The sequence below is a fragment of the Lactuca sativa genome, chromosome 1 (genome assembly GCF_002870075.4).
Source record: "Lactuca sativa cultivar Salinas chromosome 1, Lsat_Salinas_v11, whole genome shotgun sequence".
NCBI classification, from domain to species: Eukaryota; Viridiplantae; Streptophyta; class Magnoliopsida; order Asterales; family Asteraceae; genus Lactuca; species Lactuca sativa.
This window is the reverse complement of record NC_056623.2, coordinates 43,474,927-43,547,015: the sequence shown is the minus strand read 5'-3', so window position 1 is coordinate 43,547,015 and position 72,089 is coordinate 43,474,927. Positions and strand designations below refer to the sequence as shown.

Genomic DNA, 72,089 nt, shown 5'->3' with positions numbered 1-72,089 from the left:
TTGAACAATTGTTACTATTCGCCAGAAATGGCTAGAAACATCATTTCATTTCATGGTTTGTTTAGACAAGGTTTTATATTTTCTTTTAATAATGAGAATGGTTCTATTTTGGCTTATCTAAATGGTGTCTTTTATTTTGAAGCAATATCATGTAATGGAATTTATGAAACTGTTATGATTGTTGATAACTTGGGAAATGATGTTTTGAACATAGATTCTTCCAATAGTATGGATAAAGCATCCTTGTGGCATTGTCGTCTTGGAAATGTCAACAAGAAACGCATAGCCCAACTCCAAAAGGATGGAGTGTTGGAGTCATCTGACCTTAGGGAAGATGACATATGCGAGTCTTGTTTGCTTGGAAAGATGATTAAGTCACCCTTCACAAGTACGTGTGAAAGGGGTGAGGGTCTATTGGACCTAATACATACCGATGTATATGGACCGTTTAGATCAACCACGAAGGATGGGAACCGCTTCTATGTGACTTTTACCGATGACTATAGTAGATATGGGTATATCTACTTAATCAAGCAAAAGTCAGAAACTTTTGAAAAGTTCAAAGAGTTCAAGAATGAAGTGGAGAATCAATTGGGCAAGAAAATCAAGATGCTTCGATCCGATCGAGGAGGAGAGTACCTAAGTCTTGAATTCCACGATTATCTCAAGGAGTGTGGAATAGTTTCACAATTGACGCCACCTAGGACACCACAATTGAATGGTGTGGCAAAAAGGCGTAATCGAACCTTGTTGGACATGGTTCGCTCTATGATGATTCGTGCTTCACTATCTATCTCTTTTTGGGGGTATGCCTTAGAGACTGCTGCCCATATCCTTAACCGAGTCCCTACTAAGAAGGTTGCCAAAACACCTCACGAGATGTGGACAGGGAAAGCTCCCTCATTGGCACATATCAAGGTTTGGGGTTGTGAGGCTTTCGTAAGAAGAGATACTCATGACAAGCTCGAACCTCGTAGTGAGCGATGTATTTTCATCGACTACCCGCATAAATCCTTTGGATATCTCTTCTATAGACCAAAGGACAATGTTGTCTTTGTTGCGAGGAGAGGAGTTTTCCGAGAATGATAACTCATAAGCCAAGGAGACAGTGGGAGGCAAATCGAGCTTGAAGAGATTCAAGAATCGATAGATGAAAGAACCTCTACCGTTGGCACTCAACCCGAGGAGGAAACTCCGGCTGAACCGATTGACGAATCCTTACCTCTTAGACGTTCCGAAAAAGTTAGAGTTCAACCCCAATTTTATGGTTTTCATATTACTACCGAAGGGGACACGTACATTAGTGATGGTACACTAATAAACCTTGATGAACCTAATAGTTATAAGGAAGCCATGGTAGGCCCGGAGTCTGCGAAATGGAAAGAGGCAATGGATAGCGAGATCCAATCCATGTATGGTAACCAAGTTTGGAATTTGGTTGATAATGTGCCCGGACGTAAGACCGTTGGGTGCAAATGGATCTTCAAGAAGAAGACCGACGTGAATGGAAAAGTACACACGTATAAGGCGTGATTGGTTGCGAAGGGCTTTACTCAAACTCCCGGAGTTGACTATGATGAGACCTTCTCACCAGTTGCAAAGATAAACTCTATTAGAGTGATGCTAGCTGTTGCCGCATTTCATGATTATGAGATTTGGCAAATGGATGTCAAGACCGATTTCCTTAATGGGAAGTTGGCTGAGGATGTTTACATGGCTCAGCCAGAGGGGTTTGTGGATCCGAAGCATCCAAATAGAGTGTGTAAGCTTGAGAAGTCCATTTATGGACTTAAGCAAGCATCTCGCAGATGGAATCTTTGCTTCGATGAGAAAGTCAAAGAGTTTGGATTTGTACGAAGCGAAGATGAATCATGTGTATATGTCAAAGCCAGTGGAAGTATAGTAAGCTTCCTCGTTCTATATGTCGATGACATATTACTCATAGGAAACGACATCCCGACTCCGCAGGAGGTTAAGTACTGGCTCGGGAAGTGCTTCGCTATGAAGGACCTCGGAGAGGCTTCTTATATTTTGGGAATAAGGATAGTGAGAGAAAGAAGTAAGAGACTAATAGGACTTAGTCAGAACACTTACTTAGAGAAGGTACTAAAACATTTTAGTATGGAAAACTCGAAGAAAGGGAGAATTACCGATACAAAGTAATGCCAAGTTGAGTAAGACTCAAAATCCGAGTACCGAAGCTGAAATAGCAGAAATGAGCCGAGTACCATACGCTTCCGCAGTTGGCTCAATAATGTATGCTATGACTTGTACTCGCCCTGATGTAGCTTTTGCTTTGAGCATGGTTAGCAGATATCAAGGGAATCATGGCAAAGCCCATTGGATTGTGGTTAAGAATATCCTTAAGTACCTTCGGAGGACGAAGGAATGGTTCTTCGTCCTCGGAAGGAGTGATGACTTAAAGGTACAAGGGTATAGTGACGCCAGCTTTCAGACCGACAGGGACAACTACCATTCGCAGTCGGGTTAGGTCTTTACCCTGAATGGAGGAGCAATGACTTGGAAAAGTTCCAAGCAGGAAACCGTAGCTGATTCAACGTGCGAATCAGAGTACATTGCAGCGAGCGAAGCGTCGAAGGAGGCGATATGGTTAAAGAACTTCATCAGTGATCTTGGAGTTGTACCTGCCATAAAGGAGCCCATGGAGATTTTCTTCGATAATGAAGGAGCGGTTGCCTTGACCAAGGAACCGAGAGATCATGGTAGATCTCGACACATCGACAGAAAATATCACTTTATTAGACATCGTGTAGAAGAAGGACAACTCATAGTGAAGAGGATATCATCAGAATATAACCCAACAGATCCGCTTACGAAGGGACTGAGTAGGGTTAAGCACCTGCAACATGCTAGGAGTATTGGGCTGAAGGATGATATTAGTATAAATTAGATAGTAGTAGAAACGTGTAATAGATAAATGTAATTGACATTTGATGATTAAATAGAAGAGTATTATTTATGAGTAATGTTACTGTCTTATGTTAATTGTTTAACTATTGTTTCATTTTGCATGTTTTGACTTCCAGAATAATTGAGTTTATTAAGAATAATCGAATTATTCAAATTGTCCATAATCGTTCATATGTTGGAAGTAGATATGAATGAAGATTTTCATGAATTGGTGTGTAGATTGTCTAAATGGTATTAGACATAGCAAAGGGTTGCTGCAACATTCATGAGTGCTTATGAACTAGTTTTGAGCATTGGAACAAACCCACGCTTGCTGGAATCACCTTATGGAATATGATATAAAAGGGTGATCGCAAGACGATAATATCATATAGTCTTAAAACCTAGATATATGGTTTGTTATTTGTTAATTGGTTGTACATTGATAATGCGAAAACGCATCAGTAACTTGGTGTTATAAAACGCATTGTTGTGTATAGTTGATTAATGAATAAGTAAATGCATATAAGTCGAAGTTTATCTATTACTTTTATCCCAAAAGGGTAAAAGCGATATCTCGGTCGCTCGACGATTTGATTTGACTTATGTGCGGGGCCCGGTCAGAACTGAATTGATGTGTTCGATTAAGTTCTATGTCAAATGAACCGGAGATCGAGAAACCAAATGCTAGAAAAATTATTCCATAGAATTGTAAGCATGATATCTAACAGAGGACTGTACGATCCCTTATCTAAAGGACAAGATTAATTAGATCAGAGTTTGACAGCGTCTGTGAGAGCTACGATTGCAAATTGAATTGTACTTGTGCATATAGTTACTAGACTTATCCAAGTGGGAGACTGTTGGAATAGTGTCTAAGGCTACAACTATATTAGGCAAGTATTTGACCCGATTGTGCATGGTCCTTTTGGGTTGCCTTCACCATAGCAACTTGACAGGATGATTTATTATGAGAGAATAAATATTATTAATATATTATGAGAATAATATAAGGAATAATAATATTGTTATTTGATTAATATAAGTCATAAATTAATTAGAATTAATTTGGTGACTTGAAGAGATTAATTAAATAAAAGGGTATAAACTGTCAATTGTTTGATAGTTACACTTTGGGCTGTAAATCCTTTATGGATAGGGTTGGACGACTTCTAGGGCTTAGGATAAGCCACAAATCGTCCAAGGTCTTATCTTGGAAAGTATTTGGATTACTTTGAGTAAAAGTTATCAAATTAGGGTTTAAGGGTGAAACCCTAAGAGCCTTACAAGTATAAATAGACCCTTGGGGCAAGGGAAATCGGCACCTCTGAAAAAGAAAAGAAACCCTGGCCGATTTCTTCCCTCTCCTCTCTCTCAAATCATTCTCTTGCTAGTTGGTGTTTGTAAGCCATTAGAGGAGTGACATTTGTGACTCTAAAGCTCCAAGAACAAGAAGATCAAACAAGTGTTTCAAGGTAAGCTTTTAACTCTGATTTTGTATTGTTCTTATACTCTATTAGCTACTAGAAGTCTTGGATCCAATGCATGTTTAATTAGAGAAACCTAGATCCAAGCATCAGGGTTTGTATGTGCACATAGGAATGTTCATATGGCCAAAACCCATCAGGATAAGTCTAATAACTATAACTACAAGTACGACTTAAAAACTGACTAGCAATCGTAGCTCTTAAAAGTCGTTGTTGAACTATGACACGCCATTTAGATAAGGGATCATATAATCCTCTTTTCTTCAAGATATCATGCAGACAAATACATGGAATATAGTTATACTTATTGTCCAGCAGTTTGTTTCCCGATTTCCTATTTGTTTGACATAAAATTTAATTGAACACATCAATTTAGTCCTGATCGGGCCCGACAAATAAGTCAAAACGAAATCATCGAGGGGCCTAAGATATCGCTTTTAATCCTCCAAGGATAAAAGGAACAGATAAACTTTGACTTATATGCTTGTACTAACTACTCGTTAAATCATACATAATAGCACGTTTTACAGCATCAAGTTACTGATGCATTTTCGCGCTATCAATGTACAACCAACTCATAGTCAACAACTCATACATCTTGGTTTGAAGATATTATCGTCTCACGATCACTCGTGATAAATTCCATGAAGTGATTCATGTGAGCGTGGGTTTAATCCAATACCCAGATCTTATTTTAGGAGCACTCATGAATGTTGTAGCAAACTTTTTCTATGTCTAAACACTTTAGACAATCTACAAGCCAAATTCATGATAGTCTTGCCTTAATACCTACTTCCAAAGTATGATCGATTGTGGATAGTTTGAATAATATTATTATTCTGGAAGTTAAAACATGCAAAATGAAACAATAATAAACAATTAACACAAGACAGTAACTTTACTCATAAATAAAACTCGTTTTATTTTATCTATTACAATTTTCTAAACAGTTGTCTAATCATTAAAACTAATATCGCCCATCAGCCTAATGATCCTCGCATGCTGCAAGTGCTTAACCTTACTCAGTCCCTTCATAAGGGGATCTGTTGGGTTCTCATTTAATGATACCCTCTTTACTACGAGGACTTTTTCTTCTATCTGATGTCTTATTAAGTGATATTTTATATCGATGTGCCTGGATCTGCCATGATCCCTTGGTTCCTTGGTTAAGGCGATCGCACTCTTGCTGTCACATAAAATCTCCATAATCTCCTTTACAGCTAGTACAACTCCAAGGTCTCTGATGAAGTTCTTCAGCTGGTACAACACTGTAAGTACGAAGCTTAGTGAGTTCCCCAAAATACCAAATAGAAATAATTAGCCTCTCATGGCTATATATCGATAAGGACCCTCCGGTCTTGTGTCATAGTGAAGACCCTCCGGTCTCACAGCTCGGGTTGGACCCTCCGGTCCTGTATCTTAGTGAAGACCCTCTGGTCCCACAAAGACAGAATAACTAAATAAGGCTCGAAATAATATACAACATAAATCACAAAGACAGAATGCATAATATATCACACAGCTCAGTATAAGCACATAAGACCCTCCGTTCGCAAAAATGATTACCACTCAGGTAAGTATAGTAAGAAGACTCACCTCATAAGTAAGCAAGTAGGTCTCGTACTCGACGACCGGTCTAGACTCCGCCTACATATCATAATCATCTCTAATTAACAATTTTTAACAACAACACCAAAGATGTTAAGGTAACCCTTTTTCTAACTCTCATAAAGGGTGAAAGACCATTTTACCCCTCCATGGTCTCCATAACCCATAACTTGCCCAAACCCTAAAAGTCAACAGAAGTCAATACTCGAGTCAACAGTTCATGTTGACCCAACTCGTCGAGTGCATCTATACGACTCGTCGAGTTCCTTCGTTTCTATGAAAATATCAGGAAAATCCAACTCAACACGCCAAGTTGTCTCACCGACTCGCCGAGTTTGCAACGCGTCTAGACCATCGGGGAAAACCCTAACTAACTCATCGAGCAGGCTCACCAACTCATCGAGTTTCCTCAAGCCATTTTCTCGTTCATACATTAGACCCCATACTCTAGATCTAGCCTGCCAAGGATGAAATACCACGTAAAGCTGCAAGTTTTACATCCATGCATGGCATCTAGGGCTAAGTTTGCCAACCTAAAGCACAATAAAGGGTTTGAGGCATGAAAGTTGTGTTGGATTAATGTATAAGTCCATAACTATAATTGGTAAGACTTGACCCGACCCGACATGGTCCATTTGGGTTGCATGGCATCGGGACAATTGGATGACAAGATGAGGAAAAAAGATACTAGTGATTTATATTAATATATTATAAGTTCTAATATATTAATATATAATCATATTATTTAATTAGTATTGATCAAGAATTAATTTAGAATTAATTAAGTGATCAAAAATGAACTAATTAAATATGGACTCTTAAATATATATGTGTGATGGGCCAAAATCATTTAGGTTGGGCTAAGCTTTCATGGATAGTCCATGGAGTGTTTAACCCATGGATCATATGAAATGAAAGTTCATGGGTATTAAGGTTTTACCCTAATCTCCACACTATATAAAGATGTCCATGGTTGGTGAAATTGGGACTAGTGTGTGTACACAAAAGGGCAATGCCGATTTCACTAGAGAGAACCAAAGTATCCTTATTCTCAAGGTTATTCCAAGTGTTCATGGTGTTGTGTGAACCATTTGAGGTGTCACATTGGGGGCACTAGGCACTCAAGCTTCATGAAGACAAGTTACATCAAAAAGATATGTATTCTATCTATTTTTTACCCAAGTATCAAAGATTGTATGCTAGATGAGGTAATACCTTGGAAAGTTCATATTTGCATGTATAATAGAGAAAACATGGATTCAAGGTATTTAGGGTTGCATGTACACCATAGGAGTGTTAAAATGCTAAAAACCCAACAATGGTATCAAAGCCAAGGCTTGTTTTCTTGTTATACTTGCTTAAATTGCTGAAAAATCGAAGATTTGTGTTGTCTGGGCAGGGGACTTGACGAGTCCATGAAGGGAGTCGACGAGTCCAAGTGCAAACTCATCCAACTCGCCGAGTTGGTTCATGCACTTGACGAGTTGGACCCCCTGACAGCATATCTTCGAGTTTTAAAGCTGGAATTGGTATGGAATCATTACCTTAAGATTTTTTGGACTTATAAAAACATGTTTTTGAACTGGTAATGATTATAGTAAACCAATCTCAAGGTTAAAATCAAAATTTCAAGTTTTATTTATGCTGATGTAATTCTTGAAATTGTTAATATGGATTGTTCATGCTTATGAGTTTTGGTAGATCATATGAATTATTTACAAAAATGTTTGTTAGTTAATTCTTGATCTAAATGTATTTTAATGGAGTCCATATTTGTCCTCAAGTTATTGATTACCAAAAGTTTTTTTATTTTTTATGTTTCCTTAATTTATGAGTTCGTTTAGATTAATGAAAAAAATTGTGTTTTAGTTGTTTTCAATCCAAATTAATCTAAAAGCTGTTCATAAAATGTGTTTTTGTAACTTGTCCTCAAGTTATATGAAAAGTCACATTTATGAATCTTAAAACTCATAAAAATGCCTTAGGTTACAAAAAATGAAGAGTCTTTTCTTATAAATATTTTTTATGGCTTCATAACTTGTCCTCAAGTTATGGATATCCAAGAGTCTCTTCATTAAAAGTTTTAAAGCTTTAATTAAACTCATAACTTATGAAAATCCAAGAGTTTTGAATAGTTTCAAAACTTGCCCTCAAGTTTTGGAATTTGTAAAGTTTTCCCATGAATACTTTAGTTCCAAGTTTAGCCCTTAGAATTTAAAAAGTTAAAATTCAACCCTTATACTTTATAATATTATAAGTTAATAACATATATATATATATATATATATATGTATATATATATATATATATATATAGAGAGAGAGAGAGAGTTAGGTTCATATATAACCCATAATTATTGTGTGAATATATGACCAAATGTGGTCCAATCATTTCTTATGGATAACATAATAACTTTGTCAATTTAATTAATTATTACTAAAATTAAAACTCTATAATTATGGAATATAATTTAAAATCCAAATAACTACCATGTTTAATCCCTTATAATGATGGTTTGATATCATCACAAAAAAACTTCCACCTTCTTGAACTTTCACCCCATCGTCTCTCGGCCACCATCGAGATATACCCACACCACCAGCCATCAACACTACAATCATCATCGAACTTCAATCGGCCACCAACATGATGTTCAGAATCGTCGCGTACACCCAGGCCACCACCAGTTGTCCGTTACCGTTCGGCTAGTCTTGAAATATTCTCACAAGTTTTTTATTGGGTAATGATTTAATTTCTATGGTTTTAAATTTTCTTATACGCATGTTTGTGTAATTGTGTGGATTTGAATTTAGAAGACAGTTACGATTCATCAAGAAATGGATTGTTATTGGCTATTCAAGATTGTTTCCCTTTTATTGCAAAAAATATCAATTGTCAAGCTTTGAGGTAATTTGAATATTATATTCAATATTATATGCATTTTACATTGAATATGGATGCATATGTATCCTTTTGGTTGAGTTAATTTCCTTATTCTTTTGAATAATACCAAACATATTACATCAATTCTAGTGTGATGAGATTTAGGGTAGAATTAAAGATTATAAAAAAAAGGAAATCCTATGTTTTAAGGAAACCTTGTTTAATCACATCTTCTTGTCAAGTGAAATGAAAAAAAAAAGTTAAATTTCTTAACATTCTTGGAGTTTTTTTCCTCGAAGTATCTCTAATTCTTAAAGAATACATAACATTAATGTGATTCTTAAACAATAAATGAATGTGTGCATTGATATGTGATTCTTTAAAAGAAAACATTTGCATTTCCATGCGATTCTTTAATAGAAAATGTTGGGAAGAGTGAAACCAACATATATTTTTAAGAATGAATGACTAAAAATTGATTGATTTTTGAGAATGTTGCAGGTAAAAAAATAGTCGTTTTTGGAAATCATCAAAAAACAATGAAGATGCATGGAAAAACCATCGAAAAGAAAGGACAAATTTTTCAAGAATAATCATGGATTCTTAAAGAAAGTGATATATTATAATGGTTTTTGTATATTCTAAAAAAAAGATGAAAGGTTCTTAAAGAATGTAGTACACAAGTTTGCGGATATTCTTTAAAATGTTGTATATATATTCTTGTTTTATATTATAAAAATGGTTCTTATTTGTATATTTAATATTTTTTTAATGTATTGTAATGCATTTTTCTCAAAGAATGATATGTTATTATCTTATATATGAGGTGTATTCTTTAAGAATGTTATTATCTTATATATTTTAAGAATGTTGCTTCTCATAAAATTATATTTTGTAAGACCGAGAGAATAAAAAAACTATTAAATAACATTATATTCTTTAAGAATGAAAGAATTAAAATATATGTTGAATGAAGACGTATTCTAAAAAAAATCTAATTTAAATTAAATGTAATTAATAAAATATGAGATTTGATTTGACTTTTATTAACTAATTTTATGTCATTGCTTAAATTGTAGATACTTATCATATCTTTCTCTTTATTAAATGTCATAATTGTCATTATAATTAATAGTTGTAATTATATAGTACATGATAGTCTATGTTAATAACATGTACCCCAAAATCACATCCATTCATTCTTCTTAATCTAATGGTCAGAATTTGGTCACACATTCACACAATATTTATGATTCACATTTGACCCTATCCATATATATATATATATATATATATATATATATATATATATATATATATATATATATATATATATATATGTATGTATAAGAACAAGTCGTCTTACCATTAGTAGGCCTCATCCATGAAGTCGGTCTATAAGGGAGGTATAAGGTTACTGCCTATAAAATGACAGTTTAATGGGTGTCCACTCTCACCCATCGCGTCCTTAACTGGTGGAGGGTCGTTAGCCGAACGGGTAGGACAAGGACTATAATTCTCCCTTCATTAAAAGTATTAATGATAAATATAAAGTAACTAAATGTTTTTATAATTCCCAATCTTGGTTACTTTAGGAAAATGTGAATAAGGTGCTAATCCATGAAATTACACTTTGCACTTTGTTTAAGTCAGTTAGTGGAGCGTGTGTGGTTAGTCGACACACTAACTCATATTTAACAAGGTAGGCAAAGGGTAACTTAATATTTATCATAGTATCGATAGAGCGTGTGTGGTTAACCGGCACATCGATTGAGGGGTAAATATTAAGGGTATCAAGTATATTTGCATGGTTATTCACACCTTGTTTTGTGATCCTTGGCATCCCAGTTACAAAACCTGAAGGGCACACTCGAGATTGAAACATGCCATTGAACAGTTCAATGAATCTCAAAAGATCTAGGAGTTTAAAATCCAAGTAAAACCTAATTAAATTATTTCGTTTTCATGGTGGAAATTGGTGAATCGTCATTCGCCTACCTTCAAATATTCTATAGCTTGCATTACGACATCCCTCTTCCAAGTTATAAAATATTGTGTTGGGTCTTAGCCTTAATATTTCATATTGGGTGTTATATTAAGGACTTTAAATCAACTATCTTGAATATCTCCCAAAAGATGTCTAGTTTAAACATCTATGATCCTCCCAAATCTCTTGGAACATCACTTCCTCCACCTCCTCCAATTATTCTCCCTAACCCACAAGTTCAAGGTCACTCAAGCCCTATTGGCAAGACAAGGTGTAGGTGTGATCACATCTTGGAGATGAAGTCACATATTGACAAGCCGGGAGAGTTGGGTGTCAAAGTCTTGAGAAAGCTGGTGGTTAAATCACTTTCTAAGTCACATAGTGAGTTCCTTTGGGACTCCTATGAAACAGACTATGACAAGACCCTTAATGATCTTATCTATTTGCTTCGAGTTGCTGAATCAGCAATGATCTGGAAGGCTAGTAAAACAAATTTGATTAGAAGACCGACTTCCTAAAACTTTATAGACATTGACAATGATGACACTGGAAATACAGAAAAAGCATTCTCTTCCTAATGGAAAGGGATCGGCCATAGTCAACTCGGTTGACCAAATGGTAAAGAGAAAGGCTAAGTATGTGATAGTCCCATGTATCATTACTAAAGCGTCCATATGTTAAATTGCCAAAAGAAGGGGCATTGATTGCGAAGCTGCCAAATTTACCTAAGGATGTTAAAGTCAATAAGTTTGACTCTACTTCAGGTAAAGTTCATTGTCTAACTCTGTTAAACTCCTATTTGGAGATTCTATTACATAATGTGACTGGGTCACATGGTGATGTTATAAGAATCAAAGAAAGAGAGAAAGCTTAAAGGAAGTATATGTTGATTTTGATCGCAAGATGGATTTCGAATGCATCAGAATTTTGAGCTGTTACTTAGGAGTTATGACAGATTGCTTAGGAATAGAAAACAACAAGGTATTCATTGCACTGTAAGGATAAGTTTTTCCGCAAAGTTTTAAAATAAAAGGAAAATATTTGATTTTATTTATTTTAAGTATCCTTACAATGACATTTGTGAAAAAGTGTTGCTTATATGATGCCATTGATAGCAATATTGGAAAATGGATTTGATTCTTTCATTTGTGGTAGTTGTATAAATTTACCAAATAAGGAAAGATTCTCATCACCTAAGGTTTTAGTTGGATAGAAACTTGGAAATCATGCAAGTTGTATAGTATGATGAATGAGAACTTTCAAGCATTGGAAAATTAAGACTAATTACTTGTCCACATAGATGTGTGAGTCAAGTAAAGGACTAAGGGATCGAGTACACATTCTTGTGTATTGATCAAGTCCACCACAAAAGATCTATAAGACAATTCGTCATGATTTACTAAAGTTTAGTAAATATGGTTACACTTACAAGTTTAAGTGTAATTCTGATACATTAGACAATTTTCAATGTATGGCAGAACGAATGAAAAGAATCAAATTAGGCAGAAGGATAAAAGTTTCTCAAATCTGAAAAGATGGGAGAGTACTTTAGTATCATGTTATATGATCATCTTAATGATTAAGAGACCTTGTCAAAATTCATCATCTAAGTGCATTCTGATAACTAAGAAAAGGAGCTATGAATTGTTGAAGTGGTCAAATCAAGAAGATGATTCATACCTCGTTCCAAAAACAATTCTCAGAGTCATACTCCAAGATTGTAACTTCAGTGACACATCTTAAAGGAAGGTTTCTTAATACTAGTCAAATGTAAGACTAAAGTGTGTCCTACACTTGTACATTTGAAATTGGTAAGTTGTGATGTTTTAGATAAAACAAAGACCAACTAAGGCCAATTGTGTAAAGTGTTTGTCTTGATAAAGAATCCAAAATATCTCTTGAATATTTGGCAAACGAGTCTTATGTGTCAAGAGGATAGTTGGAGTCTTAAAGATCGTGAAAGGACAATCAAGAATAAGAACCTGTAAGTTTATCGCTAGCACACGACGTGAGGTTTATAACCTATCATGTTGACATATTTCTATTTATGTGTCCATTCCAGTTAAAGTTGGCTTTGCATATCAGTTCTTAGAGTTCTCAATTGGTTGCACAACAACTTGGAAGCAATGGCAGGCTGTAACGTCCCAAAATTTAAGACCAAAAATTTCGTTTTAAAAACATTACTTTAGGAAACATTATTAGTTAAAAACATTGTTTGATCAACCCATAACAAAACGTACACCATGTCTAAAAGCCAAATCATACAACCATCAAAATATCAGAGTATAAATCCCAGAGAATCTCGTAAGTGCGGAAACCAGTGTGTGTGCATGATGTGTCGCTACCCGCGCCGACTCTTTCCCCTTTGACGAAGAGGTACCTGAAACCAAAACTGTAAACTGTAAGCACAAAGCTTAGTGAGTTCCCCCATCGTACCACATACCATACAAAAAAATAACACGCATACTGCCAGGCTATTATGGGGTGCCTGACTACCCGGTACGGCCATTCTGGGGTGCCGACTACCCATGTCAAGCCATTCTGGGGTGCTGACTACCCATCGGTCCTAACAACCGATCCTTGGGGACTAGTCCCCTACTACTACCACTATCACATATAACATAACAGGCCAGCATGCAAACATATCATCACGTACTGTCAGACATTTCTGGGGTGTCTGACTACCCTCCGGTCCTAACAACCGAACTCTACTATTATCACATATAACATATCATGCTAGCATATAACATATTAAATAGTAGCAACCTAGATGATATCACAAAGACAATCATCTAACATACGACTCCTACTGGTGGGCCGACATTGTGACCGAAGACCCACCGCTACTGGAAGGTAACTCACAAGGCACCCCAGAATAGCCTGGCAGTATGCGTGTTATTTGTTTGTATGGTATGTGGTACGATGGGGGAACTCACTAAGCTTTGTGCTTACAGTTTACAGTTTTGGTTTCAGGTACCTCTTCGTCAAAGGGGAAGGAGCCGGCGCGGTAGCGGCACATCATGCACACACACTGGTTTCCGCACTTACGAGATTCTCTAGGATTTATACTCTGATATTTTGATGGTTGTATGATTTGGCTTTTAGAAATGGTTTACGTTTTGTTATGGGTTGATCAAACAATGTTTTTAACTAATAATGTTTCCTAAAGTAATGTTTTTAAAACAAAATTTTTGGTCTTAAATTTTGGGACGTTATACAGGCCCTTGAGCTGCCATATGGCAAGAAATTCAGATTGAGTTCAGTCCATATGAGTTTAGATTTGTCATTATCCTTCTCTTGTGATTATGGTTTTGACAAATCCACGTGGATAAGAACACATACACCATTAAATCTAAGTGTCATAAGGTTTCTCTCTGATTCATGAAAATGATGGTGAGGAAACATTTTCACTAAGTAGATTTTAACTACATAGAAATTGTGATATTTGCATTCTCAAAGTCGTTAGTGGAGCGTGTGTGGTTAACCGACACACTAACATGGACTTGTGAGAAGTGGCAAAGGTCTAAACAATCGAGACTATGATCACGACATCCATTTTCGTAGTTCTTAAATTGTTTAGACACACCTATGAGCTATCTAAGATAAGTATTTCAAGTTAGCAATGTTAATTATAGAAAACAAAAGTTTCAATTCGTGAAGTTGCAGGGGTTGAAAAGTTGTTTTGCTATAATTAAGGGAGAGGAAAATATACTTCATCTCAAATCTATAAGGTTAGATCGTGAGATTTTAATCAAATTTAGTCTAGTATATATATGAATGTTATGTTGGAATGGATCAACATAAGGAAATTCTATATATGAGTCTATTATTTGCATTCTAAAATTCGATTGTGATTACAACATCCCTTTTCATAATATGAATTATGAGAACTTGGAAAATTGAAATGGAAATATTATAGCAAAAGAATGGTTTAGTCTTTATGTGGGACATCATGAATCATGTCCCATATGTTTCGGATATAGGATCGATTACATGTTCTATATTCATCTTTTCTAAAATTTTCCAAATGTCTGTGACATTAAGAAGGGAAAAGGTCTAGAATTGGATATGACTAAAAGGATTAAGCAATTGTCGAGGACAATCTAAAGTTTACCAAAGACTGGTTGCTTAGGGACAGTTGGAAGTATAATGTTAATTTTTGGAATGACCATATTGACATATTCTGAAAAGAGGCAACTCTTGTTCAGAAGTGATAGTAAAAAATGGGAATATGGGAAGGTGGAAGTTGTTCAATAAATCTGTGTAAGATTAGGAAACTTAATGCAAGAAGGATATTTCCAAGGAATTGATCTCCTTTGGAATGCTCTGTAATGTTTATTGTCAAGTCCTTGTGACTTTGTGCATACTCATTACAAGATGATCAATGCATATAAGTTTAGAATCTAACAGATTTCGGTAAATGGCATGAATTTTGAATTCCTGCATTTGCAGTAAGGAATTGGGAGTGTGAAATGAGAATCATTGGAATTATGTTCAATCGATCTCTTTCATAAAGTTAAGATCATAGACAAACTTAGTATGCATACTTGGTGTATGGCATGACTAGTGTTTAGGAAAAAAAACATAGTGTACATGCTTGGAGCATGAGACAACTATTTTTTTTAATTCAAGTATGAATTTGATAGTTTGAAACAGTGTGCAATGAATGATGGGTAATCAATATGGTGATAAATAAAATATGTTTTATTTCTATTCATAAGTTATGAGACCATATTGGATTCGATTATTCTTGTGTTTCACTTTGCATGTTTAGACTTCCAGAATAACTAGGTCGTTCTTCCTGAATGACTAAGTTATTCAAACCATCTACATTCGGTCGTATGTTGGAAGTAGATATGAATCAAGATTGTCATGGGTTGGCTTGTAGAGGTCTAAGTTGTTGGACAAAGTGGTGCTACAACACTCATGAGTGTTCATAAGTTCTGAGTATTGGATTCAACCCACGCTCATTGGAATCACTTCATGGATTTTATCATGAGTGATCATGAGACGATAATATCTTATATTCTTTAAACCTAGAGATATGAGTTGTTACTATGAATTAGTTATACATTGATCACATGAAAACGCATTGGTAACTCGATGTTATAAAACGTGCCTTTGTGTATGATTCAGCAAGTAGTAGAACAAGCCATATGAGTTGAAGTTTATCCATTCCTTTTGCCTTCAGGATAAAAGCGATATCTATGGGCCCCTCGATGATTTAATGATGACACATGTGAGTGCTTGGCTAAGCCAGGACTGATTTGATATGTTCAATCAGTCAGTCGTCATAAATCGGAAATCGAGAAACAACAAATGGACAGAGAGAATGATTTATAATCCATGTCTCGGTTCATGTGATATCTAGAATGGAGGAATATATGATCCCTTGTCTAATGGATAAGTCATTGACAAAGGTCAGACTTCATCGGCAAGGTCAGAGTTTGACAGAAGCTTTTGAGAGCTACGATTGCTGGTCGGGTTTTGAAGTCATACTCAATAATAGTTTTAGACTTATCCAAGTGGGAGACTGTTGGATTAATGTCTAAGTCCATAACTATAATTGGTAAGACTTGACCCGACCCGACATAGTCCATTTGGGTTGCATGGCATCGGGACAATTGGATGACAAGATGAGGAGAAAGGATACTAGTGATTTATATTAATATATTATAAGTCCTAATATATTAATATATAATCATATTATTTAATTAGTATTGATCAAGAATTAATTTATAATTAATTAAGTGATCAAAAAGGAACTAAGTAAATATGGACTCTTAAATATATATGTGTGATGGGCCAAAATCATTTAGGTTGGGCTAAGCTTTCATGGATAGTCCATGGAGTGTTTAACCCATGGATCATATGAAATGAAAGTTCATGGGTATTAAGGTTTTACCCTAATCTCCACACTATATAAAGATGTCCTTGGTTGGTGAAATTGAGACTGGTGTGTGTACACAAAAGGGCAATGCCGATTTCACTAGAGAGAACCAAAGTATCCTTATTCTCAAGGTTATTCCAAGTGTTCATGGTGTTGTGTGAACCATTTGAGGTGTCACACTGGGGGCACTAGGCACTCAAGCTTCATGAAGACAAGTTACATCAAAAAGATATGTATTCTATCTATTTTTTACCCAAGTATCAAAGATTGTATTATAGACAGGGTAATACCTTGGAAAGTTCATATTTGCATGTATAATAGAGAAAAAAATAGATCCAAGGTATTTAGGGTTGCATGTACACCATAGGAGTGTTAGAATGCTAAAAACCCAACAAGTTGGCCAAAGATTGATAAATCTTAAATCTTTAGGCCCAAAGGACTTAGTATTGTCCAGATTTGAAGTCTCATCTTCAAGGTATGCTCAAACAACTAAGGGACTCAAAGAGAAGAAATAAATGGCCAGAGAGATCTAACACACAAGTGGTCAAGGTAATAGCTTTTTACCTCCAAATGGCAACTAACACTGGAAGAATACTGGATCCAAAGACTCCTTCTTGTTCCAGGCCCTCTACTCTTCAAGCTCCTCCAAATATTTCACCAAAACACACACTTTTAGCCTATCTCTCTCTCTCTCTCTATCTCTCTCTCACACACACACACACACTCTCTCTCTCTTTCTTTCTTTCTCCCTCACTCACACACACATATGATAACAGCTTGATTCAGGTTTCTCTCAAGGTGCTAAGGTAATTAGGGAGGTGGGTAAAGGACTTAAAGTCCTTTAAATAAGGTGTTAAGGGCATTTGGGCGTCTATTACTTCCCCTCGAGATATGTTTTATGGTAAAGCTCTTGAGCGAGCTCATAATACGTTGGACTGCTTTGACATACCTTTCCATCCATTTATCCTTTGATTCGAATTCTCTCGTGACTTGGTTGGCCGCCAGGCATGAGTCGGTCAAATCTACGATCCTCTCCGCTCCCATTTTTACTGCCAATCTGAGGCCGGCTAACAAGGCTTCGTATTCGGCTTCGTTGTTGGAGGTGTAGAAGTCGAAATGCAAAGTGTACGTGATTTCTTTGCCTGTGGGGCTGGTCAAGATTAATCTGCGCCCGAGCCTTCCTTGTTAGAAGCTACGTCTGTGTAGATGGTCCACTGTTGGTCGATCTTTTCTTCTTGGTATCTCTGTTGGGTCGTGCCGGTCATTTCCTGCTAAAGTTCCACTGGGATTTCCAACAGGAAATCTGCCAATGCTTGTCCTTTAATTCTTATCCTGGGATGGTAGCTAATTTCGTGCTCCCCTAACTCAATGGCCCAATTCGCGAGGTGTCCGGATGTCTCTGGTTTCAGGAGTACTTGCTTGATCGGGCAGTTGGTTAATACCTATATCTGGTGGGTCTGGAAATACTGGCGGAGTTTCCGTGCCACGTAGATTTTAGAGCACCAAATTTTCGATGATTGGGTAATTAACTTCTGGCCCCTACAGGGTCCGACTCACAAAGTAGATCGGGAGTTTCCGCCCTTGCCTTTCAACCGCTAGTACTGACGAAATGGAATCCTTTGATGCAGACAGATAGACTTGCAGCGTCTCGCCTGGTACTTGGCTGACTAGAGTGGGGAGCTTGTGTAATGCCTTTTTTTTTATCTCCTGCAGGGCGGACTCGGCCTCCAGTGTCCACCGAAAGTTGTTCTTTTCTATGCACCCTTTAAGCATGTGGAATAGGGGCATGGCTTTCTCGGCCGACTTAGATATGAATCGATTGAGCGTCGTTAGTTTTCCGTTCAGCCCTTGGGGGTCCCTTGGCGTGCTCAACAGTGGTGTCTCTTCGAGCTTGCTGATTTTGGCTGGGCTTGGTTGGATTCCCTCATTTGTCACATAATACCCTAGGAACTGTCCCTCTTCCACCCGAAGGTGCACTTTGATGGGTTCAACTTCATCTTAGCTTTCTCCAAAGTTTGCAATGTCTCCTCCACATCGCGTAGCAACCTCCGTTAATTTGGGTTCTTGATGACCATGTCATCGACATAGACTTCGATATTTCTACCAATTTTATTGGAAAACAGAGAGTGGACTAGTCGTTGGTAAGTTGCCCCGACGTTCTTTAATCTAAATGGAATTTTTGTGTAGCAGAGAGCGTCGTGATCCGTGTAAAAGGCTGTTTTCTCTTCATCATTTTTGCTCATCAGGATTTGGTGATATCCTTCCTATGCATACAATAAGCACTTCTACTGGAAACCTTGTAGGGATTCCACATTCTGGTATATCTCTGGTAGCGGGTAGCAATCCTTGGGACATGCTTTATTGAGATCCGAATAATCAATACACATGCGCCAACTACCGTCATGCTTCTTTACCATTACTTGGTTGGAGATCTATGTGGGGAAGATCGCTTCCCTGAGGATCCCAACGCTGGTCAACTTGGCCACTTTTACGTTAATTGCCTTGCTTCGATCTCCTCCCTGGACTCGCTTCTTCTGCTTTACTTCTTTGGCCCCTGGTTTTATCATTATCTTGTGTTCTATGATCCCCCGATCGACCCCAACCATATCTGTGGGTGTCCAGGCGAACACGTATTTATATTTTTGTAGCAGCTGAACCAACGCTTGCCTTGTTGCTGTGGGAAGGGTTGTTGTAACGCCCGGTTTTGAAAGTGTTCAATTGTGTCTTCGAAGGCCAAGGGTATAAACGTAATCTGACGATTTGGTCTTTTATGGGTCTCGGGTCTTATGCGGAAGGTTTTAGAGCTCGGGTGTGGAGCTGGGAGCATAGGGTTTCTCACCACCTTTATATGGATATGAAGTTCGTAGGAAACGAACTTAGAACGAGGAAGTTATAGTGCTTTGGGGGTATTGGCATTATTGGTCCTTAATGGAGAAAAATGACAAGGAAGGTGGCCATCACAAGAGTACGCCCAACGTAGAGGGGATGAGGAGTCGCGGGTGTTGGAGGCGTACGCTCAGAGTCCCTAAACCCTAATTTTAGGGTTGACTCACTATTTAAAGCACCTTAAGTCCGAGAGGGTGCACCTCCCTTTCATTCTCAGTGCCTTAAACCCTAATTTCGAGTGGTAGCTTCATCCAAGAGTGCTGTGAGCTTTGTGGGTGCATTTTGGGTGGTTTTTGGTGCATTTCAAGAAGATGGAACTTGTTGCAAAGATGGGAATCAAGGATGAGCTTGTGGATCTGGCATTTGGGACTCATTCTCAGCTTGATGAAGGTATAAAGCTTCGGTCTTGATCATTTATCTTCTTAGATCTCTTAGAGTGAGTTTTTGGACCATTGTGGTCCAAAGGTGGAAGCTTTGAGGGTCAATCCGATTTCTAAGACTTATAGTTGCCACTCTCAGTGTTAAATGATTCCCTAAGGCAGAAAGTTGCCATCTTGGAGGTCTTAATGGGTTCATACATGAGTTAAGACCATTTCCATAAAAGAAGGTTGTCATTTTTGGAGTTTGAGCTTATATGGGTCATGCAAAGCCATCAAGTAAGCAACTTTATGGTTTTAGACGTTGAAGAGGACTTGGATCTGTAATTGTAGCTTCTGGAGTAGAGTGTTAAGCACTTAATGGAAAAGTGGCTTAACAGAGGAGTACGCTGGGCGTACACGCAGGTACGTGCAACGTACACCACCTTCAGCCAGTACGCTTAGCGTATAAGGGAGTACACCCCGCATACTCGTCATTTAGGAGCTTGGAGTGTTTTGGGCCTCGGGTTGGTCCAGGTAGTAGACTTTGGGCCTTAGTGGACCATCAGTAGTCAGATGTTTTTGGCCAGGAATATGTTTAGGCTTAAGGTAAGGCCCATTAGAGGGGTTGGGCCCAAATTGGCAAATTGGGTTGTTAGTGGGCCACTAGTGGGCTTGGAAAGCCTACCTAGTGTTGGGATTTTGTTTTGGGTTTGGGCCTAAGTTTGGACCATACCGGGCCAGGGGTAGAGTGGTCATTTTACCCCATGCATGGTTTAAGGATTATGGTATGGGACCCAATTATTGGTTGGGTATATTGTTTGGTAGTGGCAGCTCGGGAAGTTGGCGAGGCAACAACAAAGGAATTCGTGTGGGAAGCTTCTGCAGTGCGAGGTGAGTCTTCTCACCATACCAATGGGTCTAAGGCACCAAGGCCGACCCATTTTATGTTATATATTACACTGGTTGTAGTAGAGATATGTGGTTTGATAGTTAGCTTTATGCTAAGTGGTATGCTAGTGATTATATGATATGTGTTATGCTAGTTGTCTTTGTGATACTTGCATAAAAGACCCCGGGGGAGCCCGTGACATTTGATGTAAGACCACATGGGGTAGCCCATGGCATTTCTAGGTAAAGACCATGTGGGTAGCCCATGACATTGGATGTAAGACCATGTGGGGTAGCCCATGACATTCATAGGTAAAGACCATGTGGGGTAGCCCATAACATTGGATGTAAGACCATGTTGGGTAGCCCATGGCAGTCCTAGGTGAAGATCATGTGGGGTAGCCCATGGCATTGGATGTAAGACCATGTGGGGTAGCCCATGTCAGTCCTAGGTAAAGACCATGTGGGGTAGCCCATGGCATTCTTATAGGTTTTTGTATGCATGGCTTATGTGTTACAGGTAGCTTCTATAGCTAACAGGATATGTGATATGTGGATTGTATGTGTGGTATGCTCTGGGCAACTCACTAAGCTTCGTGCTTACAAGTTTTGTTTATGGTTTCAGGTATCATCGTTTTGGAAAGGAAGGGCTCGGATTGATCGTAGTGTACACACCTACGATTCCCGCAAGGAATGATTTTGGGATAAACTTTGATAAATGTTTTGCTTGACTATGATATGAAATGTTGGAATTAAATGGTATCAATGTTTTAGTTATATTAAAAATGAAAATTTTACCCTTGATTTTTGGGTCATTACAGTTGTTCCCAAATTTACTTGTTGGTTTGGATACTCCCTGTTAATTACTTCACCCCCCTCACTTGACGGATCTAGCTTCGGTCTCTTGGCCTGGGCTGAGATGTCTTTTGGTTGCATGATTTCGTAGCATTTGAGCTCCCTTGGGGGGGGGGGGGGGGTAGCGAGGATTGTATCTGGACCCCGAATCGTGCTGAATTTTACTATTCCATGGATTGTTGACAAGATTGCTCCAAACTTTAGTAAGGTTGTTCGTCCTAATATGACATTGTGTTCGGATGGGTGCGTATGACCACAAAGTCTACAACGAAGATACGTTGTTTGGTATTGTCTTGATTGGTTAATGTAAATTGTAAGTGGATTGTACCTAGGGGCCACATGTTATGTCTTGTGAAGCCTGTGAGCTGTCCTGCGGCTGGCCTTAGTCCTTCCTTCCATGCGTCTGGCAGCAGCCGGAAGCAATGCTCGTAGATGATGTCTGCGGAGCTTCCCGTGTCGACGTACACCCGATGGATCATGATGTCTCAAATGGACCCTTGGATGAATAGGGGTTGTCCCCTTTTCCAACCGACTGGGCTTGGGTCGGTCACGAAGAACATTAACCCCTGCATGATTTCCGTAATGCTGCGTACAATGGTTGTGTACTCTATTCTCCCTCTTTTATGGTGGATCGCGAGGATTTCTTGTCTGTAACATGCTTTTCCAGTGTCGTCCTTGGAATTTTCTGTGTCGAATTTGGCCCGTAGACTTTTGGTGATTTCTATCACGTTTCCCTTCAGTTGCTTCTCCTCCATTTCCCTCTTTGGGACTGTGCAGTTGACCGTATCGTGTGTCCTACTCTTGTGGTACTTGCAGTACCGCATCTTAGTGCCCTTTGCTGCTGGTTTTTCGGCGACGGTTTAGACTTCTGCCTGTCTTCCCCGCCTCTCGTCTTTGAAGAAAGGTCTAAAGCGTCCTTGTGATCGTCTATCTCATCCCGATAACTTGCTTCCTCCTCGAGAGTCGTGGTGAAGAGTAGACTGGTGATGTCGCTTCCCGATTGAGGAAGACATGGCGTTGAGGTATGCTTGCTTCGACGCTTCGCCTTCTTCTTGGCATAAAAGTCGTTCCACTCGCTCCTTTAGTTTTGCCCTTGTCTGGGGTGCTTGCCCATGAGTTTCTGAGATAGCAAACCTGGTAGTAATCCTCAGGTGAACGCTCTCGCGATCAACCCCTCATCGTACCCTAGGCCGTCTAATGTTGCCTTGGTGAACCTGGCGAATTAGTCCTTGATTGACTACCCCTCCTTTTGTTTGCATCCAATGATGGAGTGACAATCACCTTTGTACTTCTGGAGTTGCATGAAGTTGGTAGAAAGAGGTATTTCAGTTGGCTAAAGCTGCTGATGCTGCCCGGACGTAGTGTATTGAACCATCTGCCTGCGTTGCCGTCTAGGGTGGTGGGAAAATATGTGCACCAGAACCGTTCGTCTAGCTCGAGGGATGTCATGATCCACTCGTATGTGTCATTGTGGTTGTCCGGGTGTGTGGTGTCGTCGTACATTTTGAGGTGTGGTTGTTTGGCGGTGTTGGGGACTTTGTACTCTAATAGTTCTTTAACGAATGACGACGTGACACTTCGTGAAAGGCAATCTTGGTTTGGTGTCCGCTGAACAAAGTGGTACCCTGATTGTTACATTGCCAAAGAGGGTTGTACTAACATGTTGTTGTATGTTGTAAGGTTTGGTGTTGCCGGGCCGTAGAAATTTGACGGTTGAAATGGGGTGGGGAGTGTTTGAGCCATGTGTATTTGTTGGTAAGGCGTGAATGGCGGTGCTGACACGGTGCCCGTCACCAATGGTGGGTGGTTTTGTGGTTGTGATATGGCGCTTGGGTTGGTTGTGGTGTTGCTCGTCGGTGTCACATGTGTGTGTGTGGGGGGGGGGGGGGGGGGGAGTCGTTTTGATATTGTCTTATTTATTCATATATTTATGCTTTATTTTAATACATTTGTGCTACATTTTGGTTAATAATAAAGATATTTGGTACTTATATTGTTAAAATTCTATTTTGTAGCTAAATTGGATATCCTCAAAGAAAAAGACCAAATCTGAACAAAAGTTGGAAGTTAGAGGACTGGAGCTGAAAAAGAATACAAAAGGATGTTGCTGGACAGCTTGACTCTCGTCAATATTATGACAATATCTCATGACTCATAACTCCAATTGACGAGATTCAAAATGAACTGAAAACTAGACAAAATTTCGGACGATTTCCGTTTTTGTGCCATATGCTAATTCTCAGTTTTCATGACGTGATGATTATAATCTCACGGCGTGAGATTGATTCATTTAGAAGATAGCTACGCGGAATGCAGTTTCCTTGCCGAACACGAATTCTTTTGAGATCATGACGTGAGACCTTATTTCTCACGACGTGAGATGCGATTTTTGGTAAATATAAATATCCATTAGCATATCGACTTTGGGAGGTTGGATACGATTTCCTAGAGTTATAATCGAGTTTAGAGGTCAAAAAAGTGCGAAAAAACCTTTTGGAAGTAGAGATTGTTTGATGATCGAGAATTTGAAGATTAGAACACTACATTCGGTTTGCATTAATTTAATCATATCAATTTATTATGAACTTGTGTGTTTACTTTTAGATATGAGTAGCTAAATTAGTAGACTTTCGTTTAGCTAGATGAAACCTTGAATCTATGACTTATTTTATTAATTTATGGATTTTATAAGTTGGTTTTGTGCATGTGTTTGATTATCATTACCTAGCATGTTAATGTTTCTGACTTTGTTGCTTTAATTAAGGTTCTGTGTAGCTTAATGGCCATTAAATTACATGAATTTGTTACCTAGTAGTTTAGTGACTATTAAATTGCTAGAGCTATGATCGACCAAATCTTAGATAAGTGATAAAAGTAACTAATTTAGTGCTAGAGAACATAAATTATGACCATAATTGTATTTTCTTAGATAAATCTTACATATCCCATCTATAATTAATAACTAATTTTGTGTTTTGCTTATGTATGGCCATACAAGGTAGTTCATGAATTGGTAAAAAGATTAGTAAAATTGGACTAGAATTGCTAATTGAATAATAATTGGTGACCAACTTTAATAAGCCATAATTAGTAGCTAACCATAGAGGAGAAGTGGATTCGAACTAAACGGAAGTGTTTTTAGAATATTGATTAAAATTATCAGTTAATTGTTAAAGTTTGTCTGAACTTGTAAAATCAGATAAAAACCATTTTTAACTTTTGCTTGTTTTAGGTTATTTTTTAGTGATTAGGTTAATTAATTAAATCCGTTCCCTGAGTTCGATATCTGACTGTTTGTGCTATACTATTTGTGAAAAGGTCAACTGCCTTTAGTCGAATAACTAGTTAGATAGTTGGTAAAACTAGTAGGTGTAATATTTCGACACATCATGTTTATTGGTGGTGCTATGGGGGTTGTTTGTTGCGAGTCATTGGTGGTTTGGGCAGATGGTGGTATAGGGCTGTAGCGGGTGTTGTTAAATCCGGTGGTGTTAGGGAAAAACGGTGGCATATGGGGTACAATGTAAGGATTGGGTATATGGATGTCAAAAAGTCCCGTGGGGGCCTCGTCCCGTTTGGGGGAAATTTTTTAAAAAAATCGGGGGCGGGGACGGGGGCGGGGGCAATGTTAACCCCCGTTTTAATTTCGGGGGCGGGGGCGGGGGCGGGGATAGGCAATCCCGTCCCGAAACCCCCATGGGGACCTCGTTAATAAATTACACATATATTTACATATATTAAATATATAAATATAATAAACTATAATATGATTTTGAGCTTTCAAAATTCATCAAAAACATGTTTTTAAATTGTTAGTATAATGTTTTTAAGATGTCATAACTTTTTTATTTTTAACATGTAAAATTCTACTATACATAATTATTTGTTACCTAAAAAATAGCTTCTTTTAGTGTAAATAACAACCTCTTTTAGCCAAAAAAAAAAAAACCCAAAATCAATCGGGGGCGGGGGAACGGGGGTGGGGGTAGTAAAGGGGATTCAGGGGCGGGGGCGGAGATAGGAAGGCTAAACATTTCGGGGACGGGGGTGGGGACGGGGGAACATGGAAATTTCGGGGGCGGGGGGTGGGGGATGCATTCCCCGTCCCATTTGCCCCCGTTGACATCCCTAATTGGGTACACTGCTATTTGGGAATGGTGGAGGAGCTGCGTAAGTCTGTATGGGTAGTGGTGTTTGGTTATGGGTTACAACCGGTGGTACAGTTGTTGCGAGAAAAGATGGTTGGCCACCAGATGGTGGCGCTACTAAAAGAGAAGGTGGCGGGCCACTAGATGATGGCGCTGTTACAAAAGAAGGTGGCGGGCCACCGAATGATGGCACTGTTGGAGTGTTGTTTTCTTCCAACGACGCCATCGGATGTATTGGGTTGTGCGGTGGTTTCGGTGACTCGCTCGTCGTGTTGTTTGTCATGTGGCTAGGTTAAAGAGAAAGAAAGAGGGTTTGTGTATCTATTGTCACACAAACGGATGACGCCAAATGATGCGACCTAGGCTCCGACCACTTAAGCTACCGGTAACGATCGCCGGAAGGAAACCTGAAAGGTCACAGGGAAAGGGAAACCATCAACCGCTCTCCAGGAGGAGGTCTCGGAGAAACGCTCCGACGGTCAAGTCAGTAGAGTGACTGAGTGTGGAGGATAAGGATTCGGGAAGGACAGCTTACCCATCAAGGCAAGGTGAACGTCCTTTTATACTGAGGATCTTCCTCGATCCGCATAAGAGACAAGGACTTGTGATCCCGACAAGATCCACCGTCCTTATTGGTGGATCGTGTTCCTTGTAGTGTCAGAGCTAACGATTGGCTTAGGCGATAATGCTATGGATGTGCTTCTTGTCGCCCGAAGCCATTATCTTTGGACTGTAGCGAAGGACAGCGTTTGACGAGGGCGGGGCTCTTGCGCGGTCGCTCCGCTAGAGTCCTTGGCGGCCCGGATTGCTGAGTCGGGCTTGGTCAGGCCTCGCTGAGGATTCCTCGTCGGGGACTCTCTTACTTCTGGTCCGCTCTGAGGGGCGTGTCATCAATCAAAGATTCACTTTTTACATTACGCGGTGTCGTGCCGGTTTAGCCGCAAAACTTCGACATGTCATAACTTTTTCGTTATAACTCGGATTTCGGCGTTATTTGTATGTACGGAACCATTGTGACATACACTATAACTTGGTTGAGATTATTTATTATAAATAATCTTCCATCAAAAAGTTATTTTTGACGCTCATTGTTTCTAAATTGACTAGCCCGAATCTGCAGGTGTTACAATATATATATATATATATATATATACACACACACACACACACACACACACACACACAAACACACACACACACGTTTTTTCTATCATATAGTAATAGTAATATCCTTGTACTAATAAAAAAATAGTTTTGATCTCTTTTTACATATGTCACTTTAATACAACTTTAAAATACTATGTCACGTGTCAAAGATATATATTAGGCAAATCACTATCATAATTAGTGAGGTTAAGATTTTAAATAATAGATTTTTTTATAGAAATATTTACTTTTTTAATTATATGTTAAATTTAAAGTTATAACTAACTTTAAAATTTTGATATATCTCTTAATTAATAATTTATTTAAAATAACTTATTAATAATTATGAATTTTTATATCAAAGTTAGAATTAATTTTTTATAACCGTGATTTATAAAAGCTATAAAATAATAGTAGTATATAATAAAATAAAGTTCTTATTTGGCTCTAGAAAAAAATAGATAGTAAAAAACAACGACCCGCATGATAATTCCACATATACACCACTACACAAGTATCCCTCCCCTGCCGTAGAGAGGGTTAAACACGACAAATTACAAAAGTTTAAGGGGTAGTTATGGATTTGCTTGGTAAAGTCTGTGCCCTAGGTTATGGTGGCAGACGATTAAAACCCCGTAGTCTTCCCCACTTCAAAAAATAAAAACATAAAATAATCCAACACAATCTCTCACTCACACCGCTCTCAACTCTGAACACACACATACTCACTCACTCTCTCTCTCTCTCTCTCTCTCTCTCTCTCTCTCTCTCTTCTTCTGTTTTTGGCAAAAAGATACCAAAAGGTACGCCTATTTTCATTCCGAATCAGAACCCATAAGCAGTTTTTTAATCAATCGCCATCATTCTCTCACACCCACTGGTGAAACGCTAGCACAAACTGCGGTTTGATTTGATGATGAAAATCTAAAGGAACTCGAAGAAAGAAGCAAGGATTTTACATAGACCCAAACAAAATCGCCTCAGCTGTTTTTGAAATTTGAAAACAAAGAATTCGAATCTTCTGTTTCAATTTCCCCTTGGATCTGCCCATCCGTTTTTCTTGATTTTGTTCAACTAAATTTGCTTGGATCAAACTTTTTATCCGGGGGTATGTCCTTGCATGCAGTATCACTGATGTATACTACTTTGAAATGGTTTTAGGGTTTAGGAGCAAAGACATTATTTAGTCATCAAAATTTCTTCTTAATTTTATTTTAATCGGATAAGCAGTTTTATCGTCGTCTTTAAGATGGAGGGTCTGAGATTGGGTTAAGGTGTTATTGGGGTTTTCTCTATCGGTTTTGGGGAATGGGAAGCTCTTGTGAAGCAAACGGCAAAAATATTGACCCAACCGTGGGTGGGTTGGTTTGGGTCCGGCGTAGAAACGGATCGTGGTGGCCGGGTCGCATATTGGGGCCTGATGAGTTACCGGAAAGTTGTCTGGTTTCCCCGAGATTGGGTACTCCGGTGAAGCTACTAGGAAGAGATGATGCAAGTGTGTAAGTGACAGTTCCATTATATCACTTATTTCTTTACTGCATGAAGCTCAACAAATTTATGCCCTGTTTGTGCTGTTACCCTAATTTTTTCTTTAGTTTTTGACACTTCTTATTGTGCTTAATGAGTGTCTTTGTTACCCTAATTAAAGCTTGTTTAACTTAAGGATGTAGTAACTGTTAGTCTCTTGAGTTGTTTGAAAGCTTTCTCAACCTATTATTCCACCCAAATTGACCCTTTTTCAACAAATTGGTAAGAAGCTTATATTTTTAACCACAATTTGCTGCAAATCAAAGATAGTACCTGATCAAACCAAGCAATCCTCTTAGGTCCTGGAGGCTGTATGATGTAGGGTATAGGCCACATCAACATGGCATATACAATTGGTGATCAAATAGCATGTTAAATCCTTCAAAGAAAGGGCCTATGGTTTTCTACATTGATACATACTAAAATGTGATCAGAACAGACCAAAATAGAAAGTTTGCAAGTATGGTTTAAAATGATGTTTAGGAGTGGGAGAAATGAGGTAGGGGCATTTGTGAGCCCAAATTTCATAACTAAGTTGATAATAGCTATAATGTTACCATGGTAGTAAAGCTTAGTTAGGTCCGTGTTATGTAGAGCCACTGCTACTGTCAAAATGACCCTTCATTACTCTTTTGCAGTGTTCAGTTTGATGGAATCAGGAAAGGGAATGGTCCATTCCAGTGTAGTGGAAAAAAGCTGTTTGTTTTATCTAATGCAATGGAAGGGACCATTCCTAAAGGAATGTGATTCCATCCTCTTTATTGTTTTTCATTCCTTAGTCATAGGGTGTTTCCCCCTTTCCATCATGGAATGGAATTGTAACCTACAGTGTAACCCATTCCTATTTATGTAGTTTTAGGTGACACAAACTTTTACACTTTTATTATTTAATGTAATCTTATATGAGATTTTAATGACCCATTTTATTACTTTGTTTGTCAATTCCATTCCATTCCATTCACAGTATCATTTCATTCTTTTCATGATTCCATTAATTCTGATTGTAAGCATGCTTCACTATATGGATAAAATGGACTCCTAAATTTTCTGAAATTTTTTTGACTTGTGAAAGAAGGAACAGTGGATTCCGTTTGTTTCAGAAATCCCTAAATCAGAACCACACTATTTATGATGCAGAGACTGGTATAATCTTGAAAAATCAAAACGTGTAAAATCATTCCGGTGTGGCGAATACGATGAATGCATCGAAAAAGCAAAAGCGTCAGCCGTCGTTCCTTCGAAAAAAGCAGTGAAATACGCACGTAGAGAAGACGCAATTCTTCACGCCCTTGAGATCGAAAGTTCCCGATTACCCAAAAAATCACCCCAACAATCCGACACTAAACACTTACACCCCGATCAAGATCAAGATCAAGATGAAGAAGAAACCACCGAAGCCATGTCAGATAAATTAAGCGGCTTAGAATACATCTCAAATTCCCCACCGGAATTGGAATTGGAATTGGAATTGACCCCGAATGATTCTGAAGACGATGGAAATGAAGGAAGTAAGAAACGAATGAGAGGACTTGAGGACATTGGAATCAGCGGGGCGTTTAAGCGGCGGCGATCCCAGGTGGCACATGTTCATGAGTTTTTAAAAAAGAAAAACCGTCGCCGTCAGTTGACTAAGGTGTTAGAGACCACCGCCATGGTGACCGTGCCCGTTATGTGTGAACAGCTGACAGGATCCGGATCCTTCCTGCCTGAGAACAAAGTTTCCGGAAGTTTTTCGGTGGTAATTAATAATAATAATAATTCTGATAGCTCCAATAATGATGTCTCGCTCTCGCCTACAGATTCTAAACAGAAAGACAAAGAGAATGGAAGTTCCAGTATTTCGGGGCTACTTGACAACGATTCTTCTGCAAGGCTTTTTGATGTTCCTTTTATCGGAGAAGAAAAGGAGACTAAAGGTATTTTTCATCAAAGCATCATACTTTTATTGCTTTTTCTTATTACGACATTCTACTTAGAAAAACTCTACTCAGTTACAGTGTTTTTTCTTATTAAAGACATTGCACTTCGACAATTCTACCTGATTATAGATGTGGAAATTGCTTTGTGTTTAGATGACACTGCTATAATTCTGTAGATATTTTGAAGTATGATGATTTAGTAGGAAGAAATCAAAGTAGGATGCTATAATAAATAAATAAATGAAAGTATGTTGCTATTTCTTGCATTTCGCCCTTGTGCTCATTATAGCATCCTACTTCTGTTTCTTTATGTCACAGCATCAAAAATCTACCTGGTTATAAGACTTACAATTTTTTATTCTTATCGAGACATTGTACTTTATATATATTCTATCACTATAGGCTATAGCACTGAAAAGAAAATTGATTTGTAATTTGACGGCAGTTGCTACAGTTAGGTAGGTTTTTCAAAGCACAATGCTTTGATAGGAATAAATGAAAGTATGATGCTATAAATAAATGAAAGTAGGTTGGTATTCTTGCATTCAACCCTTTAAAGCAACTTTAAACTTGCATTACATTGATATGATGCTGTAATAGGATAGAAATGAAAGTAGGATGCTATAAGAAAGAAATACATGATCGACTTTAAACTTGTGCTAATTGATTCAAAATGTTTGAATGGACAGCAATGGTATCCGAAAAGCTTCAATCTGGTCAAAGTAGTCTAGTCGATACGGCTCCGGTGGGACCCAACGAAATACAAGAATCCGGTTCCATCAATTCCGGTGGCACTTCAAAATGGCAGCATAAAGGGAAACGGAATTCAAGAAACAAAAGTAAAACCATTCATAAGTTTTTAGATCCTGATGTAACACATGTCTGTAAAGTGAAGTCGGAACAAATTACCGAATCGCTCCCGGTTGAGGAAGCAACAGCAACGGCAACGGCCCCGCATCGGTCACTTCCTTATCGGCAGTCCCGGTTTACAGTCAACCCGAAATACGAGTCGTCGTCAGATGTTGGTTTCAGAAAACAGGATAGCGGGTCTTTGTACGATGTTAATATTGAGGTTAATTCGGGGCATCATCCTCAACATGTCCCGTATATATCTCTAATGAGCAAGTTGACCGGTCAACCGATAACGGGCCACCCGCTTCTTGTAGAGGTTTTGAATGGGAATGAAAGCTTATCGGATCTTGAATTGAACAGTTCGGAATGTCATAGTAGCAGCTGTGAGTTGGGTGCAGTCAATGGGGTGGTCAACAACGGGGATGTCCGGATGGCTCTAGAAGCACGTGTGAGTGGGAATGGGAAGTCTCCGGGAAAAGCGAAAAGAAACGGGAACGGGATCTTATCGAACAAAAAGATCCGACGGTTGTCGTCTTTAACGGGGTCTAAAAGACCGGCGAATGAAACGGGAAAGTTTAAGAAGCCTGGAGAAGCTTGTGTCCCGTTGAAGGTGGTTTTTGGTAGAATAAATACAGCACTTGGTAGGTGAAATTTTTATATACTGAAGAGGTGCGGTGGTGGTGTCTATCTGTAACTTTGGATAAAATACAGGGATGATGAATGTAATTTATTAGCCTTAGCCCTTAAAAAGTAAAAAAAAACTACTTAGGGTTTTTGATCCGGTTAGAAAGTTCAAGTTTGGAACTTTGTTTGTTTGTTTGCTCGTTTTAGTTTTTAATACACTCTCAACGCCCCGTTGTACAATAATGGAGTTGTGGGTGGGTGATGGCGTGCGTGGAGCAGGGTTTGTTTTAACTTTTAATGGTGGGTCGCCTTTTGTATAGAAATGCCAATGGTGCGTGTAACTTTAGTCTTTAGGTGTAAAGACTTGGGTTTAGTGATGATTTCGGACATCTTGGTTCAAGTTTGGTTAATTATTCTCGGGTTATGTGGGCGTGTAGCGTTAATTATCAACTATCAAGTTGGTGGAATGTAATATGACAGAATATTTAAAGGTACTACGGATATATCAATATTTCATCTTGCTCTATTGTCTTGTTTGTTTTTTGGGTTTGTCGTTGGTGTAGGAGAAAGTGTAATAAAATTTTTGGTAAAGGGTTTTAGTTCAAATAGAAGCATATACATAAGAAGAATTACCTGGTCAAATTTTAGTAGGAAATTGAAATCCGAAATCGAAGTTTTAATTTTTTTTACATAAAAGGATAAACTTTTCAAATTTTGCAAAAATAATAGGTCAAACGGTTACAATGAGTTTTTTCAAGCAAAAGACGAGGCGTTACTCAAAATAATGGTCATAATTATGCTATGGCGTGGTGGTGATGTAAAACCCTCACGTCTCTATTGCGACCACATCCAACCACACATCTTCTCTTTCTACTCTTTTTCCCTTACTTTTTTTTGTTGATGATCAAACCCTCTGTAGCGTGAAGCAGTGGTGGACGCATAATATTTTCGTAGGGGTGACACTAAAAAAAAATTTCAAACAAATCTATATTAGTAGTGTCACTCGTGTTTTAAGCCGGTGCATCCAATAGAAAAAACATTAATTTTTTTTTACACTACGTGCCGGCGTCGGAGCAGTGGTACGGGACCCCTGGGGCACCACTAAGGTCCGCCACTGGCGTGAAGTGAAGTAAAGATGATGTTGTGCTGGCGGATGGTGACTTATCTATTTATATTGTAATATTATTGCAATTATATAATAATTTAATTATATTATTATTGTAATGCTATTGTATTCTTTTCAGTATGATTCAGATAATTATGATCATACAAAATATTATTGTACTGAAATATTATTGGATTTTCAATATCTGAGCAAAATAATGTTATTGCATTTTATCTACCCGATGACGAAGATGGTCATGGATCTCATACTTAACTGGTGCGAAATTAATGGTGAAAGGTTTAGTTCGGTAAAAGATATGCTACTTTTTGTGTCAAGAAAGTCTGGATGCAATAAGGAAAAAAACTTGCTGAATATGATACTATGTGGAACATTATGGTGTATATGGGTTTGTAGGAATAAACGAGTTTTCGAGAACATCCCCACGAGACAGACGATTATAGTTGAAATGATAAAAGCTCTAACGTTTACTTGGTGCAAATATATAACTTCATGCAAAAAGGTGGACCGGAGAGTATGAAATCTTTGTTTTGTTTTTTGTGATATTCTCCTTTTGTACTATGTGCCCCACATCAACTTGATGTTGGGTTTGCTTTAATATATATTTATTTGCCGCTTTCCAAAAAAAAAAGATAAGACAAAGAGTATTATCTTATTGTATTCTCTATTTTTTCTAAGAAAAACTTGCATCTTCATAAAAGCCATTAAAAGTTTATTTTATTTTCGAAAAACCAATGAAAAGTTTGTTTATTTAAAATAAATCCATGCGGGCAATCATAGTTTTTTATTAGCTAAAATCTCAAATGTGTAAACATTTCGTGGTTTTTTGTCGTTTAAAAAACAAGTTATCATTTTTTTCATAAAAAAACAAAGTTTCGAGACTATTATCTGAATACGGTGTAAAATATATATTAGGTGTTACACACATTAACTATTTATTATATTTTTTTTACAAATCTTAATTGTGTATAATTAATAGTTATTTAGTAATATATTAATACGAACATGTTTAGAAATTCGGATTATATATTTAAATTAATTTATAGTTTACTTAACACAATTTTAGTTGTTATATCTTAACCAAAATAAAGAATCAATCAAACAAATAATTTTAAATGAAAAATAATAAAAATCAAAGAGCCTTTGACTTAACGATATTACAAGTTCGACAAAAGAGAGCATAGGGGTGCCGAACGGATAAAATTTTCGGATTTCGGGTAGAACGGGTATTTCCTTAAGAAAATAATACCTGATACCCGACCTATATTGTAATTCAGGTTTTCGGGTTTCGGATATTCCGGTTTGAGGTCGGGTCGGATAATTATCGGGTATACTTGAAAATTTCTTAAATGACACTTATTGATAATTTTTTTTCTTTATTTTTTTAATTTTTACATGTTGGTTGATTTAATAAAGAATCGGGTAGGAAAATACTCCATACAATTAACAAGTGTATATATATATATATATATATATATATATATATATATATATATAATAACAATATAAATCATTATAATATGTTATGTACTTTTTTAATTCCATTCTGTGCGATAGTGAGAAACTGAGAATTGTGATGACGGTTCAGGACTTCAGCTTCAGCGTCGTATTCCCTTTGCAAGTTTGCGTCGACTGTCGAGCTGTCGTTTATAAGAAGGAAACGAAGGGTTTTGTTATATTTGAAGTGTGCGTACGTGACTGCATTGTATATTTGGTATTATTTAAAAAACAAATTCGGTTATTCGGGTATACCTGAAAGTAAATATTCATACCTAAAACCTGACCTATATTATTATCGGGTTAACCTATTACCCGAATGTTCATACCCGTTACCCGTTCTACCCGACCCATTATACCCGAATTCGGAATGGGTCGGGTGGGTAGAATTAGTTTCGAGTTTTTTCGACAAGCCTAAGAGAGCATTTTAGTCAAAGTTTACAAGTTAAGTCTTATTGTGGACGAAATATATAGCTTAGAATTAGCATGTGTGTATAAGGCGTTTAAAAAAAAACGAGAGTAAATTACACGAATCGTCCATATGATTTGAGTAATTTGCACGTTTGGACAATAACTCATTTTTTTTTTTTCACTCGGACCATCCTTATAATTTATTTTTATTGTACATTTTATCCTGGATGGATGTAGAAAGACAATTATACCCTTTCTAATTTGTTTTTACTTTTACATTTTGTTTATTTTAATATTAAAGATACCCACCACCACCCCTTACTCTTCTTCTCTTTCCAGATCATCACCCCTCTTACCTACTGCGTTTGGTCACTAACTCCCTTCCCCACCATCTCCTTCTTCCAATATGTCCAACAATGTCGAAAACACACACTTTCCCATATCTACTTCCTAAACATCGATTTAATAATACATTCTTCATCACTCTGTCCACTGCCCACCGATAAATTACTCTTTTGTTATTCCCTGAAAACCACCAGCAATTGTACTTATCACTTTTGATGCACAAAATCAACATACATGCTGCTGTCTCCACCTCCAGCTCACCCATGTCCAAAGCAGGAATCACCCTTTCCTGAAACATCATCTGAATCAACGAGAGTTTGTTGCATAATCTTTTAATTTTGATTTTTGCAGCCTTGATCTCCAATGGTTGTCATCTCCACCACCACCACCACCTCATCCTCATCCTATCTTTCACCCTCTCTTTTGAGTTAATTATGATTTTTCAGTCTCGATCTCCGCTGCATCGATTTTGAAAATTTGGGGGGTTTGTTCAACAACTAGGAGATCATTAGGTTTGTTTAACATTTCTGAATTAAAATTGTTTAACTGGTTTGAATGAAAATCATTTTATATTTTCTGGTTTGAATGGAAAGCACTTTACATTTTTTTTTTGGAAATAACCAGTTTGTCTAATTAGAGGTGTGGATGGAACTCCCTTCGTGACATTGTTCCCTGATGATGTGTTACAGTGAAGGAAGACGAAGGCTTTAGGTTTGATCATGGTGGGTTTCATAGTTGATTGCAGATGGTGATTCAAGCGAATATGTTGGTGAATCTTGAACCACAACTTCGCATCTGAAATCCTCAAAAGTATGGGGTTATTGTGGTTTCATCCGGGTGCATTTTATATATGAGTGTTCTTGTGTTTAAAGTTGCAGATATAGATATGGTGATGAGTTATCACAAGTTGTTTGGTGATGGAGCTCTGGGACTAAAAAGTGGAAGAAGACGGTTTGTACATCGACTATAGAGATAAGAGAAGGTTAAGAGTGAGGTGAGACCTTATATAAAATATTTCTTTTAGTAAAGTAATAATAATAAAAAGAATAAGAAGGATATAAATTTGATTTTTAGGTAGGGACCAACTCCCAAACAAATCAAGTTGTAAGGATGATCAGAATTAAAAAAATAATTATGGACCAAACACAAATTAACCCAAACCACGATGCTCATTGTAATTTACTAAAAAAAACAATAAAAGATAAAGAAGGTTTTGTTCAATATCCAAAACATCCATATAAAACCAATCTTGTAACGGCCACCCAATCAATTCATGAAACGCATTGAAACGCCCAATTCCCAAATCTCCAAGAATTGAAGGTACCAAACCCTAGCTTAGAAGAGGGCAAATCTTTTGCAGTTTCTCCGATCTATCGTTGCTCAATCCAAACATGGGGCAAGCGGAGAAATTGATGAATCAGATTATGGAACTGAAATTCACCGCGAAGAGCCTCCAACGCCAGGCAAGGAAGTGCGAAAAAGACGAGAAAACCGAGAAACTCAAAGTCAAGAAGGCAATCGAGAAAGGAAACATGGACGGAGCACGAATTTACGCCGAAAACGCGATCCGTAAGCGTAATGAACAGATGAATTACCTCCGTTTAGCCTCTCGCCTCGACGCGGTGGTCGCAAGACTTGATACACAAGCCAAGATGAATACGATCAGCAAGTCGATGGGGTCGATCGTCAAGTCTCTTGAGTCAACCCTAGCAACAGGTAATTTGCAGAAGATGTCGGAGACGATGGACCAGTTTGAGCGACAGTTTGTGAATATGGAGGTACAGGCAGAGTTCATGGAGAGCTCGATGGCCGGTAGCACTTCACTTTCGACTCCTGAAGGAGAAGTTAACAGCTTGATGCAACAAGTGGCTGATGATTATGGTCTGGAGGTGTCTGTGGGTTTGCCACAACCAGCTGCGCACGCTGTGCCAACAAAGAATGCCGAGAAGGTTGATGAAGATGATCTGTCTAGGCGTCTTGCAGAACTTAAAGCTCGCGGGTAACTGAAATTGTCTGATCAGTAGTATATAACTGTCTGCAATTCCAGAATAAATGTGTACATTTTACTGACTTTAACATGGTTTTATGTCTGGCTTTTATACTGTCTATTCTATTAAAAGGTGATCGATTGATAGTAAGAATATGAAATGTTTGTCAACATTATATTAGTTTTTGCTTCTTTATTTCTTCATGTATTATGTGGGTATCTGGAGTTTTGATGATTGCTATAACTTTTCATGTGGTATGATTTTGATTCAGCAAGCAGATAATACTTAAGAGCCAGTTGTGTCTTGTAATATTAGAAAACTTTAAAGACGCTTCAACATAGCAGCCAAGAAGTAAGAGATGATCCTGAAAAGAGAACAAATTGGGCAAGAAATTGTAGCCTTAGCCTGGTGTAGTTTTGTATTTTTTTTGGTATGAGGTTTGAGTTGCACTCTTTTTACCAATTTATGCAACAAAATATCTCTCTTACTAATTTATGAAGCGAGTTCCTAAGAAAAATCTTGGGTTTGAGATCTACAAGATGAAGGGATCTTGTCTTGTTCATGAATTTGAGAATTATTGTTTTTCATTTCTAGGGGTTGCAATCTCTATCCATTTTTTACTAATATATGTAGCCATTTGAGTTATGTTTATATCTCTAACGAATAACATTATCATAAAACAAGAGATAAATTTTGAAGCTGGATCTGATGGAGTGGATAACAAGATGAACAAAAAAAACCAATATAACGATTAAAACTGGTAACTTAATTGTTAGAAACCGGACTCTATAGAACATGGAATAATGTGATGATAATCAACTTGGATATCGACAATCATCGTGTTAAGCACTTTCTTCAAGAAATATCGACTATAGCGTGCATGAGTATCACAAAATTTGCTATTAGAATCTTAGCTTCATAGTAAAAACCCAACTAAACACCAATAATTCAAAATTTCAAATATACGGACACGAAAAAATAATAATGATCTCAAACGGATCGATGAGTTGTCATTTGCGCACATGCTTTCAATTAAAGCACGTTTACAAATTAGGTGCCGGCGGGAATCAACGGAGGAGCCACCGCGAAAATATCGACTGCATCTTAATTCACCTACTCCTTATTTTTTAACACAAATATTCGTCAATTCAACCTTTTCTCCCTGTATTTCACCTCATTCCCAATGAACTACGATGCTCATAATTAGTTAATCACACAACATACACTCTCACCTTCCTTGCCCTACTGATTTTCTTCACCAATTTCTGTAATTCGTCTTCTTACGAATTCAATCTTACCATCGTACTGACTATTACTTAGTTGTTCAGACCGAAGAAATGAAAGTTTCGAAATGGTTTTTTGTGATTATGATTGTTTCGCTTCTTAAACCTCAAATCTCATTTGGGGTTTCTGAGATCTCGCAAGAATTTCTCAAATTTGCAAAGAAAAGTGAGGTTTTTGATTGGATGGTGGGGGTTAGGAGAAAGATACATGAGAATCCAGAGCTGGGATATCAAGAATTCGAGACCAGTAAAGTTATCAGAGAAGAATTGGATAAATTGGGGATTTCTTACAAACACCCAATTGCAGTTACCGGTGTTGTTGGATTCATCGGCTCCGGCGAACCTCCGTTTGTTGCTCTAAGGGCAGATATGGATGCTCTTTCCATGCAGGTTTTGTTATTTTTTAAGCTTAATTTGTATTTTTTTTCCTGCTAGATTAATTTCTAAGATAGTTGAAGTTGATTAACTTTCTGCGAGATTTATTATCCATTTCTATTGTTTTGAGTTTTGAACTCTGGCTAATTACAAGAACTACTTGTTATGCGTTTTGAACTTTGACTTATTAAGAACTCAAGTCAAGTTCTTATAGTTATTGTTTCGAGCTCTTATTTACACCCAATTCGAGAAAATTGACTCAAATTCTAACTGCTCAATAAATGATTGACTCGTGGATGTAACATCATAAGTGTATTGATAAGTTTTATGATCTTTGTGATTAGGAAATGGTGGAATGGAAACACAAGAGTAAAGTTCCTGGAAAGATGCATGCATGTGGTCATGATGGTCATGTCACAATGCTTCTTGGGGCAGCTAAGATTCTCAAAAACTATAGCCATCTTTTGAAGGTAGGTTTGTTTAGTTTTTCATTGCATCCTCTATTTTGAATGCTCACCATTTTGGTAGATAGAATTTAGATGAAGTATGGGTGCTTGTTTATAAGTTAAAAGGATTGAATTCCTAACAATAATTTAGGTTTTTCTTTAAAGCATAATGTTTTAATATAAAGAATGAAGTAAGATGCAAACAAATCAATGAAAGCACATTGCTACTTCTTGCATTAACCCTCTTTTTCATTTTTAAAAGAGTTTCATAGTCTGTATGTGCATACGAGTACAAATTACTCAAAACATTTTGCATATATTTGGCAGGGAACAGTAGTCCTGGTTTTTCAACCGGCGGAGGAAGGCGGTGGTGGTGCAAAACAGGTGGTGGATAGTGGATCTCTTGAGAATGTGAAAGCCATATTTGGTTTACATGTTTCTCCACAGCAATCTCTTGGCCAAGTTTTCTCAAAATCCGGTGCTATTTTGGCCGGAAGTGGTGTTTTTGAAGCGGTCATCACCGGAAAAGGTGGTCATGCCGCCATCCCCCACCACTCAATCGACCCAATTTTAGCAGCCTCAAATGTGGTTGTCAGTTTACAGCATCTCGTGTCAAGAGAAACCGATCCTCTTGATTCTCAGGTTTCCCAAGAGCCTTGTGTTCCTTATGAAAATACATAGATGAATTGTCATTTGTTTGTTATGAAAATAATAAAAAATAAATATTTTATTTTTATTTTTTAGGTTGTTACAGTTGCCAAATTTCATGGAGGTGGTGCTTTTAATGTTATTCCAGATTCAGTCACCATTGGTGGAACCTTCCGTGCTTTCTCTAAACAAAGTTTTATGCAATTGAAGCAACGAATAGAGGAGGTATGTAATATCACTAATATGTATGCATTAATACAAAAACTTAGAATTTGAGATTACATTTATCTGAAACTAAAAATATAATCTGAAAAACAGGTTATTGTAGGACAAGCAAGTGTACATAGGTGTAATGCAAGTGTGACATTTGGTTCAAAGGATAAACCCTTCTTCCCTGCTACCATAAACCATGAGGGGTTACACAAATTCTTCCAAGAAATTGCAGGAGATGTTCTTGGTGTTGATAATGTTAAAGAGACGCCACCATTAATGGGGGCAGAGGATTTTTCATTCTATCAAGAGATTATACCTGGTTATTTTTATTTTATTGGAATGAAGGATGAAAAAAAGGGAACACCTGCATCGTTGCATTCACCATTTTTTGAACTTAATGAAGATGTTCTTCCTTATGGTGCTGCATTGCAGGCGACTTTAGCTGCAAGGTACCTTGGTCAAACTCAGGATTTGGAGAGACATCAACATGTTGAACTGTGAATTGTTATCTCATATGGATTAATTTACTGCTTCTTGCTGACAAAGAGACTATTTTCAAGCTATAATAATTGGTGTTATTGTTTATATATATTAATATATTGCTTAATTTTTGTCAGTGAATCTAGTGGTATGGTAGGTCATCTTTATATCTTGATCTTAGGTGGTGTTTGGTATGCAACAATCGAAGAAGGAATGGAATGTAGCATTACTGAGGAATGAAAAAAAAAAACTGACTTTAACAATTTTTAAGTGACTACTAACATTGTCTTGAATATCTGAAATATATGTAATATATATTTCAAATGAAATGAAACATGTTTATATATAATTTATTTTAACGATATATTGTTATTTGGTCAAAGGCTCAAAGCTAATATTTTTTTTATGTATCAATTTAATTTCATTTAAATTTTTGATAGCACATAACAAACATGTGACTATCCCTTAAAACCAATCAAACATGATTATATAAAGTAAGGATTCGTTCTATTATCTTGCCGTTTCATTACCACTTCATAATTTCATTCATCATAAGAAACAAACCTTGGACAATCAGCCTGTCTTAACTAGTTCTAAACTAATTATTCCAACCATAAATAATCAGATTCATCAAAAAAAAAAAAAAAACTAATCATCTACAACTTAAAACAACAATAATCATTGAAAATACATATCAAAACACAGAACGAAAAGCATCTACGTTTCCATAAAACAGAGTGTTTCATACAAATACAAATACAAACACAAAATCTCTCATTTTGTATTATACAACTGTGTCACTACATCAATAGTGATAACAAATTATTATTCAGCCATCAACTGTTCCATAAATCTTCCTAAGATTAAGATTTACTCAGTAAGTAATAGTATCTCATGCTGCTTAAATACAAGTAATCAGCTAAAAAATTCTGCAGAATCTTGAACTAGAACCCAAAGAACTCCATCGAATGTTCCAACAACACATCCAAAGCACTAGGAGCAAACTTCCGTGCAAAAAGAAAACAAACAGAAGTTGGCTGATTATTATAAACACATTTTTGATCTTCTAGAATCTTTTTAAAAAACTCCTTCCTCATATCATTCTTCCCAAAAGTAGCCGGATGGGCCCCACCCCTTGACCAGTCAACATACGTAAGACTCCTATTTGCCAACAAATATGGAGACTGAATAGTCAACATGGTAGGAAAATAATGTTCATCAACATAACACGCAGGTCTACAAAACTGTTCAAATTTAGGGTAAAATTTGGTGTCTTTAATGATATCAACTGCAAGATTCCTATTGGTTTCAAACCACTGAGACCCTTTTCGCCATTGACTAATGTTGACTTCTGGTAACATGTTGGGGTTGTACCTACCCCGCCCGTATGGTCCAGGTTCATCCATTGCACCCATGAAGCTGAATCTTGATCTTGAAATGTATTGATAAATTATGCTGAAATTGTGCAGAGGTATGCATGCTTCTGATAAGAGGACAAACCATTCGTTTGAGATATCAAGTAATGCATTTGCTAGAAGTCGTCTTTCTGCATCACACATGCTCATTCTTCCCCATTCCACCAACTACATTTAGAGTTTAAAAAAAAAAAAAGAGTTTTCGTTATTCGAGTATATTTGAATTGATTGTCAAAGTTGAGTTATATATGAGAGAAAGAAAAAGAAACACTTTTCTTGATGCATTAAGTAAAAAGGAAACACTTGTGTATAGCAAAAACACACAGTCCATTGGCTTTTCTTTCTGCTATTTTTGATGATGATGAGGGCATTCACATCTTTTAGATTTTATTGGGACAAAAATTTCAAATTTTATTCTATCTTTTTTGTGGGACAAAAATTGAATTAAAACGTAAGTTGCAATTGATAAATTAAGGGTATACAATTACAAGCCGTTTTACTCCACTACTTGGTAATCAATTTTGTTAAAATTAGTATCAAACTAAACCTAAATGATCATACAATCATATTCAAAAATAGACCACCCAAACACTACAAACCAATTCTCTTACGAAAAAAAAAAAAAAAAAAACACTACAAACCAATTATAAAATCACAATTATCACATAATGTTCAAGAATGTAAGAAAGGGCATAGAAAATAAATGTTGCTAACCTGACAAGGAATTTGCCTCCCATAAAAGACTGAAGATGTTGAAAAATCTGGTGAATACGAAGGCAAAGAATGAACATAAATTGAATAAAGTCCTTCATTTCCTTCAAAAAACTTCTCCCACAATGGTGACAGAGGTAATGGTCCTCTTGCCAAGAACATGAACGCAATTTTAGGTATTCTTTTGAACGGGTATTCTTTGATTTGAGGAACAACTGAAGCTCGCCATAACAGCTCACTGTCATTCATTGTATGCATGTAATTTGATGGAGGCTTAATCAGATTCTGTAAACTAATGGGTTCTTGAAAACAAGGCTGTGTTCCTGGAATGATAGTCCGAAAGCCTAAATTTCTGTTCATGCGTATACTAATGATTGAAAGAATAATGCCAGCGCCTAGAAAAATCAACATGAATCTAAGTAATCTAAATGGAAAAACCCTAGATTGATTTGTCTTGATTGAATTAGTGGTGGGATCTTTGCCTTCCTCCATTGTCACTAACCTTGACTGCATTTTTTAGGGCAGAATAAACGCAGATTCGTTCTGCGAGACAATTTCACAAACACATCCACTACACCTTTTCGGTTAAGAGCACAAAAAATCCGATAAAAACCTTGCGATTATGTAAAAAATTTCATGCTTCTGCCATGTAAACATGAAATTCTTTTGTAAACAAATCTATACCCATGTCAAGAAAATCAAAACCCTCATGCGATTCTTCACAGTAAATTAAAAAATAAAAATAAGAGGAAGGAGTAGATCTTCTAACTACAGATATCTAAGCTGATTTTTTTTGGGAAAGAGTGGGGTGGGGATGAAAGAAACGTAAGTTTGATGAATGTCAGCCGACATATGGGAGTTGGGAGTTGGGAGTGTTTTGTAGTGTTGGTTCTTTTCGAGTGTGATCGAAGGAGAGCGTTGGTGAATGTGCAGGTGGGAAGAGAGTCAAGAGACAAGGCAACAAGGCAACAAAAGAATGACGAATTTAATGCAGGATTTTAATAAATTCTTTATTAAAACAACCTAAAAAGCTTAAATTTTAATGTATGTAACGTATATCTTTTAACTTTTAACTATTTATACTATTATTTTTTTAAAAAAAATTATTAAAGTATGTAACATATATGTTTTAACTTTTAATTATTTATACTATTAAACTTATTTAAATTAAATATCTGATATAAAATTTAGCTAAAAGAGGAAATTGGTTACATTCTACTTTGTCAGTTTTCATGGGGCATGTTTTCTCTAGTACAAATTTCCACAGGTCATTTTCCATGGACTAAAGTTTAGTGACATTTTCTCAATGTTTTAAAATTCTGGTTTTTAGTTAACCCGGTGTGATAACCGGTTCACGGGTCAACCGGTTGAACCGTCAGGTCAACCCGGTTTATGACCTTTTTTATTTTCATATATTTTTTGCTTTCCTACATACTACATAGACATATAAATAAACTAACCAAATCTATCACCTGTTTCAAAAGAAAAGCTAATCAGAAGCCATAATAGAAAATAACCTGATTTCAAAGTCAATTAGAGAAAAAAGAAAATTGGAGAAGAAAATAAAACAAATTTATCACCTGATTTCACAGTCAAAAGAAAACTAATTTCATAACAGCTAATCAATATTGGATGAACGGAAGTCGCTATAGCAGGAAAAAAAGAAAGGAAGTCGTTGTTTTGCAGCTAGTCATCAGTCGCTGATTTCATAATAACAGTCGTTGATTTCATAACAACAGCTAGTCAAAAGAAAATTGGGTTTCGGTGGAGAAGGAACAGCCAACAGGAACACCAGTCGATGTAGCAGCAAAAAACAAAAAAAGAAATCATTGTTTTGCAGGAAAAAAACTCACCTGGAGAAGAATGGAAGTTGCCGGAGAATGACGGAAGTAGCTGTGGCTCGTTGCTGAGGTCACTGCATTGCAGTCGCTGCTTTCGTTTCCCATAGAAGAGAAGATCTGAGTTTGTTTTGTGGCCTAGAGTGATACTCACTTAATTATGCAAGCCCTAATAAACGGGCCAATCCGGTTTTTACCGGTTCAAAATACCCGGTTCAACCGCGGTTTATGGTAAACCCGGCCGGTTCGATCCGGTCGGTATTTTTACAAAAACCTGGTATCAGTTGACCCGTCTTCTATCCCGGGTCACGGTCCAACTGATTCAACCGGCCGGGTCGACCTGGGTTTTAAAACATTGCATTTTCTTATATTTTCTAAGTGTTTACTTATTAAGTGATATCTATATAAATAATGTGTAAAAGTTATTTAAAAAATAATAATATATGAGAAAATGAAAGTAAATAAATAAATACAGATTTATAAGGTTATCTTTGACAGACTAGCTAAAATGTTAGATGTTAGCTGATCAAAAATGATATCTGATAAAAATTGGTTGATAATCTACTTAGGACATGTAAAATGACATATCGTAAAATGATTTGCTTTATAGGTCAAATCTGTAATAAAATTCATTAAATAAAAGTAAGTGATAAATATAAGTCTTCGATTATTAATGTTTAATAGAATCTTCTTACATTTTTTTTAATGATTATCAATTGAATTAAAAACAACCAGACTAGCAAGAATCTAGTTGGGAAAACCAAAATGTCATTAATTACAAGAACATTAAGAAATAGCAATGTTTGGGTCTTGAAACCAACCCATCCAATTAATAGAAAACTTTCTACTCCTATAATTAACCCCAAAAAAAACAATTGAGTGATAATATTGTCAAAAAAATCCGCCAATCTCCACTTCTTTGTAGCAAACAGGAAACTATTTCTATAGTTCCAAATCACCCACCACATCGTCAAGAACACCACATCTAAGCAATTTTTAAGAGACTTCTATAAACACAGAGTAAAAAAACAAGAACTCCAATCATCAAAAGTGACCAAAGTAGGGGTAGAAAGTTCCACCATCTAGCGGTAACATCTCAAAATCACAATAAAAAATTTCATTTTTATATTAAAGATAAATCATTGTTTTCAATCAAACCTAAGTAAGAAAAAATCAAGATCAAATACAATTGTTCCAAAATCAATGTATCATAACATCTCCAAAACATTTTACCAAAGGATGTGTAAAATCACGCCTTTGCCTTACTCTGATCATCAGAAGTACCTAAATATAACACTTAAACTATAAGCCAAATATCACGCCTTTGCCTTGCTCTGATCATCATAAGTACCTAAATATAACACTTAAACTATAAGACAAAGCTTAGCGAGTTCCCCCAGTTGGCTTACCCTGGCCCACAACCTCCCAGTTAGATTGCCACACATATTGCATGTTGGGTCCACAACCTCCTGGTTGGATTACATTGGCCCATGACTTCCCGGCTGTACTGCCACTCTTTTAGGTCAAATGATTCCAACACTCCATCCTTTTGGAGTTGGGCTATGCGTTTCTTGTTAATGTGTTCAAGGCGACAATGCCACAAGCATGCCCTGTCTACACTATTTAACAAGTCAATATTAAACACACTATTACCTAAGCTATCAACACAAGTCATTGTTTCATACACACCATCACAAGGTAAAACTTCAAATACAAAAATGTCATTCTTATAAACAGAAATTGAACCATTCAAATCATTAAAAGAATACTTGAAACCTTGTTTGAACATTGCATGAAATGAAATAATGTTTCACATCATTTTTGACGAATAACAACAATTTAATAAATCTAACCTAACATCGTTATTAAGAAAAAGTTGATAAACTCTGATATTGGTTACTGGTGAAGACTTTATGTTTCCCATGATCAAGTTCATCCTCCCTCGTTCCACCTCCTCACTTTCTTTTAGCCTTTGCAAATCAGAACGGATGTGAAAACCACATCCTGTATCAAGGACCCAAGAACGAGAAAATAATAAGTTATTAGAGGAAATACTGTAAATACCTGCTGAAGATGGCTTCACCTTGCCATGCTTGATGTCCTGCAGATACTTCAGGCAACTTCATTTCCAGTGCCCTTTGTCATTGCAATAAAAGCAATCAGCATCCTTTAGATCAGAAACATGGGGAATGACAACATTGGGCTTGGCCTTTGGGCCACCGCTAGATGAACCAGCTTGGTCCTTGCCCTTCCAATTTTTCCTGAGAGGACCTTTCCTCTTTTTCCCCTTTCCCTATCCAATATCCAAGACAGGGGCACTAGCAGGAGTGGAGGCTATACTTTTACCCTTCATCCCTACCTCAGCTGTCTGCAACAAGTTGTGCAGTTTGGCCAATGTCTGCTCAGTGTTGTTCAAATGGTAAGTTAGGATGACCTGACCATAATAATCAGGCAATGACTTCAAGATCATGTCAATGGCCAATTCCTCATCAAAACGCACGTTGAGCTTTGTTAGGTGCATTTCATGCACCCATTTTGTAGCTTTATTTCATAAAAGTGCATTGCATCTAGGCTTAAACTCATACATTTTACATGTTTTTCGGGATTTTCCATGATACTATTTCACTTGCACACGTTTGTGATATTTCAGGTATTTTGTAGGTGGGATCTCACTTGAGGAGGTGAATAAAAGATGTGGACAATATTTCAGGACTTGTGGAGCACCGGGGATGAAGATATTGAAGAATTGAAGATTTTGGCACTTCAGGAGATCATGCAGGTCGTGTAAACTATAGCCTTGAGTTTACACGGGTGAAACGACCCAAAAATACGACCCAAAAATTTCAATTTTTATTATAACAAAACCATGAAACCAAGTATCACATAACAAAATCATATGTTACGTGTTTCAAAAACCATGATAAAATACTGTGAGAAAAGAACACTATATCACAGCTGTATCCAAACATATCAAGAAACTGAATCAAATCCCAGGACAAAAACTGAAGCTGTGGTGTGTGCGATGCCATCATCCCGAGCTCTTCCCTTTGCTTGCGGAAGTACCTGAAACCAAAATTGAAACTATAAGCTAAAAGCTTAGTGAGCTCCCCCAAACTACCACATACCATACAATACACATAAAGCACATACTGGGCCTTGCCCACTGCATCGGACCAAAGTCCGGAACTAGCTGCATCAGACCGAAGTCCGAAACTGACTGCATCGGACCGAAGTCCGGAACTGACTGCATCGGACCGAAGTCCGGAACTAGCTGCATCGGACCAAAGTCCGGAACTGACTGGGACCTTGTCCCCTGCATCAGACCGAAGTCCGGAACTGACTGATCATGGCATAGCATAACACATATCAACTAATATAGACACATATACTGCATACTGCATCGGACTGAAGTCCGGAACATATAACACACAAACACGCTTGAGTCACATAGACATCAAGCATACTGAACTACTGCTTCGGACTGAAGTCCGAAACTACTACTAACTAAACGGGCCGGCATTGTGGCCGTAGACCCGTTCCTACTGGAAGGAAACTCACCTCGTGAACTGGCTGCTGTGTGAATGGCTCTGGAAGCTAACTGTTGCTGCTCCGGTATCTCCCCGGCTACAAATCCATAAACACACTCAATCAAATGCTAATCACTGCACTGGGGTAAAATGACTCTTTTACCCTTGGTCAAAGTCAACTCTCCCGGTCAAAGTCAACCTACAGTTGACCTGACTCGCCGAGTCTCTAGTCTCACTTCTCGACCCTACTCGTGGCTACTCGTCGAGTATGGCATCTACTCGACGAGTACCCTCTCGATTCAAGAACCCATACAATCTGCATCCGACTCGCCGAGTCATATGAACAACTCGACGAGTTGTTCTTGAGCTAAGAAGATTGCCTTGGACTCGCCGAGTTGTATGAACAACTCGTCGAGTCCCTCCATTACTGAGTCTAACCTCCGACTCAATGAGTCCATCCTACTGCTCACTGGCCTCCACTCGGAATCACTCAAAGGGTAAAATCGGGGACTCGCGACCTGGCTCGCCGAGTCCGAAGAACGACTCGCCGAGTCGCATGCATGCAGATCCTAAGAACTCGATTCTGCTCAACACCACCGCATACAAATTATAGATCTGAGTCCCTAAGGCTGATTTACCATGTAAAGTTTCCAACTTTACGTGTACATACACATGAAAAAGGAGATAAAGGCTAAAAAGGCACTTAGAAGAGTAGATCTAGGGTTATCATGCAAAAATGGCTCCATAAAGGTGATAGATCTACGATTTTGGGACTGAAACATGGCTAGATCCGAAGGCTAATCAATCTAATGTGATCTCTCTACTAAGAACAAGCTAAGAAATGGAACGAGAAATCAATCATAGAAACAGCAGGAAATCAGCTAATACCTCAATGAACTCTGAAATGGGAGCAAGACCTTGGATCTTCTTCTTCTCCTTTGGATCTAGCCTCCTTCTTCTCTTCAAAACTTCAAGATTCACACAAGAAATGCACAAATAAACAAGGAAATGATTAGGGTTTGCTAAATGATGCTCTGAGGGTGAAGGGGACGAGTTTGGGGCTCATAAGGTGGTTTAAATAGGGTGCAAACCCGGGGATTTAGGGTTTCTACCTGGCAGGCAGACTCGCCGAGTCCCAAATATGGACTCGCCGAGTCGCCGACTAACACGTTCTCGAAAACTTGACCCTACTCGACGAGTTAGGCCATAGACTCGTCGAGTCCCTCAAGAAAACTTCTAAATAAATGCCACGGAAACAACATACCAGAGATGGGGCATTACAATTCTCCCCCACTTGACTCAGACTTCGTCCTCGAAGTCTGCTACGGCTGAATCTGCAAACAACTCTGGGTAGTGCTCTCTCATTTCCTCCTCAGCCTCCCACGTCCACTCAGACCCCTTCCGGTGCTGCCACTGCACCTTCACTAACGGAATTGCCTTGTTCCTCAAGGTCTTTGTCTTCCGGTCCAGAATCGCGACCGGCCTCTCAATATAATTCAGGTTGCTATCAACCTGAATATCCTCTAGGGGAACAACTGCTGACTCATCCACCAAACACTTCCTCAACTGAGGCACATGGAAAGTGTTGTGGATCTGGCTAAGCTTTACTGGAAGATCCAACCGATAAGCAACCCGACCCACTCGGGCCAAAACCCTAAAAGGACCAATGAACCTGGGGCCCAACTTTCCCCTCTTCCGAAACCTGATGACACCCTTCCAGGGTGAGACCTTTAGAAGGACCATATCGCCTACCTGAAACTCCAAGTCTGAACGCCTCATGTCGGCGTAGCTCTTCTGCCGACTCTGCGCAGTCTGCAGTCTACTACGGACCTGCTGAATCAACTCGGTCATCTTGAGCACCACCTCTGTGCTCCCAACGACTCGCTGACCGACCTCGACCAAACAAATCGGGGTCCTACACTTCCTCCCATAAATCATCTCAAAGGGAGGTCGATCAATGCTCGCATGATAACTGTTGTTATACGAAAATTCCGCTAACGGAAGATACATATCCCAACTGCCACCGAAGTCTAGAACACATGCCCTAAGCATGTCCTCGAGAGTTTGAATCGTCCTTTCGCTCTGCCCGTCCGTCTGAGGGTGGAAGCGGTGCTGAAATGAATACGAGTACCCATCTCGTCGTGAAACCGCTTCCAGAATCTGGATGTAAAACGGACATCTCGGTCTGACACCACCGATACCGGCACTCCATGACTTGCCACGATCTCACGCACATAGATATCGGCTAACTTTTCTGCCGATATACTCTCCTGGATCGGGATAAAATGAGCACTCTTCGTCTACCGATCCACTACTACCCATATCGAATCTACTCCTTGTGCGGTCCTGGGAAGCTTGGTGACAAAATCCATGGTGATGTCCTCCCATTTCCACACGGGAATGTCTAACGGCTGCATCTTGCCGTGAGGCCTCTGGTGCTCCGCCTTGACCTTCCTGCAGGTCAGGCATCTCTCAACATACCAAGCGACATCCCGCTTCATGCAGGGCCACCAATAATCGGGTCGAAGATCTTTATACATTTCCGTCGCCCCTGGGTGGATAGAAAATCGAGACTTATGAGCCTCATCCATCAACACCTGCCGTACCCCACCCCAGTACGGTACCCACACTCTCCCATGAAGTGTCAGCAATCCCCGACTGTCATAATCAAACGAAGCTACTCGGCCCACTATCCTCTCACACTTTTGCCTCTCCTCCTTGAGGCCCTCAACCTGAGCCTCCCTGATCCGTTCCAACAACGGAGTAATTACTGTCATCCTCAAACACAAATCTCTGATAGGGGCTGCTGACACTTTGCGGCTTAGGGCGTCGGCCACCACGTTGGCCTTCCCTGGATGGTAAAGGATCTCATAATCATAATCCTTCAGCACATCCAACCACCTCCTCTGCCTCATTTTCAGACTCGGCTGATCCATAAGGTACCTCAAACTCTTGTGATCCGTGTAGATAGTACAACGGACCCCATAAAGATAATGCCTCCAAATCTTGAGGGCAAACACAACCGCCCCCAGCTCTAAATCATGGGTAGGATAGTTAGCCTCGTGAGGCTTCAACTGCCTCGAGGCGTAAGCTATCACATGGCCTCGCTGCATCAACACTGCTCCCATACCTATGATTGAGGCATCACAGTAGACTACGAAGTCCTCTACTCCCTCTGGCAAGGTAAGGATCGGAGCCTCGCACAATCTCTGTCCGAGGGTCTCGAACGCTGCCTGCTGCTCAGGCCCCCAACGAAATACCACCGACTTCTTGGTCAGTCGGGTGAGCGGCACTGCTATCTTGGAGAAATCCTGAATGAACCTCCGGTAATACCCTGCCAACCCTAGGAAGCTCCGAATCTCGGATGGAGACTTCGGGACCTCCCACTGCATCACGGCCTCTATCTTGGCCGGATCCACCAAAATACCCTTCTGGTTGACGAGGTGACCAAGGAACTGCACCTCGCGCAACCAGAACTCACACTTGGAGAACTTTGCGAAAAGTCTCTCCCTCCTCAAAACTTCCAGCACCTCCCTTAGGTGCTCCTCGTGCTGCTCCTACGTCTTGGAATACACCAAGATATCATCTATGAATACTATCACTGACCGATCCAGCATCGGCCTGCACACGCGATTCATGAGATCCATGAACATGGCTGGAGCATTGGTGAGCCCAAATGGCATCACCACAAACTCATAATGACCATACCTGGTCCTGAAAGCAGTCTTCTGCACATCCTCATCCCTAACCCGCATCTGATGATACCCGGAGCGTAGATCGATCTTGGAGAACCAAGATGCTCCCTGAAGCTGGTCAAACAAATCATCGATCCTCGGAAGTGGGTAACGGTTCTTCACCGTTACCTTATTCAACTCCCGGTAATCTATACACATACGATGCGACCCATCCTTCTTCCTCACAAACAGGATCGGCGCTCCCCAAGGCGAACTGCTCGGCCGAATGAAACCCTTGTCTAGCAGCTCCTGCAGCTGCGTAGACAATTCTTGCATCTCAGGGGGAGCTAGGCGATACGGTGCCTTGGCTATCGGAGCCGCACCAGGAATCAGGTCGATCCTAAACTCAACCTGTCTCTCAGGAGGTATTCCCGGTAAATCCTCGGGAAATACATCCGGGAAGTCTCGCACTATCGGAACATCATCAACTGTCGTCTTGCCCTTCTCCCGGGCATCCAAGACATAAGCTACATAACTCGCACAACCCTGCTAAAAATAGCGTCTCGCTCTCGCGGCGAAACAAAAGGTTGGTCCGCGCTGTGGCCTCTCGCCCTGAATCACTAACTCTCCCCCATTGGGAGTGCGAACCCTCACTAGCTGAAGCTCACAATCAATCACCGCCCCATTGGGGCTTATCCAATCCATGCCTACAATAACCTTATTCCCTCGCAGGGGAATAGGAACCAGGTCCACCGAAAACTGCTCGTCAAATTACTGAAGATAACACCCTCTATGCACTCTGGCGACCCTCACGGTCCTGTCATCTGCTATCTCAACCTCTAGTGGACAATCCAGCTCCCCTGGAGCTCTACTAAATCTCTTGCTAAGCGCTAGCGATACAAATGATCGGGTAGCCCCCGAATCGAATAATACCATAGCAAAAATGTCGTTCACAGAGAACGACCCTATATAAAACATACAATCATAAGCAATAATCAATCAATAATAATATAGAGATGAAGGGAAGATACATACCCGTCACCACATCAGGAGTCGCTCGCGCCTCCTCTGTTGTCATCTAAAACGCCCTACTCTTCGCCATTGGCGCCTCGGCTCGGCCCTGCCGGCCATCTGTAATCCTCAAAGTAGCAGGGGCAGGTGCAGCCACCTTCCCTACTGCAGCTAAACTCGGACACTGGGACTTTTTATGTCCCCTCTGATTGCACTGAAGGCAAATCAGATCTGATGCTGCAACGGCGGTAGCAGGGGCCGTACAATCCCTGCTCAAATGCCCAGTCCGACCGCACTTGTAGCAACCGGAACTCCCTGCCTTGCACACCCCATCGTGCAATCTCCCACACTTGCCACATCGACCGTGACTCTTCTGACTCCTGGATCTGTGATCAGAAACCTTGGGCTTTTTTCCCGAACTGCCTGTACCCGAAACCGCCTCCGGTTTCCTCTTCTTCTCCATCTCGAGATCAATCTCCCTCTCCCAAGCCCTAGCAATCAAGTCATCCAGCGTTTTACAGCTGGACCGGCTCACAAACTGGAGGATATCGCTCCGCAACATCTCATGATAACGGGCATTCTTCATCTCCTCATCGGCTGCATACTGAGGAACAAGAAGAGCCCTCTCCCTGAACTTGGCGGTGATCTCCGCCACAGTCTCTGTAGTCTGGGTGAGGTCCTGAAACTCTCTGGCTAACTGCTGCACCTCAATAACTGGTGCAAACTCCGCCCTGAACTTGGTAGAGAAATCAGCCCAGGTCATGGCATCCAACGCTGCATCATCTCCAATGGTATGTCCGACCTCCTCCCACCAATCCCGTGCCCTGTCCTTCAGAAGACAGGACGCCAATCTAACCTTGTCCCCCTCGGGATACCTGCTCGTGCGGAACGCGTTAGCCACATCCGCCAACCATCTAGTACTCGCTATGGGGTCCCTCGCCCCGTGATAGTCTGGAGCTCCACATGCCCTGAACTCCCTGAACGTAAGTGTGCGTGACCCCATCATGGCCGCCACCTCGGCACGGAAGGTGCCCAACCTCTCATCCATCAGCTCTAGGATACCCTCCTTGATCGAACCGAAGATCACAGGAGTCTGCTCTAAAATGATACGAGTAATCTCTGAAGAAAGAAACTCTCTGGTCTGCTCATCCATGCGCTCATCCCCCAAGCCTGATCCTGATCCCTCCTCGGCACCTCCACTGCCGGCTGCTGGCCTCGAACGCAAAACCACCATTCTGAAACACATCATAGCAACATCAGAAAACTGAAATATCTCAAGGGATCATTGATACTACTACTAGCTTCCTGGTCTTGTCTCGGCCTTCCTTGATTCGAGTACGGATCCTCTGCTTTCAGTAGTACGGGCCCATACTACCTTCCACATCTATCCGTACTTTCCTCAAGAACTGCCTTGACTCCACCAAATCACTTCTACTACTATTGATCTCTGCTACTCTCATCCTAGGCTTGCCCTAGGGAAATCTCTGACTCCACTCAAACCAGTCCTTAGCTGCTGAAGGCCTCCTTGTAATGCTAATTAGCCATCACCTGAATACCATCACATGTGATGAGGCTCGGATAATCCTTCGAGTAAAAGGCTCGTCCCTACAACGGTTAGACTCAAACAAGAGTTGCGCAATAGGGCCAAATCCAATACTCTGAGATTATTCAACCCTGATCACATGTGACGTGGCGTATTCATCTAACGGCTAACTCTCATCACCAAGAGTTCTACAAAGCACGAAGCAAGCAGCATTCGGACACCGGAAACTACTCAAGCAAATCTACTCTCATAACGAGAAACTATACTAGCATACAATGCTAAGCTCGCGCTACCAGGCATAACCTACACAGGCTATCCTACTGCTGTCTACTCAATACTAGCATGCAATTCTCATAAAGCTGTAATACATATAGCAGGCACATAAGGCATCCTCCTAGATCCTTAGTCCTATACTAACATGCTGTTCTACTGAAACTGGAACAATTAATCATAATAATAAAACTTGCATGGGTAATTTGGGAGTACTTACTTGAGCTCGGCTGATCGCATGCACCACACCCTTATCTTGTTTAAAAATTCTTTCCTTTCTAAATGCTTTTCAAAATTTCATTCGAAAACATTTTCCTTTTTGAAAATCTTTTTATCTTTTCCTTAGTTTGAGTTCAGATGCACCCGGAGGTGTATCTGAATCCCTCAAACCAAGACTCTGATACCAACTTGAAATGACCCAAAAATACGACCAAAAAATTTCAATTTTTATTATAACAAAACCATGAAACCAAGTATCACATAACAAAACCATATGTTACGTGTTTCAAAAACCATGATAAAATACTGTGAGATAGAAAAGAACACTGTATCACAGCTGTATCCAAACATATCAAGAAATTGAATCAAATCCCAGGACAAAAACTGAAGCTGTGGTGTGTGCGATGCCATCATCCCGAGCTCTTCCCTTTGCTTGCGGAAGTACCTAAAACCAAAAGTGAAACTATAAGCACGAAGCTTAGTGAGCTCCCCCAAACTACCACATACCATACAATACATATAAAGCACATACTGGGCCTTGCCCACTGCATCGGACCAAAGTCCGGAACTAGCTGCATCGGACCGAAGTCCGGAACTAACTGCATCGGACCGAAGTCCGGAACTAGCTGCATCGGACCGAAGTTCGGAACTGACTGCATCGGACCGAAGTCCGAAACTGACTGGGACCTTGTCCCCTGCATCGGACTGAAGTCCGGAACTGACTGATCATGGCATAGCATAACACATATCAACTAATATAGACACATATACTGCATACTGCATCGGACTGAAGTCCGGAACATATAACACACAAACACGCTTGAGTCACATAGACATCAAGCATACTGAACTACTGCTTCGGACTGAAGTCCGGAACTACTACTAACTAAACGGGCTGGCATTGTGGCCGTAGACCCGTTCCTACTGGAAGGAAACTCACCTCGTGAACTGGCTGCTGTGTGAATGGCTCTGGAAGCTAACTGCTGCTGCTCCGGTATCTCCCCGGCTACAAATCCATAAACACACTCAATCAAATGCTAATCACTGCACTGGGGTAAAATGACTCTTTTACCCTTGGTCAAAGTCAACTCTCCCGGTCAAAGTCAACTCTCCCGGTGAAAGTCAACCTACAGTTGACCTGACTCGCCGAGTTGGGCCGCCAAATCGCCGAGTCTCTAGTCTCACTTCTCGACCCTACTCGTGGCTACTCGTCGAGTATGGCATCTACTCGATGAGTACCCTCTCGATTCAAGAACCCAGACACTCTACATCCGACTCGCCGAGTCATATGAACAACTCGACGAGTTGTTCTTGAGCTAAGAAGATTGCCTTGGACTCACCGAGTTGTATGAACAACTCGTCGAGTCCCTCCATTACTGAGTCTAACCTCCGACTCACTGAGTCCATCCTACTGCTCACTGGCCTCCACTCGGAATCACTCAAAGGGTAAAATTGGGGACTCGCGACCTGGCTCGCCGAGTCCAAAGAACGACTCGCCGAGTCGCATGCATGCAGATCCTAAGAACTCGATTCTGCTCAACACCACCGCATACAAATTATAGATTTGAGTCCCTAAGGCTGATTTACCACGTAAAGTTTCCAACTTTACGTGTACATACACATGAAAAAGGAGATAAAGGCTAAAAAGGCACTTAGAAGAGTAGATCTAGGGTTATCATGAAAAAATGTCTCCATAAAGGTGATAGATCTACGATTTTAGGACTGAAACATGGCTAGATCCGAAGGCTAATCAATCTAATGTGATCTCTCTACTAAGAACAAGCTAATAAATGGCTAAAAGAGGCTAAATATGCTTGTTAACGATAAATCAATCATAGAAACAGCAGGAAATCGGCTAATACCTCAATGAACTCTGAAATGGGAGCAAGACCTTGGATCTTCTTCTTCTCCTTTGGATCTAGCCTCCTTATTCTCTTCAAAACTTCAAGATTCACACAAGAAATGCACAAATAAACAAGGAAATGATTAGGGTTTGCTAAATGATGCTCTGAGGGTGAAGGGGACGAGTTTGGGGCTCATAAGGTGGTTTAAATAGGGTGCAAACCCGGGGATTTAGGGTTTCTACCTGGCAGGCAGACTCGCCGAGTCCCGAATATGGACTCGCCGAGTTGCCGACTGACACGTGCTCGAAAACTCGACCCTACTCGACGAGTTAGGCCATAGACTCGCCGAGTCCCTCAAGAAAACTTCTAAATAAATGCCACGGAAACAACATACCAGAGATGGGGCGTTACAACGGGCCGCATATTTGAATCTACAAAGGCAATTTGAGTGTTCTACTTTTTTTGTTTATGCAGGCCGTGTAAACGACAATGTCAATTTACGCGGGCTGTGTAAACGTGGACGTAAGTTTTAAAGCACTTTTTCATCCTTCTTAAAAGGGGCAACCAATTTCCTATTTTGTCCTATCGGTTTTTGGAGCAGAGAAGGCGATTTTCATGAGGATTTTGGAGTTGATTAACACTTAGGAACATTTGATTCATTTTGTAAGAACTTTAATTTCATTTTCTAGATTTGTGATCTTGTTTTAGTCATGAGTGGCTACAACCCTAGTTTCTCCAACTTTATGTCTTGACTTCTTAGTTGTGATTTCAATCATGTGACTTGATGTTTACTTTCAATTTTTATCTAGTGAATTTGATTTTGTTTCAATCGAATGTTTGATTCTAATTGTGATTCTTATTGGCCATTTGAATTAGGGTTAGGTCATTTAATTTATCTAATTGCAAAATCCGTAATTGTTTTGTAAATTGGACTAGGTAACAAGCACTAAACTGATTTTTATTAAATGAATATAGTGTAAATCTTATTCACACATTCGTACACTCCCGAGCTTATGAGGAGTATTGAGTGTTGTTGGGAACATTCACATTAATCTCATTGCAACCTTTTGATTTATACCTAAGAACTTGTTTAGACTTAAATTAGAAGGTTAGATTATTTTTAAAGAGCTTGCTTTGAATTTGACAATGTGATGAATGGGGCGTGTTAGAGCTTGCTAGCACTTCCATATACCAACTTAGATAAAATTGAACAAATATCATCTCATCCACGGAATCACATTGCTAAATTGTCTTGCATAGAGTTGGAACCCTTACAAATCTTGAATCTGTTTTATTTAATTGATCAATTACTTATTGCTTTATTCTCTTGTTTAAATCATTGTATATACCCCCCTTTCTGTGACTATTATTGTACCTTCCGCAAAAAGGTATAAACATTTGTTTTGTGTCTCTGTGGATCGACCATGCTTACCTTGTATTACATTTTTAGTACAAAGTAATAGTGTTTTTGGAGTCATTTTGTACCTCTTTATTTGTTTGGTTTGGCACGCCTTACAAATTGGCGCCGTTGAGCTTGACCAAATGCAGGGGCGGACGTAGGATTTCATAGTAGGGGTTGCACGGGAAGATTAGGGGCTGCACGATAGTAGAAAAAATAAAAATTTTAAAAAATTTCGAAATTTTTTCCACTGCGGCCGGAAAATTTAGGGGTTACCGGTGCCACCCCGGAACCCCCCTAAATCCGCCACTGCAAATGCTCTATGTAGTGTTGCATTCTTTTCATATGACTAACAATCGAGTCCCCTTCCTTCATCCTGCAAGCCATAAGTGACTTGACTACCTCAAAATTTTCTTAACGAGCTCGCTTATGGTAAATTTCCATAAGGTTCTTGTTCATCTCAAAAGGCTAGTAGTCCTCATAGTACCTCTGCGGTTCTGGAGACATGGTTGCGACCATGATGCCAGCCACTTTGGTTGCATCGTCATAGTGCTTTTTGTAGGCAACATATTCTTCGGGAGTGGCTTTGGTTTCATCAATCTCTTTGAGCTCTGTTTCAAGGACATATTCTTTTTCCTCAAATCGAAGTGTCATTTTAATATTGCGCGTCCAATCGTTATAGTTTGAGCCATCCTTAACGACTTTGGAGCAAATGGAGAGCAAAGAGAAGTTGTGGTTGGAGGATGATGAAGCATAAGTGTTTCCAGGAGTAGACATTTGCAAAAGAAGATAGTTTTAGTTAGATTTCAAGATACCTCAATATAATAACCCAAAAATATAATATTAAGGTTAGGATCCAACGATGAGGGTTCAGAACTTAGAAATGGGATGCCGAGATCCAAGTGTGAATTTCATAAAGCTCAGTGAATGACAATTCACTAATTCCACCATAAGACAGAACGAAATGAAGTGAAATTCCTAAGTCTTTGAGATACATTGAAACTATTCAATGGCATGTTTTAATCTCGTATTACTCTCTCCTATTTTATGACTGTGATGTCGAGGATCACAAACAAGATGTGAATAACAATGCAAATATGTTTGATAACCTCATTGTCTTTATCATTATCTATTGATGTGTCGGTAAACCACACACGGTCTATCAACAATGATAATCATGAGATAACCATTACAACTCTTTATTAGTCCTAATTAGTGTGTCGGTTAACCACACGTGCTCCACTAACGACTTATAAAGCCTAATGTGCAATATCATGGGTTAGCATACTATTCACATTTTTCCTAAAGTAACTAGAGTTGAGATTTTGTAAAGTAATGTTCTATTACTTTATTAATAACATTATACTTTTAATGAGATTAACTTGTCCTATCAAATATGTTCTGCTAAAGACCCTCCACTAATCAAGGAAGCGGTGGGTGAGAATGGACACCCACTCAACTATCATTTTATAGGCAGTTTCCTTTTAGACTAGCTTCGTGAATGAGACATACTAGCAATTCGACTGACCAATTCATATACATATATAATATTTAACTTATATATATATATATATATATATATATATATATAAGGTGTGTTTTAAACTTTTTAAAACTTTAGACTTTATATGAATTTTTTGAAAATTAGATTTAATAATTATCTATTAATTAAATTTTAATTAATTTATTAAATCTTGGAAGAATTATCTAATTAAATTAAATATATTAATTTAATCCTAATCCTAAACCCTCTAGATTTCGAAAATTTAGGGTATAGGATAATTATCCAATTAATCTAATTAAGCAACAATTATCTAAATAAGGAATCCTAAAACCCTAGTGAAATTTCGAAATCAAGGAAGGTGTCTAGGGATTTTCAAAACCTTAGCCCTAATTTCGCTTAGGGTTTATGAAGGCTAGGGTTTTTTGAAAACCCCTCATACCAAAACCCTAAAAAAGAAAACATGGCCTTTTAGGGTTTAATAGCTATAAACCCTAATTTGCAATTCAACTATTATAACAATTCAATTTAAAACAAAACCAATGGCTCTGATACCATTGATGAGTTTTAGGTAAAACTAATAAACTAGAAAACCAATTCCTGAGTTCACATGCAACCTACTTTGGATCTATGTTTTAACTATTGAACATATAACTTTGAATTGCAAAACAAGAACCCTAAAGGGAGAAGCTATTTTCAAAAATAACTAATTAGGGTTTTAGAATCACATACCTTTCTATTGTTATTGTAAACAATTGGTAATCCTTGATCATGATCTTCTTGGAAGCCTAACACCACAATTGTAATGCCTCTAATGGAGTCACACCCAAGAGCTAGCAAGAAGGAAATTATAGAGAGAGGAGGAGGAGTATGCAATTTTCGCCCTAGGGTTTCTTCTAGAGAAGGAGTGCTGAATTTGAGAGTCAGAGGGCTCCTTTTATAGTTGAGGAAGCTAGGGTTTCAGAGATAACCCTAATGTTCCTCTGCTTAAGGCCCAAGCTAATCCATAAACCTTTACTAAATCCCTTGATGAAATCATTAGGGTTTCCCCTAAGAATTTCGTCCACCTCCTCCAAGGAGGTCCTGTTGCCTTCCATCCAACTATTTAATAATTTCAAACTAGTCCCTATACTTCATAATTAATACAATTAACCCCAAAATCAATTCCAATTAATTGCTGGCTAACTATTAATCAAACATTATGATTTCTAATTAATATATTAATCTCATAACATATTAATAAATCATTTATATTAATTTATCAATCTTATAATAAATTAATCTCTCTTTTCATAATTTCCTTGTCCGGTTGATAGGTTTGAGGGCAACCCAAAAGGATCGTGCTACTATCAATTCAAGTACATACCAATTATAGTTATGGACTTAGACACCTAATCCAGCACTTGTAACGTCCCGAATTAAGAAATGAATCAAAACATGGTGTTACATATCACATAAACCAAGTTCTTACATTTATTTTGAAACATAAGCAATTAAGCGTACCTTATGCTTGTTATTTCTGATTTTCTTTCGAAGCAAATTTTCTTTACATTTGACGAAATAAAAAATCCTAGATTGAGGGATTGAACATCTGCTTCATTTTTAATTTCAAATGACATTAGCCTTTTATAGGTGAAACATGGCAGTTGTAAAGAACGTAGAGTGTAAGCATCAATACAAAAAACTTAGGGAGGAGTTGAAGAAGCAGAATCGTAGAGAATAAAATCGATCGTGGGGATGAAGAGGCTAGTCGGTATGATTTATACTAATGGTTATATTCAAACTATACACATAATATATGCTAATCATGAAGCCACAATCTACATATCATCAATCGTTACAATCTGGTTCCCGATAGTGTTAAATTTACAGAATGTAATTAGCATAGTAGAAGAAATAATACTACAATCGCACACTTTTTAGCCATATACAACATTTCATCTTATGAAATCACGAAATCATAATCAAAGTTTCCATAAACATTTGATAATTCACAACCTACAAGCCGAAATTCAATGAAACACAACTGAAATTACAACGACGTACAAAAAACTCATCGAAAACTGTGAGAAGAGGGCTCCATTTTTCTCAAATCGTCATAATAATAGAAGGAATCATTCTCTATCTTTTTTAATTGTTCACTAGTTTCCCTTGGTATTTATAGAAGAAGGCAAGGGGGAGATCGTGGTGGGGAGGAACGGTTTCTAAGACAGACGATCGATTGTAGTGAGGAAGTTGAAGGAGTCGTGAGAGCTTACGGTTGAGAAGTGATCGGCTGAGGAAGTAACCTCCGATTAGCAGTAGCAAAGAAAGAGGAATTATCGACGTACTGCTGTTAGTAATAATAATAATTTTATTTCTAAAACGTGTCCGGTGTTATTAAATTTACCAAATCATAAAAATTAGGCCAAACTAATATAGTTTTTTTGACAAAACTTCGTAAATGGTCCCTGTGGTTTCACAAAATCTGAAGTTTCGTCCCTAATTTTAAAAAACCTCATGAATGGTCCACGTGGTTTCAAAACTTTTAACAAAATGTCCTTATTGCTAACTCCGTCAAGTTTGTCCATTAATTGAAGGACATTTCCATCATTTCACTATTATAGGGATCATTTATAAGTTTTTTTATTTAAAAAAAATATTATTTTAATATACAATGGGTTCTCTCTCTCTCTCTCTCTCTATATATATATATATATATATATATATATATATATATATATATATATATATATATATATATATATATATGGTTAAGTTCAAATGAGAACACTATTTAATGTGAGGACGTGAGAACACTACTTTATGTTACTATTCTACTATGAATTTAATATATATAGTATTGTAGTAATTATAATATGAATATATTCAATTTTATATTGCTATTCTACTATAAAATTTATATATATGTAAAGTAATTTAGTAAATTCTAATGTGAATGTTAAATATGCGATTGTTCACATATTCGGTGATGAATAATGTCATAAAGTTGTACATACAAAATTTTAATATGAATATTAATGTGTGATTGTTCGTATATTTGTTGATGAATAATGTCATATCGTTGTATTTACAAAATTCATAGTAGAATAGTAACATAAAGTAGTGTTCTCACGTTCTCACATTAAATAGTGTTCTCATTTGAACCAAACCCTATATATATATATATATATATATATATATATATATATATATATATATATATATATATATATATCAACACCGACATTAAAAGAAATACCAAAATCTCTAAGAAAGTGTGCTAATCATTCAACTTCAATCATTTTCTCGATGACCAAACTCAAAAGCTCATGATGAATTCTAACAACTCGCTTCTCAAACCGCTCAATCCCTCCACAACTCGAAGCCCCAAAAGACTCATTTTGTTCACAGGGTTTAACGTAAGGAAGTCTTTGCCATTCATTCAATTTTGATTTAAATACCGCTTTGATTTTGAATCTTGTTGGGGAATTGATCGAAAATGCATATTTGGTTTTGAATTCGCTCAACCATTTCTCTTTATACTCTCTCTCCCTCCATTTCTCCACTTCAGCTACCATTAAATCTTCAAGAGCACCATCTATGTCGATCAATTTTACTATTTCAAAATCGACTAACTAGAAATTGTTGTACTTTGAAAGAATTGATTCACGAAAATCATTATTTAAACTGAGTTCCCTTTTGATTAACCTTAATGTGTGGATGTGGAGAATACCTGTGACAAAGATCATCAGAAGTTTCTTGATCCGATTGACAGTGTCTGATTCCATATCTCTAATAGCGTTGCTTTCTTCTTGAAGCAAGAGGGTCATCTTGGAACTTAATTTACAACAAATGTTTCTCTTAACTGGGTGAGGAAATACGTTGAACACATGGGGATATTTTCGGAGGAACCCTTAAATGGGTACATTTAGACCAACAACTATGTTCCAACGAGACATAAATTGAACCGAAACAAATGGTCCTCTTCTATGACCTGGAATGAGGTTATCGAAGCTTATGATTGAGTTGAGTTTGCAAAGATTAGTCATGAGGTTGTCGACCTTCAGGTCCCTGGTTCTGTCTTTTAAGCATGTGTGTAATGATTGTTCGTTTCTTTTATCGATGTCGTGTGGTGGAGTTGAAAGGCCCGAATTGGAGTTGTGAGATGACACCTGGGTTTTGTATATGAATCACTGAAGAACCCTTGCGATGCCTCTAATGACGTTACATGAACCAAAATTTCGAGCTTTGAATGCAATTTGAGGAGCTCCTTCCAATATAGGGGTGATATTAGGTTTTGTAGTGAAATTTATGAAACCTTTTCAGAAAGTGAAGAGACATTTACAGAGGGGAAGGGTGGTCGGGGCTCTTTGAGTTCACTGACGTCAAGGAGTTGCAAAATTGTGAGGTTATAAAAAGGAGGGAGGGTATCAGACATGGATGTGCCGATGATAGAATCAATTCAAGGGCGAAAGGGATGAATTTCTTTTTCTAGTTGTTAGAGAGATAGAGAGGTTGTAACACCCGTTTATTTATTAGTTAAATAAATAAATTAATGGACGAATGGTAACCTAAAATGAATAATTATATATGTAGGGTGTTGGGTTCGAGGAGCTATTTGCCACATTTTTAGAAGTTGGGGGGTTAAAAGTGTGAGTTTGGGACTCATTTTATAAATATCTATGAAGACAGGGGCTCTGTGGTAATTATTGGACCTTAAGTTGAAAAGAATGTGAGGAGGAGGGACTAAAAATGTTAACATGGTGGAAGTTTGATCATTCGGGCCTAATTTGTAAAGGGTTTTAGATGGTGTGGTTCAAATGGTAAATTATGGACTAATATTGAAAAGGAACAAGGATGGGAGGGACCTGTCTTGTCATTATGGAAAACTTTTGGAATGGGGTCGAGTATTTAAAGGTTGTGTAACCCTAACCCTATAGGCCTTCCATCAGCCGCCGCTCTCTCTCTCTCTCTCTCTCTCTCTCTCTCTCTCTCTCGCTCTCTCTATACATCTTCAACCTCCGCCGACATCTCCTTGCTGATGCTCGACCCACCGGTGTCTCCGTTGCCGGCGAAGACGTGGACGATATAGCGGTTGTCGGGAAGGACCGCCGAGATCATGGAGGGTACTTCCGAAGCCTTGCCGCCTTGCACGAATGAAGAACCACCAGACCAGTCGAGCCACCGAGGTTGTTGGTGCCTTGCGCAGTTGTTGTAGAAGCCGAAGACACCGGGAAACGTCGTTGCTACTTCAGTCGCCGGCGAGGACGCAATAAGGCGCCTCCTTCTCCTGTTGCGGTTGTTGTCGTCGTTCCTGCTGCCTCCTTGTGTCCTGCCACCACCCTCTTCCTTCTTCCTTTCCGTTCTACCACTGATAGCCACTCTCGTGGCTGCTTGAACCGCTACTGCTTGGCTGAGGACCAAAAGATACCACTGCTACCAGCCTTGAGGTGGTGGCTGACATCCCCAATATTATTGTTGTCGTCGCTGTGAGCCACCGGGAGGGTGGCTGAAGTGCATCTCACATATTAGAAGTATGTGTGTGAGTGTTTATTGGTCGGATAAGGCATCACCACCACCGCAAGGTGGTGGTTGTCACCAGATGCCGCCGCCGACCACCAGGTTGCTGTGTATGGATGCTTTGTATTAGTGTGTGTGTGTGTGTGTGATTATTGGGGCTAACAATGTAAAATGTAAAAAAATGGAATAATGGAAAGAAACTCAAACCACCACCGTAGGGTGGTGGCTGCCGCCTCCTTCTGCTACTGGCCGCCGTGTCGGGTGGCGGTGTGCTTTGCCTCGTTGTGTTGTTACGTTTAGGGTGCTAGAAACCCTAATGGGCCCAAAGAAGCCTTAATGGGCTTAGTGAAACTCTAATGGGCTTAATGATATGCTAGTGGGCCTAATAGGCCCAATAAATCCCTAATTAACTTAAAAGCCCAACAATTGATAAATGGGCTAATATTTTAATTAGAAACCCTAATTAGGGTTTGGAAAACCCTAATGCAATGAAACCCTAATTTTGAGAATTAATCGGGACACACACACAAAAATTATTTAATAACTTGAGATATTAAATGATAATCATTGGCAAAGATTAATCTAAGTAATTTTGGACTTAATGGATTAAGTCCTTAGAAGATTAAGTCATTAATGGGTTAAGTAGGAAACTTAACCCTAGTCGTCATTTTATGTGAAACCCTAATTTCATTTGGGTTTATTGTTGGGCCCTTCTATTGGGCCTTGATGATTGGGTTATTAATGGGCCATCCAAGACCAAACAAATGGACTAGAATAATTTATGGGCTCTGTGGTAAGGCCCGTATGAGGAGTTGGGCCTAATTTGGAAAATTGGGCCATAGATGGGTCATAGTTTGGGCCTTAATGATTATATAATATTGGACCATTAAACTGTCAAAGGTTGGGTTGGAATACATGGTTGGGCCTTATGGTAAGACCTTGTAAAGGTTGGGCCCAATTTGGAAAATTAGGCCATATGTTGGGCTTTGACTCATAGTTGACTTTGGGGCCTTTGGATTGGGCCTTGGGCTTGAATAAGCCAAGCTTGGGGTAATGTAGTAATTACCCAAAAAATATACTTATGGTTATGTATTGGGACCTAATTATTAATTAGGTGTTGTTTTGGTGTTGACAGTTCGGGAATCTGTCAGCCAGCAGCTGGGGTCGAGTCTGCGGGACTTCAGCAAGTGTGGGATTATTTCTTCGGGACTTCAGCAAAGTGAGGTGAGTTACCTTCCAGTAGCGGTGGGTCTACGACCACAGTGTCGGCCCACCAGTAGGAGTTGTATGTTAAATGATTGTCTTTGTGATATCATCTAGGTTTGCTACTACCTGATATGTTATATGCTAGCTTGATGTGTTATAGTAGTAGAGTTCGGTTGTTAGGACCGAAGGGTAGTCAGACACCCCAGATACGTCTGACAGTAGGTGATGTCATGATTATATGCTAGCATGATCTGATATATGTGTTAGGGGTAGTAGGAGGGGAACAGTCCCCAAGTTCGGTTGTTAGGACCGAAGGGTAGTCAGCACCCCAAATATGTCCGATAGTATGTTATGTTATGATATGTGATAGTAGTAGTGGTAGGGGGTGAAACAGTCCCCGATGTTCGGTTGTTAGGACCAAAGGGTGGTCGGCACCCCAAAATGGTCGTACCGGGTAGGTCGGCACCCCAGAAATGCCTGCCAAGTATGGTATGTTATATGATTGTATGGTATGTGGTATGATGGGGGAACTCACTAAGCTTCGTGCTTACGGTTTTCAGTTTTGGTTTTAGGTACTTTGTGTTTAAAGGAAAGGAGCCGGCTTGATCGTAGCGCATCACACTATGGTTTTCCGCACATGAGATCTTTGAGATTACACTCTGATATTGTTTTATGATAACACGTTTGATTATTTCTACTTTGGTTTTGACATGACATTATATTACAAGATGTTTTATTACACTGTTGGTTTTATAATAAAGTATTTAAAAATGAAATTTTTGGCCTGTATTTTTGAGATGTTACAGAGGTGGGACCCTATATTTATTAAATAATATATTATTTTTTTTGTTTTTAAATAAGACAAAGCCTCATAAATGGTCGTAGTCAAATGACGAAAATGCCCTCACTTAATGGACAAAATTTAACGGAGTTAATAATAAAGATCTTTTGTTAAAAGTCTTAAAACAACAAGGACCATCCGTGAGATTTTTTAAAATTAAGAACGAAACTTCAGATTTTGTAAAACCAAAAGGACCATTTATGAAGTTTTGTCGTTTTTTAAAATTAAGAACGAATTTGTAAAACCAAAAGGACCATTTATGAAGTTTTTGTCGTTTTTTTTTCTAGCGCCCCTATCCTTACCAAAAGTAACGCTCAGGGGTTAGTGCCGCCGTTTTTTTTTTCCGGTGGGTAACGGTGTGCAATGGCGGCGATTATGCCAAATTTCGGCCTCCGGCAGCTTCCCCTGCTTAACAAGTTCCGTTCAACTCTTCCTACGTCGCCTGCACCGTCTCTATACCTTTATCGTTCTTCCTCTTCCATGAGTTTGCCTGTTGCTGTTTCTTCTAATGTATCCTCTTCTTCAAATGAAGATTCGGAGGAACCCAAATTGAATACAGGCACATTATCCATCACCATTGAAGAACCAGATAACAGAAATAAGAACAAAAAAGCTAAGCCTTTTTTCCCCAAGCGAGGCGAGACCTTGGAACTTGTGTGCGAGTCTTTAGCTTTTAAAGGAAAAGGTCTATGTAAGGTGGAAGAAACTGGTTATATAGTCATGTGCGATCGCGCTCTTCCTGGTGAACGCTTTGTCGGTCGAGTTACACGCAAAAAGAACAATTACGCCGAGGTTCGTTAGCTTTCTCTTACTCTACATCCTTCAAACTAGCTATCATTAGGCTACTTCTGCATTTAGTTAGGGTTGGTGTAGTTCTTCGTTGCGTTATTGCATTAGCAGCAAATCAACCTTGCTAGGACGTTGTAGGTGAAACTGAATCATATTTCTGCAATGACAACATACTCACCCTTTAGAAACGATAGTTAGCGAGTTTTTCAGGTACCAGGTGTTTGACAAAATGCTACATAGAACTTTGACCTTACAAGCCTATAGATGTTTGGCTAGGCTTTTGTATAAACGTTTATGGCCATGGAAATGATGTTGTATGGCCTTGTTAGAATTGCAGGTGACTAAAGTGAAGACTCTAAGTCCTCATACAGATATGGTGGAAGCACCATGTGAATATGCTTTGCATTGTGGAGGTTGCAGGACACAAAACCTTCTATATGAGGCTCAGGTTAGAGCTAAGGAAGAACAAGTTCGAGACTTAGTAGTACATGTTGGAAAATTCTCTTATAAAGACCCAGATTTTAATAACATGATGAAGCCCATTGTTCCTTGTGATATGCAGTTCCACTACAGAAACAAGGTAAGTAAATCCCATCTTTTTTTATATAATCTGTTTTATGTCTTTCTTCTCTGCTTAAATTCTAATCTCTATCTATCAGATGGAATTTTCCTTTGGTCCCAAAAGATGGCTTCCCAAAGAGCAATTGCTTGAGAGAAGTGAAGATGCTAATGTCTATGCTTTAGGATTACATGCTCCTGGTTTCTTTGATAAAGTGTTAAATGTTGACAAGTGCTTTTTACAAAGTGAACCCGCAAATAAGGTAATTTACTTCAGATTCTGAAACCACTATCAATAACTCTTAGTGGATAGAATTAAAAAAAAAAAAAAAAATATCTTTGGCAATTATGAAAGATGAAGATGATAGCATGCTTCCTTTTAAGTTGCATTTCTGATGTATAGGTTCTTGCAGCCGTTCAAGATTGTTGGAGGAATCATGAACTTGGACTCTCACCATATGATTGCCACTCTCATGATGGATTTATGAAGCACCTCATGATAAGAAGTGGAAGGTACCACTTTTTTTTTCCTTCATATTCTTATAAAATTCTTACTTAATTAATACTAATATACATCAATTACAACTCCATAACTTTTCAGAGATGTTGACACTAAACTCCCTCAACTTATGGTTAATTTTGTGACATCTTCCTACAAACCAGAGCTTCTAAAGCCTCTTGTTGACAAACTATCAGTTTTCCCAGAAGTGGTATGCGAATTTATCGCTTACTATTTATTACTTTTTGTAAAGAAACTTATAATTTGTATATTTTTTTAAGGTAAGCATCATGAACAATGTAAACACAGCAGTTGGGAACACGTCAGTGGGAGAGCAAGAGTACACTCTATACGGGAAAGCTACTATCACTGAAATGTTAAGAGGATTATCATTTGAAATTTCAGCAAACTCTTTCTTCCAAACAAATGCACATCAGGCTGAAATTCTTTACAAGTTAGTAGAAGATTGTGCTGGTTTAAAAGGAGATGGTTCAGAAATAGTTCTAGATCTCTTTTGTGGGACCGGGACAATCGGGCTCACACTAGCCAAAAAGTATACTCACTTATCCTGCTATCTCATTATTAAATATTCCCTTTTTTTTTAATAAAAAGTTTGGATTTTTTATTTCAGGGTAAAGCATGTTTATGGTTATGAAGTAGTTGCTGAAGCTGTATCCGATGCTCGTAGGAATGCTAAGTTAAATGGTCTACACAATGCCACATTTATCCAAGGGGATCTTAATAAAGTTAGTGAAAGTTTTGGGAATGATTTCCCAAAACCAGATATTGTCATATCAGGTTTGTTTTCTACTACTACTACATTGTACTTTTGATATTTTTCTTATTAAGGCATTGATTATACTTTTGATGTTTTATGCAGATCCCAATAGGCCAGGGATGCATAATAACTTGATTAAATTCTTGTTAAAGCTCAAGGCACCGAAGATCGTGTATGTATCATGTAACCCTGCCACATGTGCACGTGATCTTGACTATCTTTGTCATGGTTCGGTGAGAGTACCCCCCACTTTTACGATAATAATAATAAACTTACTTGGCATGATTATGAATTATTTGGAGGGGTATAACCGTCTTTTCATTTGTTTAACAGGTGGAACAAAAATTGAACGGATGTTATACATTAAAAAGCATACAACCTGTCGACATGTTTCCTCACACTCCTCATATAGAATGTGTCTGTTTACTTGAGCTTCGTTGATTCATTCTGACCTCTTTCTCAATTATAATTTATAAACCTACTTCTGATATATGGTTTTCATCCACAAGTTTTGTTATGTTTTTAATTATACATTGTAATTTATAAACTAAAAAAATTAAAAGTATTTACATGCACCAGCTCGTAGTCGAATGGCTGGGAAAACTTAGAGCCTATTGAAACCTGAAAATCGGAATACTTGATGTTTGTGATTTTGATTATTAATTAGGTTCCTAATACTCAAATGATACCATGAATTTGTTCCTTACACACAAATAAAACCGGGTGAACTGAAAAACCGGGTTTTAAAACGTTACTAAAACCCTTTATTCACCACTTGTTCATGGAAAGGTAATCCATGATTTTATTTGTTTTTGTTTGCTTATATGAAACTGTATAAAAAAATTATGGTAAAAGAAGAATATAATTGTCGAGCAGCATTACAATATAAAACTTCTAACCAGATGTAGCAAACAAATTTAGTATCAAATAACCATGAAATGCATATCAATTTTACAATGGAAGATCAACCCTCGACATCAAAGAAAAAAAAATTCTAGATCGTAATCCTAAATTTAAATAGAATTTTTTTAAACCATATTAAAATTTAATAAAAAAATAATCAGTAAAATTAAGGAGATCCACACAAACATTAAAGAAATAATAATAATAACAACCGGACCAACAGTTTTAAGGTAGACATGGCCGATTCAATTGTGATCCAGCCGGCTTGACGGACTGGATCAACCTGAGTTTTAAAACATGGGTTTTAGAAGAGGTTAGTTGTTATTAAATAATAATCTTTAGATTTATTTTATGTTTTTACGTAGGTATCTCAATCTTTTTTTGTAATTGAATTTTATTATAGGTAGGTTCCTAATACTTAAATGATGCCATGAATTTTGTTACTTGTACACTAATAAAACCTTTGTGATTTTTTTTTCTTTACATATGCATGTATAATCAATGATTATGACAATAATCAAAATCTTTTTAAAATAAAACGATCTATTTATGAATAAGACATGGTTTATATTCTAATTAGAATCGTTGATTGTTTTAATCCAACGTTTAAAAATCATTCTTAGAAACAAATCCAAACATTAAAAATTAATAATTAGCTTATTATGTTTTGCCGAATAAACAAATATATATATATATATATATATATATATATATATATATATATATATATATATATATATATATATATATATATATATATATATATATATATATATATATAGAAAATGAATCATTAGGACAACACATATTTGAACCAATGAAAACATGACAACACATCACTTCTACAATAACTTCCACAATACATTACTTGTGAAGAAAGAAATGAACACGTGTCATTTGATTATTGGTTCCGGTAGATGTTGCCCTAGTTATTTGTTTTCCATAGAACTCATTCCTATATATATATATATATATATATATATATATATATATATATATATATATATATATATATATATACTTCTTTACTAACTTATAAAAGAAATCCTATTATTTCTATAAATAGATCCAATAAAATAATATTATTTTTTTAAGACATTCAACTCTTTAAGCGTAAAGTACAACTAATCATGAATAAAATAATATTAAATTTTAATCTGATTACTTTTGAAATCTTATCTCTTCCAAAAATTTGACCCGATCTCTTATCCAATTAAAATAAAACAAATAATCCATTATATAGGCCTTTTTATTTGTAATTTTTAAGCTTTATTTATTATTTA

The 72,089-nt window shown here is 38.2% G+C and overlaps 5 protein-coding genes and 1 pseudogene across 6 annotated transcripts; 4 read left to right on the top strand and 2 right to left on the bottom strand.

Annotated features, from left to right (window-relative positions):
- Window positions 1–27,718: 27,718 nt before the first annotated feature.
- LOC111900066 (uncharacterized protein At1g51745) lies at window positions 27,719–32,495 on the top strand. The gene is made up of 3 exons (XM_023895951.3): window positions 27,719–28,546; window positions 29,712–30,490; window positions 31,183–32,495. The coding sequence occupies exons 1-3, from the start codon at window positions 28,356–28,358 to the stop codon at window positions 31,992–31,994; spliced, it is 1,782 nt and encodes a 593-aa protein (XP_023751719.1). The 5' UTR covers window positions 27,719–28,355; the 3' UTR covers window positions 31,995–32,495.
- Window positions 32,496–35,352: 2,857 nt separating this feature from the next.
- On the top strand, window positions 35,353–37,528 carry LOC111900069 (ESCRT-related protein CHMP1B). Of its 2 annotated transcripts, XM_042900414.2 has the most exons (4): window positions 35,353–35,857; window positions 36,035–36,155; window positions 36,218–36,339; window positions 36,706–37,528. In XM_042900414.2, exon 4 carries the CDS (start codon window positions 36,737–36,739, stop codon window positions 37,346–37,348), a length of 612 nt encoding a protein of 203 aa, XP_042756348.1. In that variant the 5' UTR covers window positions 35,353–35,857; window positions 36,035–36,155; window positions 36,218–36,339; window positions 36,706–36,736; the 3' UTR covers window positions 37,349–37,528. The 2 variants fall into 2 exon arrangements, with proteins under 2 accessions (XP_042756348.1, XP_052625975.1); XM_052770015.1 differs by having other exon boundaries at window positions 35,970–36,339.
- Window positions 37,529–38,401: 873 nt separating this feature from the next.
- LOC111900068 (IAA-amino acid hydrolase ILR1-like 4) lies at window positions 38,402–40,914 on the top strand. Its single transcript, XM_023895952.3, has 5 exons — window positions 38,402–39,006; window positions 39,336–39,461; window positions 39,765–40,079; window positions 40,182–40,310; window positions 40,404–40,914. Exons 1-5 carry the CDS (start codon window positions 38,671–38,673, stop codon window positions 40,797–40,799), a joined length of 1,302 nt encoding a protein of 433 aa, XP_023751720.1. The 5' UTR covers window positions 38,402–38,670; the 3' UTR covers window positions 40,800–40,914.
- A 566-nt stretch (window positions 40,915–41,480) lies between these two features.
- On the bottom strand, window positions 41,481–43,879 carry LOC111900070 (glycosyltransferase BC10). Its single transcript, XM_023895954.2, has 2 exons — window positions 42,908–43,879; window positions 41,481–42,361 (listed from the first exon to the last, which is right to left on the bottom strand). Exons 1-2 carry the CDS (start codon window positions 43,415–43,417, stop codon window positions 41,723–41,725), a joined length of 1,149 nt encoding a protein of 382 aa, XP_023751722.1. The 5' UTR covers window positions 43,418–43,879; the 3' UTR covers window positions 41,481–41,722.
- Window positions 43,880–61,672: 17,793 nt separating this feature from the next.
- Window positions 61,673–64,150, bottom strand: LOC111900096 (protein ROOT PRIMORDIUM DEFECTIVE 1-like; annotated as a pseudogene).
- Window positions 64,151–67,564: 3,414 nt separating this feature from the next.
- On the top strand, window positions 67,565–70,478 carry LOC111900071 (uncharacterized). Its single transcript, XM_023895955.3, has 9 exons — window positions 67,565–68,071; window positions 68,406–68,648; window positions 68,728–68,889; window positions 69,030–69,139; window positions 69,228–69,336; window positions 69,407–69,678; window positions 69,757–69,923; window positions 70,006–70,136; window positions 70,237–70,478. Exons 1-9 carry the CDS (start codon window positions 67,643–67,645, stop codon window positions 70,342–70,344), a joined length of 1,731 nt encoding a protein of 576 aa, XP_023751723.1. The 5' UTR covers window positions 67,565–67,642; the 3' UTR covers window positions 70,345–70,478.
- Window positions 70,479–72,089: the final 1,611 nt, after the last annotated feature.

Coding starts and splice junctions, on each gene's coding strand:
- LOC111900068 (XM_023895952.3), top strand. CDS start 38,671: ATGAAAGTTTCGAAATGGTTTTTTGTGATTATGATTGTTTCGCTTCTT. Junction 39,007..39,335: donor TGGATGCTCTTTCCATGCAG/GTTTTGTTATTT, acceptor CTTTGTGATTAG/GAAATGGTGGAATGGAAACA. Junction 40,080..40,181: donor CCGATCCTCTTGATTCTCAG/GTTTCCCAAGAG, acceptor TTTATTTTTTAG/GTTGTTACAGTTGCCAAATT.
- LOC111900071 (XM_023895955.3), top strand. CDS start 67,643: ATGGCGGCGATTATGCCAAATTTCGGCCTCCGGCAGCTTCCCCTGCTT. Junction 69,337..69,406: donor TATCAGTTTTCCCAGAAGTG/GTATGCGAATTT, acceptor TATTTTTTTAAG/GTAAGCATCATGAACAATGT. Junction 69,924..70,005: donor ACCAGATATTGTCATATCAG/GTTTGTTTTCTA, acceptor TGTTTTATGCAG/ATCCCAATAGGCCAGGGATG.
- LOC111900070 (XM_023895954.2), bottom strand. CDS start 43,417: ATGCAGTCAAGGTTAGTGACAATGGAGGAAGGCAAAGATCCCACCACT. Junction 42,362..42,907: donor GGAGGCAAATTCCTTGTCAG/GTTAGCAACATT, acceptor CTCTAAATGTAG/TTGGTGGAATGGGGAAGAAT.
- LOC111900069 (XM_042900414.2), top strand. CDS start 36,737: ATGGGGCAAGCGGAGAAATTGATGAATCAGATTATGGAACTGAAATTC.
- LOC111900066 (XM_023895951.3), top strand. CDS start 28,356: ATGGGAAGCTCTTGTGAAGCAAACGGCAAAAATATTGACCCAACCGTG. Junction 28,547..29,711: donor GGAAGAGATGATGCAAGTGT/GTAAGTGACAGT, acceptor TTTATGATGCAG/AGACTGGTATAATCTTGAAA. Junction 30,491..31,182: donor AGAAGAAAAGGAGACTAAAG/GTATTTTTCATC, acceptor TTGAATGGACAG/CAATGGTATCCGAAAAGCTT.